The sequence below is a fragment of the Micropterus dolomieu genome, linkage group LG21, assembly GCF_021292245.1.
Source record: "Micropterus dolomieu isolate WLL.071019.BEF.003 ecotype Adirondacks linkage group LG21, ASM2129224v1, whole genome shotgun sequence".
Lineage (NCBI taxonomy): Eukaryota > Metazoa > Chordata > Actinopteri > Centrarchiformes > Centrarchidae > Micropterus > Micropterus dolomieu.
In genome coordinates this window covers 33,319,085-33,381,554 of record NC_060170.1, presented here as the reverse complement: position 1 = coordinate 33,381,554, position 62,470 = coordinate 33,319,085, and the positions used below count along the sequence as shown (strand labels likewise).

At 43.8% G+C, this 62,470-nt stretch overlaps 2 protein-coding genes across 5 annotated transcripts in view; both read right to left on the bottom strand.

The window, feature by feature from the left end:
- Window positions 1–4,809: 4,809 nt before the first annotated feature.
- Window positions 4,810–49,043, bottom strand: tet3 (tet methylcytosine dioxygenase 3). 4 transcript variants are annotated; one of them, XM_046033897.1, is made up of 11 exons: window positions 48,251–49,043; window positions 40,206–40,265; window positions 24,339–27,291; window positions 20,855–20,945; window positions 18,235–18,328; window positions 16,075–16,283; window positions 13,787–13,937; window positions 13,567–13,656; window positions 13,041–13,178; window positions 12,377–12,731; window positions 4,810–12,117 (listed from the first exon to the last, which is right to left on the bottom strand). In XM_046033897.1, the coding sequence occupies exons 1-11, from the start codon at window positions 48,623–48,625 to the stop codon at window positions 10,322–10,324; spliced, it is 6,312 nt and encodes a 2,103-aa protein (XP_045889853.1). In that variant the 5' UTR covers window positions 48,626–49,043; the 3' UTR covers window positions 4,810–10,321. The 4 variants fall into 4 exon arrangements, with proteins under 4 accessions (XP_045889853.1, XP_045889854.1, XP_045889855.1 ...); XM_046033898.1 differs by lacking the exon at window positions 40,206–40,265; XM_046033899.1 differs by lacking the exons at window positions 40,206–40,265; window positions 48,251–49,043 and adding an exon at window positions 32,363–32,936.
- Window positions 49,044–53,556: 4,513 nt separating this feature from the next.
- Window positions 53,557–62,470, bottom strand: part of ap3m2 (adaptor related protein complex 3 subunit mu 2) — a 12,880-nt gene continuing 3,966 nt past the window's right edge. Inside the window, exons 5-9 of the mRNA XM_046033901.1 lie at window positions 59,691–59,776; window positions 59,305–59,438; window positions 58,933–59,140; window positions 58,603–58,747; window positions 53,557–55,191 (exon numbers count right to left, since the gene is read on the bottom strand). Of these exons, the coding sequence (XP_045889857.1) occupies window positions 55,091–55,191; window positions 58,603–58,747; window positions 58,933–59,140; window positions 59,305–59,438; window positions 59,691–59,776 (674 nt within the window). The 3' untranslated portion in view covers window positions 53,557–55,090. The remainder of the gene's footprint in view (window positions 55,192–58,602; window positions 58,748–58,932; window positions 59,141–59,304; window positions 59,439–59,690; window positions 59,777–62,470) is intronic.

The window sequence follows — 62,470 nt, the reverse complement described above, 5'->3', positions numbered from 1 at the left end:
ACTTAGTCTCTCCCAGTATGAAGTTCCCCACTGAACTCCTCTCAGACCAGCTGTTCCCCAGCAGAACAACCCTCAGCTCAGACACTGAAAAGAAAACAATCAATAAGAAAATCTTGGTCAGTATGGACTTCAACCAAAATGAAAATAATACAATTGGACATGTAATTGCTATTATAAAGCTTTTTAAACACCTTCTTAAAGGTGGACTTCAGAGAACATGTGAGCTGTTATCATCTTGAAACTTACAAATTAACCTGTGAATTTGCACAAATTTAAATAAAATAAAATGTGAGTTTGTACCAGGCAACCTACAAACACTGTAATTCCAGATGTTAATATACAGAAGAATAATTCTGACTCAGTTTAACTCACTGGAGGGTGGCAGCAATCCATAGCTGCTGCTCCGCTTCACAGGTTTCAGATCATCTGAAGCTGTAAGGATACAGAACACTGATTAATTCACACATAATCTTTAATTAAAGGGACACTGTTTTGGACAGGGCACATTGCTGTTGATTATGCTGAAATTTTAATAGTTTTAACTAAATCTAGTAAAAACCAAGACCAAAAGAAGACATGTGGGAATAAGACATAGTTCTGTCTTTGATCCACATAAAGTCTGCAGACAAAACTCAGAGCAACATATGGGGAAGTTGATTATACAAGGTTGCAGATTCAGTTATGCATGTAATACAACTTATTTTTACCCTGGACCAAGGAACACAATATTTTATTTAGATTTTAAGTCAATGGTACGGAGCTTTGAAAGGTAAAATATACAAAATATGCAACTTTTGCACAATTTCACACATAGTCAACTAGTTCTTGACTCTATCTGCAGTAAGAACCCCTCGGTTATGAGGAAAATGAGTTACAAATGAACATGTTCAAAGGAATGCTACTATGTTAACATTACATTGCATCCATTTAGCTGACACTTTTTATCCAAAGCGACTTACCATTGCTATACATGTCAGAGGTCGCATGCCTCTGGAGCAACTAGGGGTTAAGTGGCTTTCTCAGGGACACATTGGTAGATATGTCGCAGTAGGAATTGAACACCAAAGGTAAATGTCTTATCCACTGTGCCAATGCCACTTCCGGTAATGCTTGTTATAATAATGAACCAAAAGAACTCTTTTACTGCAGAAGTGGATGTAGAGAAACCAAATGGCTTGTAGTGCAGGTGGTGAGAGCAGACAGAGTGTTACCCACACTTACGAAGTCTGACTGGACTCACCTGGTGCTGCGGCCGCCATGATGTCACTCTGCTGGAAAGTGAGACTGCTGGCTCTGAAGAACCTGAACAGAGGACAACATTTAAACTGTCTTCTTAGTTAACTTGTCTTACATCGTCTGCTGCCTCACATTACTTCTTCTAAAGCTTCTTTGAGTAAAACTACTGTTTGACCCAAAACTTTACTGTTTACATGTACTGTTTATTATAATAATTAGAGAGTCCTGAGCCGATCTGAAGAATCTGTATCAGACCAATAGAGGCACATTTTATAGAATCAGTATAGAACCATCCAGTTCTGTCTCATGGACAGTGGAGACGGTCCCGAATACTTCCCATAGAAAAGCTCAGGGAAGCTGTTATGTACTGCTCTTCAGAGGCGGTGGGGAAGTTAACCTGAAGTACATACATATGCCAAAATAACTGCTTAGTCCTCATCCTTTTGTCAAGAGCTTTTTAAAAGATTTAAAAGAAAACAGAAACTGTTATTTCCTCACTTTAACCAAAGATGCAGAGAAGATGAACTATAATGAAAGCGCCACCTTGTGAAGATTTTCTTTTAACCGTCAGACTCGAAGAGAGACAGTGAACATGAGTAAACCTTATGTTCCACTTAACTTTTCCAAATTTTAATTCAGTCCACAATCCATGTAGATTTACTGAAAACTATTTACAGCTTTAATTTGCAGTGTTCAAAACCTGTAGCTAAAATCTGAATGATGACAAGATCTTTTTGTCAAATAGACACAAACCTGTACCGACTTTTGCAAATTCCAAATTGCATTCAACTTTACTTACAGTGATAATAACATAATTTTAGTGGACATACAAACATTCTACAGACCTCAGACAAAAAACAAATGATTTAATTCTACAGCACAAGTATGTAAAGAAATCCTGGGGTTTATGAACCTTTTCAAAGCATTAAATGTTAAAGGAAATAATTATATTTGGGTAAAAGTCATGTTTGAATATGAGTTTGCAGTCTTATTAACAACCTTCTCTGAATATATATGTGTGTTAAAATGCAGCTTGTATTCTTATTCATAGCAGTAACAATAGTGGTAAAAATTTAATGTGTTATCAGTGGTGGTAAAAGTTGCAATAGTCTTTTTTTATGTTTATACGTTTAATAAATGTTTGCATAACTTCCTTGATCTCATTTAGTCTGAACTTTAGACTGTGGTCTTATGTGTAGGCTACATTTATAGACTAATAAAGCACCATCCTTTTCTCAGACTCAGTAAACATTGGACACTGAGGCAAACTTAGAAGCATTAGGCTTTTTTTAAGCATTAACAAAAAATTACAAACAAACAACTTCCATGTGATTACTCACCTGTGGCTGCTGTTATCGGTCTCCAATCAGGGGTTTTTGATATTCTTTTCAGCTGAGTTCATGTTTCCTTTGGGAAGGCAGACAGTGATACTTAACAGTCAGCTCCACACCTGAGGATTGATAACAATCCCTTTTTTAGTTATCAATCTAAGAGCGTTGTCTTTCTTACAGTAATACACAAGTTAGAATTTATATTTCAGTTGTGTCTACTCACCAGGCGAGATCCTCTTTGCTGCCAACGACTCTACATCTGTGAAATTACAAACTCTGCACTGATGCCAAACTCACATGGGACAACCTTTCCTTTCAGAGTGGGCAGGACAGTCAGGTTAATGTTTAACATTACCAAACAATGAGCTCAAAATTTGAATTATGTTACCTCTGGATAGTTTCCTCTGTCCTGTCATGTTTATACATGTTTGTTTTGTTGCTTAAATGCACCACAATTCCTGCTGTGACTTTATTGCGCACATGGAAACGTTTAAAATTACTGACAGCCTCTCTAATTATGAAAATAAATTGAGTCTGAGTCTCTGCTGGCCGACAGAGAGCTGCAGAGCTATGGGGAGCTGTGGAGGAGAGAGCCGGGGCTTTCAGACGAAGTTGGACCGGTTTCTTCTCTGACAGCTACGCCGTTTACCGGCGGGAGGAGCTCAGAGTTAATTGCTTTTATTAAATTAACTTTTCACTTGTAATTTTTGGAAAAGCTCTCCTGCACCACCTCATGTAAACTGGAGATTGGCAGGTCTATGCTGCCCTCTGCTGGACAACACTGAAATACAATTCATCACTTTGTTTTCAGTGCTGTAATTGGATCCAACTGGTTGCATCACAACATTGTCAAATAGATGGATAGCAGATTGCAATGTATTTCTATTTAGTTCATTTTATTTATTTAGTGCCAATTCATAACAAACGTATCTCATTGCTCTGTTCATATAGAGCAGGTCTAGACCGTACTCTTTGTAATATTTACAAAGACCCAACAACTCCCACCGTGAGCAAGCCCTTGGCAACAATAGCAAAGAAAAATGGGTAGAAACCTTGAGCAGAATCTAGACTCAGGGTGGGCAGCGATCTGCCTGAGTTAGCAAATTGTGAATAGTGCATTTGTAGAAATTGTCATTTGTAAAAAAAGAACTTCTGAAAACAAATGTGAAACAATCTACTATTAGAATATGACCCTCGTGTGCAGACAAATCATTTTGCATTCAAATCCTGGTTTAGTACAAGTCAGTGATTTTTATTTGTGGATTATGGTGAGTTTGATTTTGAATCTATTTGTAGATAATTTTTTATCTTCACAAATTGTAATATATAGTTTTGACTCGTACTTTGTGCATTTACAGTGATATTGACATCAATTTACTCCCCATTACACAATGTAAGTTCTCTTGATTACAGTCACTTATTTATTCCAGGAATGCACAAAAAATGCACATCTTGTTTTAGGGCATTTACTTGTTTGGAAAGGTTCAAGGTCAGACTCGTAACCTATATTGTCGCTGTCCTGGTTTCTTCAAGTCTTTTGAGACACACTTTAATGTGATAATCCAAGCTTAACACTGGTAAAAAGCATTGTGAATGGGTCCCCACAGAGACCTTGTTGAGATAATAGAAACCTGTTGTACAGTGTAGTGTTGTGACTGACTGACTTAAAAGCTAATGGCCTCGATTTCTTCTCTTCGCTCTTCTCCTTGTCGCTCTCACATTTTTTCCTAATAGCAGGTCATTGGTGTGGGAGGGGAAAGGAAGCAATTAAGTGACGGACTAGATGAGCTTGAAAGGATTTGTGGACCAGGGATTTCCCCCTAAGGGACAGATGTTTAAAGGCACTGCAATAATAGCGATGGTGTTCAGCACCTCTGGGTGTGTACTTGTTGGTTTGTGTCTGTGTTTATTTATTTCTTCATCCATCTTTTTGTGATGGTTTGTTTGTTTTGTACTTTATTACCTTGTGTTGTGGGGTTTTTTTGATTGTTAAATTCTGAAAAGAGGCATGATATCCACTTGAAGGACTTTTGTATTGTTATTCTTACACTCCACAATTCAAAATATTTGCAACAGAAAGCAATTAAGTGATTGGGCAGCACCATAGATGAAGCTTTCGATCACTGCCTCTAGTTTGAGAGAGCGCTACAGCACTCGGTTGGCAATCACCACACCACTGTAATCAAAATCAGAATCTGTTCCAGCCTGAGCAGAAAATAAAGCAACTCAACCAAACATGTTCTCACTTCAATGTTTTTATTTATCGCGCAACATAAAACAATATTGTGGGGTCTTTACCACATACACTATGTATTCACATAATACACCATACAACTACAAAGAGAGAGAGACTGAACAAAAACACTTTTTTTTTTTTTTTACATACTGCATCCTTGACATGAAAATAAAGAACCAAGAACAATCCTAAAACTCAAAAAGGAATGTAGCTGCCAGTTGTGTAGGTTCATTTATATTTTTAGTATGGGCCAGGGTCCAAGTCTCGATCCCAAAATGTGGAGAGATGTGTTCATTAAATTAGGTGTTCAATAGACTTCTAAAAGTGGGCCATACACAGCGAGATGCGTATGTTTATCTATGTTTGCGTGTGCGAGAAAGACAAAATATACAAGGTGTGAAGAGAAAGAGGGGCAAAGGAAGTGCATGACGAGGGAGAGGAAGAGGGAGGCAGTACACAATTGTTATTCTTGTTCAAATATCTTAGCATTCAGTTACCATGAACATGTACAACATACTCACAAGATCATTTCAATAGCCTTTGGTACTTGCGCTGTACCAAATGAGAAACCCAAATAACAGTCTTCATATAATATGATTCTATATCTCATCCTATTTTAAATGAGTTCAAGTACAATGTGGAATGAATATTAATAATCAACTGTCTCAGTGCCCCCCCTTGCCCTCAAAAAGAGATGTAAATTTGTAGCGTTGTAACAAAAGACTTTTCATAAAGTCAGCACCAGGGCAGCTTCCCATCCTGTGAAACTGCTTGAACCAGAAGTATAGTTCTCTTAACATTCGAAGAGCTCAGAAAAATATTTGTGGTAATCATTTATCCCTCACATTTGTTAATATTTTTTTTTTTTTAACACAGTGAATTTTTAAGGTGTAGCATCATAGCACCAGCTGACTGACCCCCTATCTCAGGCACAAGCTTGGGAGGAGGCGCCTCTCATGAGAACCATCTACCAAACTCGTGAGACATTTAGAAATTTACAAAGTTATTAAGATAACATGTACACTGTATCCTCAGCACCCATTGGTAGGCAAGTATGTGTGTGTGTGTGTAATGTGGGCCATGCATTACGGTTACAAAGTCAAATGGGTTCTGTTCCTGTACCAGTCCCAGCCCATGCACCAGTCGAATGACTGATGTGTGTCATATTTTTAATTATCACAAACTAAACACCAGGTGTTTTCCACAGGGCATCATGATTATTATGCCAAGTGCGTACTTACTATTATGAGAACTAGAGTAGATAATAATGATAGGTACATCTAAATAAGCAGGGAGGCAGTCTCTTACCTGATAGTCTAACACAACTGACAAAGATTGCTGGGCTAAAACTCGCTAAAACAACGCCCACTGATTCACCTCACACTGGCTCAGCAACTACCAGTACGTTACTAAACATCCCCCCCCCCCCCTCTTGGATGTGGTCCTGCACATGATAGGTGGTGAATCTATCAAAGGCAACTCTACTGATATCAAAGAAATGGTTCAACATTTTGGGAAATAAGCTTAATCAGTTTTTTGTTAAGACATAGGTGAGATTACCATCACTCATGTCTGCACGCTAGATGTGAAGCAACAGATAACAGTCGGTTAGCTTAGCATAAAGACAGGAAACAGTTAGCCTGACTCTGACCACAAAATCTGACAACCAGCACCTCTAAATCTCGTGTTCAATCCATACAAAACCAAACATATTTTAAAATGACACGATTTCTTGGCAGGGTGCAGTGACTTCCTGTTGTCTCTGCTAGCTGTTTGGTTACTTAGAAGTAACAGTTACAACTGCCATGAAACCACAACTTCACAAGTTTAGGCTTTGGTTTCTGAACAGATTAAACAAACAAGATATAATGTGTTAGTGAGCTTTAGAAGTGCTGAAGCCATAGCGCTAAGCTAAGCTGACCGGCTGCTGGCTCCTGCTGCATATTTACCATTTAGACATGAGTGGTATCAATCTTCTTACCTAACTCTCGGCAAGAAAGCGAATACGCACATTTCCCTAAATGCCAAACTATGCCTATTATTATAGCTACAACAAACACATATCAGGTTTACGGCTACCTTTTTAGATTTGTCCTTAGCTTACTGACAGTAGATCACTGTTGTTGAGTACCACATTATCACAATTTTGGTATTTTGGAATAATTTGCGATGAGTTTCTATGGGGTTGTGGACACCTGCTGTAAAATGTCAACTAAATTCATTGCTTTCAAGCTGACAAGCTTTTCTAAAACTCTTAAATTCATACTTTTTAAATATGAGGTTTGGTCAGAGAACTGCACCAAGAGGGATCCTCCAGTTATTTTGACTGTCGTCAGTTAGTAAGTCAAGTGTGGTTTACATAACTGGGCTAATGATTTAGTTTTTAGAAAGTGACAGGTCTCTGTCAGTTATATGCTGACAATGGGTACAGTACTTACGAAAGCAAAACAGCAGTGTTACTAAGCACACATTTACACACAACGCATTTGGACCAAGTGTTGTTTACCGTTGTTGAGGGCTGTCAGAGACTTCAAAATACCCCCTTGTCATTCATGGTTTAGTTACGATCCTCACCAGTTAAATAATCTTACCTAAATATTTTAATATGTACATTTTTTTTATCTCTCTCTTCAAAATCCTCCTCAAAATAAAAAAACAACAGAAAAAAACCCAAACCCTAAGCTTCAAGTTGTCAATAATCGGCTCTTTCTTTTGTCATTAAAATCAAGATTAAAAGTGCTTTTATAAATCTTTTCTTCTCTATGTACAATTTGTATTAGCTATATAAAAAATGATGAAAAAAAAACAAAACAAACAATAACATCAAAGACAATCATCATCACCATGTAGTAATAAATAAGAGTAAAAAAAAAACAAAAGCAGGTTTAAAATGAGTGTGGAGATCTAGAGCACACAAAGGGACATCTGCATGATTCTCTGCCCTCAGTAGCAAGTTGTGATTGGGACCAGTGTCTCTACAGCGTGAGGTAGAGAGCTGGAGACCCTCGAGAGAGGTAACAGGGTCTTTCACAGATGACCAGGGCCTTGACCCAAAACAACCACTCAGCAGCCAGGAGTCAGCCTGGATCGAGTTCTGTTAGTTGCTCATTTTCATTTTCAAACCACGTTGCAAGTAAACCATGTGTTTACTTCTTTATTTTAATTTATCAAACAGTCCCATGGTTGATAGAGACAAAATAAAAATGAGTGACTCGCGGGACTCTATCCAGGATTTCAAATAGTCTCTCTCTTTGGCTTTTCTCTTTCACACACCCATGCATTTGTATCATTTCCTCTCACACAAACACACACACACACGCACACAAAGTGAGAGATTCATTGATGCAATGCGTTTGCATTTGGCGCCAACTCCCAGAAGCTACAGTAATTTTCCAAGGTCTCTCTTTAACTCTCAGTACTATTGTTTTCTCTGTGAATGAGTTACCAAAAAATGCATTGAATGACTGTGCTTTCTCTGCCCTGTACAGTGTACTTTGTTTGAGACAAAACCACTTCGCCACAAGAAACCATAAAAACACCTCAGAAGAAACCAGTTCTTGAGCCCAATGACAGAGCTGCGACCACAGGGCGGCCACTGATTGCCTGGCTCTGTGGCGACAAGGTGCCTGCAGAAGGACCCAACTCGTTCTGCTCGAAGATGACAGCACCATGCAGAGGAAGGAGTGGGCCCTTCACAGTAAATCAAGTGTAATAGGAGAGCACCAGAGCAAGTAGGAGCACCAAAAGCACTGCTTTCCCAACACTTTTTCCTTCTGCTCAAACCCAGGATGGGCATCCCAAAAGCATCTCCAGATTTCATTCACATTTGTGCCACAATGGGACAAAGATCAACGTTGCCTTGAGCGGCTTTGTTGAGGCCCATTCATGGTCAGCGAGCGGGGTGTAAAATCCCCCTCTACTGGCCAGGGATGGTTAAAGCAGCAAGGCAAGGCTGTACTGGCTTCTGAACGATCTCAAGCGCTTGAAGGTTTGTTTGTACACACCACTTTGAAAGGGCAGTCGCTGCTGCCCTCTAGAGTTTACACTGGGAAGTGCTCACCCCTACTTGAATCTTATGGGAAGATAAAAGTGTGCCACCTGTTCCATCTCTGTGGTAATTGCAGGTCTGGGTCAAACGATATTTGCAAATAGTATCACTTATTTCAGCCTCCGTGGAGTACCATGCTTGTACAGTTTTCCACATAGGAAAACATGACAAGCATTCGTAATTTAATTCATTATATTTGTCTTTAGAAATTTAAACATCCTGCACCTCTGTCTTGAATCAGTAAATCCCGTCATTCAGGTACTCCACCTCGGTCAAAACAAATGATATTTACTTGCTAATACAAGTTGAGCCAGATTTGATTTAGAGCACCTAAGTACAGCATCAAGTGCCATGAAGAGTAGCGGAATGAATATTGATCAGAGCTGGAAGTTGAGCACCAGTCGAAAGCTGGAGGGGTGCAGAAGAAGAGGAGGAGCACATCATCCAATGACAAGAAAAGCGGCAACATTTTCTCCCAAATTAAAGGGATTATTTTTAATGCAATTATTTTTAACCAGGACATTATTTTGTTACTTTTTGCTGTTTTAATGTACTGTGCAACCTCCATTTGGGAGTTTACTTGTTACAGTAGCCACATCAAAGGGGTATAATTGTTCGTATCAGTGCAAATAAAATTGGACATATAGAATAGAATGTATTATATTTGTACATAATGCTGAAGTGCAAAGAAGTTCCCAGCTAATGGGAAAATCTGAGTGCTGCTTTTAAACTATGTCAAATTTTATTTTTATCGGGGCCTAAATGGGCTTTTTTAAATCCAAGATCCATATCTGTACAATGTCATTTACAGATAAATATCAAAAGCAAGCCTACTGGAAAGGCAGTTTTACATTTTTGCATATGATAACATTGATTTGCTGTCTTGCCAGGCAGGTAATGGCTCCTCCTCTAAATACAGCTGGAAGATTGACCAGAACAAAGAAAATCAAACAGAAAATTGGGTACACGTTTTCCAAACATGGAAAAAGCAATTGTCTGAGTCTGACTGACTTAGACTGATTGATTTAAAAAATATATATAACCAAAAACAATCACATCATTAATAATAACATTAATGAAAACAGCAATAATAAAAAACAAACAAGTCTTCATTATAATAATACCTGTAATAACAACATTGACAGTAACAATAGCAATCATAATAATATTGATAATAATAGCAATAATTAGAATCATTAAAATTCTATAAACAAGAAAAAGCAATGGAGTTCCTCTCCAGGGAAGAGAGAGGAAGAGCACCACAGGCAGTGTGTCTGAAGCCCAAACCACTGCCTGACATGAGGTAAAAAACAATAAAAATGTCCCCTCCTCCCAGTGGACTGCGGAGGGGGCAGGATGGAGAGATGCCAGACTGCGGGAAGGCTGAGAGACATTCATCCTGCTTATCGCTCTCTCCAGCCCTCCACTGCACCACTCTGTATCCATCAGTCTGTTTGTGTCTGTCTGACCTCAGACAAACTGGCTGTAGGGCCCAGTGAGGCGGGTGAAGGCATAGGGAGACACAGTAACCATAGAGGTGGTGTGGAACGTGGGGGCTAACCGCGTAACTGGTCCCTCCCTCTTGTCTTTAGTTTGTCCAGGTCCTGGACTGGCACCTGCCACAGTAGCCCCCCACTTGCGTTTCTTCCCGAGGGCCTTGATGTCCTCCTGGGAGAGGCCAAGGAGAGCTGCTTCCTGCTGCCTCTGCAGCGCTCGCTCTGCCAGTATCTTCATTTTGGCCTCCCACAGAGCCAGGCCGTGCATGGGCTGGTTGAGGTTCTTGTGCTGGTAAAAGACCAGGGAGATGCGGGTGGGGTGTGAGCGATCAGGCTTTTTGAGCGGAGTGGTAGCATGTAGTTCCCGACGGGCACATTCAATCAGGATGGAGCCATGGGCTGGTGCTACCGCTACACCACCGATGTTGGGATCCAGGAAGTTGTGCTCGCTGTCAGACCACACCTCATCATCATCCTCTTCACGGCCCTTGGTGCTCTCAACGTCACTCTCAGCTTGGCCGGGGTTCCAGCAGGCCTGATCTGACTGCTGCAGGGCATCAGGGAAGAGACGACCCTCAGGGGCAGGGGACAGGGTACTGCCTGCCACTGATCCTCCACAAGACTTCCAAGCCTTCTCTTGGAGCCCAAGGGGTGTGGAACACCGACTTTCCCCGGTCTTAGACCACATCTTGTCAGGGTAGGATCCTGCAGGATTGCTGTGCTTCAAACCAGGACTATATGCTGCAGGCCCCATGGCCCAAGCATTCGGCTGAGGACTTGGGTTGGCCCAGTGCCTGGGGGTGCCTGGCTGTGGTGTAACTGAGCCTGAGTGAGAGCTTCCAGGTTGTGGTGTACCTGGGTGGGGGGTGCTTGGGCGTGGAGTGGCAGGATGTATAGAGCCTTGGTGTATGTTACCTGGGGTAGCTGGCCCTGTGCCTAGGTGTGGGGACGGAGACGGAGAGGGATGTACCTGGAGTGATGGTGATGGGGCAGGGGAAGCCATCAGGGGATTTGAGCCATGGTTAGGTGTCCACTGCTGAGGGTAAGGAGAGGGCTGCCGCTGCTGGGGATGCTGGTGAAACAGTTGTTTGTCCGGGTTCAACAATGAGGCTTCAGGGCTTTGTTTGGGGTTCAGATGGCCGTCCCAGTTGGTGGGAATGATACTTCCATTGAGCTTGTGCCCTGACCAGGCCACAAGCTGGGCGTTAGTGCTAGGTGTGTTGGCTCCAGTCTGGCTTGGCCTTGTGCCTTCATAGACTGGCACATCCATAGGCTCCTGTTTGATGCCTGGAGTGCCTCTGTTGGAGGGTTCAGAGGAGACAGAGGAAGGACGGGACTGGCTGTAGTCTGCAGCCTGGGTGTAAGCGCTGTGGTTTGGATGGTGGACCTGCTCTGGGTGGCTTGAGTGGGACTGGGCCAGTCTGGCCTGAAGGCTCTGAATATCAGGCTTCCCGTCTACCTCATCGGCCTTACTGCCTGCTTTGAGCAAAGAGCCATTTCGACCCTCGTAGGTCCTCAGCTTAGGGGGGAAAAGTGCATTGGGGGGATAGTTGTAGTAGCCATAGTGCATTGCAGGGAGATTGTGGTGGTAACCGTTTACTTGGTCTGGTGCAGAGGGCTGGCCAGTTGGGGGGAGGCCTCCCCTTGCATAGTAGGCAGGGTGTGGGTAGATGTTTTTGAATGGGTCTGCTGCCTGCACAGGGTATCCATCTACTGATCTGTTGAAGGGCTCTGTCTTGATGTTGGGCTTCACCTCTTGTTTTATAATTGCTAAATGTTTGAAACAAAGGAAAGGTACATTACAAACCTCAAAGGCATTTCAGTTTAGAATTGTTTATGTCTTCTGTGGACCTTTATATTGGAGTTCTCTTACACAGTGGTCGCAGATTAGGATTAGGGTGGATGCCTTTTAGGCTACCAGACAAGGTCCCAAGTCAAGTAATTAAAAATAGTTTGTCATATAGTCTAGACACCTGTTGAACACAATCAAAGTACACACACACACACACACACACACACAATAACTAACCTTTATTGCCTTGAAGTTGAGAGGAACCGGTGATGCAGACCTCAGCTTTGACCACTGCTTTCTCTGGTGTCTCCCCTGTCTGCTGCATGAGTTTATTTTTCTTCTTCTCCGAGGTGGCCTTCTTGGCCTCCAGTCGGCGCTGTCGGCAAGACTTAGCAGGTTCGGGCAACTTGCGCACCTCGCGGCGGAAAGCCTGAAGCACCTGGATGGCTCCGGTCTGCATCTTTAGGCGCTGGGCCTCCTCACTGCCGAACTCATCAGTCAGGGAGATCCGGTAAAGAGGCAACACATGGAGTTGTTCATCCTCCGGGATCTCCTTCACTTTACGGTTGTCCTCCTTAGTTAAAGTACACACCTGACAGAGAGCGAGAGAGGGAGAGCAAGAAGAAATGTAAACCGCCAAGCTACAAAACTACACTTTTTATTTAGCTTTTTCACACAAAAGTCAGTAAAACTTTATTTATATAGCACATTTTTTAACACAGGTTACAAATTGCTGAACATTAATACCAAGCATATATAAAAATGCAAAGCTCATGCAACAGAAAAACATTTAAAAGGTCATACACGCACATACAAACGCAACACACACCCGACCACAGGAAGCATTCAGACACCACCCATAGCACAACAATTAATCCTCTAACCCTAAAATTGATCTTACCACTGTGCAACCATTGTAGAGGTTGTGCTGGTCCTTATGAGCGTGGGCACAGAAGTCCATGCAAGCAGTGACTCCAGAGAACGGCCGGCCCTCCTTCAAGCCCAGCCTGCATTCTGGAGCCTTCTGCTCAGTCAGGCACTGAGGAAGAGGACAAAGATAACTTCATTTCCTTACATTCAATCCAAGAAAGAAACAAACAAAGCAGTGCAAATTTTGTTTTTTTGCCTTTCTCAAAGGCAGCACTTCACAGGTGTAATATGTCAGGCTTACTGTAAAAATAGCTTAGAGCTGAGTTAGTCCCTGCCAGTAGGTTCTTCTCTGTTTCTCAGTCTTAGTGCCAAGAAGCAGGAAGTGTTATGTATAAGTATTATGTGACAGCCAAAGTCATGATGATCTGGTGTACACTGCTACTCATTGTGTGTGACGAAGATGACACGTGCAGTTGGTGGTTGCATGAGATTATCATCAGGTGTAAAAGGGTTGCACATTAAATGTACACCACTGGGTATTTGCCTGCACAACAAACCTGGTTACTGTAGGCCTGTGGGGCCAGCTTCTTGTACACAGGAGCCACCTCAGTTGCCAGATGCTGGAAGTGATCCCTGAGTTTTTCCTCCTGAAAACCAAAAACAAGCATAACAGGTAAGAACAAAACACAGAGACACAGAGCCGACCGAAATGTAGTATTAGCGTTAACATATTCCTGCATAATGCTATAAAACAAGCGGCTTTGATGTGATGAGTACCTCTTCAGGGTGATCTCCTTGTAGCCTGAACTTGCGCGGCATTTTGCTTCGGGCGTACTTACAGCCATTAAAGTACATACTCCAGGAGCAGCCAAAGGAGAAGGAAGCGCCGCAATATTCAGGGTCCTTGCCTTGACACGCACAGGTACGACTGCAGGGGGAGACAGTGGGCGCACTCTCAGCTTCATGTATAAATTACAGTCCTGCTCACCATTATTGGCACCCCTTCATTTTTTGCACAAACTCTTCAGAAATAAATAGAAATGTACCAAATTTATATCATCAGGATCTTTTAATTTGAGGTCCAACATAATTTGACAAAGAAAATTGTTTTTTCAACTTACATATTGTAATTTCAAAGAAGAAACAGTAAAAACAGCATGTGCAGCAATAAAGGCACCCCTCTTTAATATTTGGTTGCACACCCGTTGGCAGTGATGACAGCCTGCAAACATTTCTTGTAGCCATCTATAAGCTTCTTGCACTTCTCAGCTGGTATTTTCTCCCACTCTTTCTTTGCAAATTGTTCAAGCTCTTGAACGTTTGCAGGTTTCTTTTCCCCAATGGCAGATTTCAGCTCATATCAAAGATTTTCAATAGGATTGAGATTAGGACTCATTGCTGGCCATTTTAAAACAGTCCATTTTTTCCCTTTTCAACCATTCCTGCGTGCTTTTGGATGCGTGCTTTGGGTCTTTGTCTTGCTGGAGGACCCATGATCTTTGACTCAAACCAAGTTCTCTTACACTGGGTAGGACATTTCGATCTAAAGTCTCTTGATAATTCTCTGATTTCATGATTCCTGTGATACGGTCAAGGCCTCCAGTACCAGATGCAGCAAAGCAGCCCCACAGCATTATGGATCCTCCACCATGCTTAACTGTTGGTCTTCATTGCGCCGTCTGTAAACAAACTGTTGGTGTGCATTGCCAAAAAGCTTTATTTTTGTTTCATCTGTCCACAGAACATTTTCCCAGAAAGATTGTGTTGTCTTCCTTGGCCTTTGCCCATGAAGCCCTGTTTGGTTTAGTGTGCGGCGTATGGTACTTGTTGAAACCATGACCCCAGACTGTTCCAGGTTGGCCTTCAGGTCTTTGGATGTTTGACGTGGTGTTTTGTCCACCATTCGCACCAACCTTCGCAGACTTCTCTCATCAATTTTTCTCTTCCTCCAACGTCCAGGGAGGTTCTTGACAGTTCCATGCTTGGCAAACTTTTTAATAACATTACGCACTGTTGAAACAGGGATACCAAGGTCTTTGGAGATGGCCTTATACCCTTTGGAGGTCTTGTGTTTGCTAATTATTGCACTTCTGATGTCCTCAGACAGTTCCTTTGTCTTCAACATTGTGACAAAGGAACAGGGAATAACAGATGGCTTTTTAGACAGACAATTTATCACAGGTGATTCTCATTTGTGATTTACCACAGGCGAGTCACAATGTGTTTCCATACTGATTTACAGCAAAGGGTGCAAATACCAGTGACACAGCAAGCTTTAAGATTTTCTATTTTTTCCTCCCATTGTTTATTGTTTTAAATTGTTATTTATTATTTGCTCTTATGTTATCAATCACAAGTTCTCTATAGAACAGAATTGTTTCACTTGATTTTTTTCAGAAGATATTCCACATTATGTACATAAACTTCATGGGTGCCACTAATGGTGAGCAGGACTGTATGTGTGCACACTTCACATCATGTGTAAGGTAAGTGGGATAGAACAATGTGGCAGAGAGAGATTTCAGAAATGTTTTATTCGAAGCATTAATATATAACTCATCATCTTAGCCCCTTAGGAGTTTCATATAAGACAATGTTCCTTAATTTTAACTTGCATTTAGATATGTATCACAAACACTCAGACGCCATCACATAATATAATACGGTTTATAGTTTATAATTAGAGGAACAACACAGACGCTGCTAAGAAGGGAATAAGACTTATTTTCTAACCCTAACCGGTGAATAGTGCTTATGTCTAAACCAGGTTAAACAAAGGTGTGTCAACATCCCTTCAAAGCTAATTGTAGGTTTGGGATGTATGGCATGGACAATGTGCACACAGAGATATCTGGTTACAAAGCAAAGATTAGGCCATTAAACGGACTACATTTTTAGCAAAGGTCTTCCTGAACGCCCTGATGAAGATGACTGGAGACAAAATACTCCATAAACAAAATACAGGACAAACAGGTGCAGTGAACATAATATAATGTTCTTTTCTGCACATTGACAAGCTTGTATGATAGAAAACCAGCATCAAAGAGAACCCATCGGCTACTCACTCATCATTCAGGCCGCAGCGTCGACTGGTGGGGTTGCCATACTTGGTGAGGGTGTCACTGAGCTCGCTGTACAGCTTGTCTGCCAGGGCCCTCGGGACACCTTCCCAGGCCATAATGAGGATGATGATGACAGCGTTGTCACAGTGGTGGCCCGCACGCTCGCGCACCAGACACAGCAGCTTCTCCGTCTCGCTGCCACGACGGATCACCTGACAGAGAAACGGAGCTTATTATTATTTTAGCTTTTGCTCATCCAGGTGAGGTAAGATAAACATCCAACACCTTCGTTTATGCTCACTAAGTCCCCTTCTCTGATTTCAGTAATTTACATTTGTGCTTACAAAGCAGTCGCCTTTGGATGTCTAGCGCACACAAATGCTTTAAAATTACTGAACAAGAAAATGAGAAACAGTTGATTGTTACGTGCTTTTTGAAAGGATATGAGATACCTGTACTGAAATCTGAGTCATGGACTAAGAGTCAATTCACATCACACACCAGAACACTTCCTCATGACCTCAGTATCTGATTCCTCAGCAGTTTTTTTTTTTCTACCAGAAAAGATAAATGTCTTTTGATATGTGCAAGCCTGCTCGCTTTCACTTTTATTATCTCTACAGCCCCTCTCTTTCTCTCTCTCTGTCACCAGCACACACTCTCACTTTCAATCCGTAAAGTAATTAGCAGGAGGTGTCAGGGGTGACACACGAGGGGGGAGGCAGGGCAGTTGTTACAGAGTGTTAGACCTCATACTGATTTACACACTGTGGGTGACAAACTTGGCTCAGTGTCTCCCCAGGACCCCTCATTATGCATAAACCTGTTGTTGATAGGCTGTCACTGTTTTCAGGTGAGACAAACGTCCCAAAACACCTCTCCCTCTCCTTTTCTCTCCCTTTGACTGAGGCTACATCCACACTAATACAATTTTGTTTTAAAACACAGACTTTTGCTTCATTTGCACCTCCCATCCAGAATGCGAAGACCTAAAATGGAGAAGTTTGAAAACGCTGCAGACCCCGTTTTCATTTTTAAAACTCTGGGGTAACGTTTTATGCCGCGCTCCAGACTGCTCGGAACTGGGAAATGTCCAACTACCGTCCTCAAATCGGGTGCATCAGGTGCATGACGCTAAATGTAAACAATAAACATGGCTGACCGTGACCAACTTACGCTTTCTTGGCAAGTTCACCCTCAGCAGTGCACTTGGTATTAATTAAAAGGATGACCATTTTATTAAAAACAAATATACGTTACTTCTAGCTACATCAGTTGGTAATCCTCAAGTCAGCAGAAGTTGGAGGCTATATTTCCAAATGTTTTCACATTTCTGGGCATTTTTAACATTTTCCTGAGTAACTTTTGGGCAGAGAAGATGACATTCAGAGATCATTTACTGTAACCAGCTACCTAATAACATTGACAACATTTCTACATCAATTTACAAGTTTCACTTTTTGATACTAGTATGAATTATTTTAATTTAACAATTTACTTTGCCTTTTAGTTCATGGTATACCATTTACAATGTGTGCTCTATGGGAGCTGCAGTTGTTGTGTGACGTCATTCGGCTGCTACTCGTGAAGTTGGGGTACATATTTTTTCTCAGAGTTCACAAGTAGGAAATCCTACTTCAAGTGGCGTTCCATGGTACTCTTTCTAGTTGGAGGTTGGAAATTTCCCATTTCCAAGTTGCTTGGAACGCAGCGTTAGTGCGGACAGACGTAAGCCCACATTTGGCTTCCTGATTGGGTCTTATAAGTCATGCAAAGCAGAAACACGATGCTACTGGCAGTATTTATGTTTTGGTATTTTGATTAAAATATTTTGTACTGTGCAAATAACACACACTTTTACTGTGCATGTCGCCATATTTAGGCTGCTTTGCGATGACTCCCAGTCTGTTTCCTGCCGTCACAGTCTCTCTGTACTCCTGTCTTACTTTCAGCAACAGTTCCACTTGGCTAAAACTCTGTGTGTGGACAAAGATGTTTTTTGTTTTAAACAAAACATGGGCCATTCTTTTGAAACATAACATCGACAATACCAATCCCAAATATATTGCTTCTTATCCCAGTGCAGTCACCTATGCAGGAAGTTATGTAATGCAAGGCTCTTTCAAAGCTTCAACCAGATACCAGTGATGTGATGCTACTTACCCATTTAGCAATAGGACATCCGTGTGAGCTCTTTCCCTCTTTGCCTGTGAACTGCACCTTCTCAATGCGGATGGCATCCCCTTTCTCTCCATACCTGCACAGGAGGAGAAACAATTTAGTTATATTGATGTTCAGTCACTTGGGCAGTTGGTGTTTGGTGCCAGAATGACTTCTCTTCAGATAAGATACCCCTGACGCTTGACTCCAAGGGCTCTGATATGCTAAGCTGACACTCTAGTGGCCTAAATTTAAATACACCCTGCAGTCTTTCCTGTGTGTAAGGGGCCACAAAGCCGACCTCAAGGAGCTAGCGCCAACAAAAGCTGACTGGTCAGATGCTTTGGATCATTTCTTGTGGCCTCACGTGTTCTGTTAAAAGTTGCACCTCAACACAACGCAGTACACCTGACAGCCAGTTCACCAACTGTATCAATTTGCACTCTGTGCCTGTATTCACGATTAAACAAACTAAAGACTCAACTAAAAAGTATCAATTTTCATGCTGTTAATCTGTTTAAACTCATTTATGCTCAACATAAACACAGGAAAAGCAAATCTGCTGAGCTGAACAACCCGATAGCTCAGATTAAACACGCTCAGTTGGCCAAATGGTCGCTGATAAAGGTCAGATAGTGCCAATAATACCACACTGCAAAAGCTCTGGGCGACACATGTCCACTCAGTAGCTGTCCAGCAGCAGATCAGCAGCTGCTAACTGTTGGCTTGGAGTATCAGAGCTGTAACAGGAGACACAGCCTTGTTGTTCAGAAGTTAACCAGTGTGTTCTTTTTGTCATGACTGACCTCATCGGGAGCGTTTCAAATTTTTTATTACAACTATAACTTTTGCATTTGTTACCCTGAATATGTGAGAATCGTAGTTTGTCATTTATGACAAAGACAGGCCAACCTCAGCACCACTGGCTGGTGAGGAGTGTTCACAAGGCTCTGCTGAGATTCACACAAGCACGGCAGAGTAAACCAGAACCCAGCAGACTCTACACCACGCCAGCCAAAGGGTCTTCTCTTGGAGATATTTCTGGGCTGGTGTTTGTGTCCACATGCGTCAGCTTATTTTCTGTACACACATTTCTATTTGTTTTGTGTGTATGTGTCGACGAACACCTGCTTGGGTAAACAATGGAGTGTCGGGAGTTGTCCTAATGATGTATGTGTGTATTCCTGCAGGTCTGACGGTAGAGTCGGGAGGTGTAAAAGGAGGAGGGAGGGGATCAGAGGTTGCACTGGGGATGGGATTGGCCAGCAGAATCTGTCAAATGTCCGCTCACGGTTCACATCAAGTCTCCCGCCTGCTTGATACCTGCCATTGTGCAAACTTCAGCCCTGAGCAGATTTGGTTTGACAGTGAACACAAGGGGCTCCTTCTGAATAGGAATCATCCTGAGGTGCCTGAAAGAGTGTGCGGGGGGGGGGAGGCTCTGTCACCACAGGGGGTGGCCTGCTTGGGTCAGGGGTGGGTCAAAGGTTAGCTAGGGACATTGGGTCTTTAAAGTCTTAGGTCATCTCTCAAACAACAAAAAGTGGTCTCTGGCCTAACATCCCCCCACCTCATCCTGTGCTCTCCAGGGACTAATGACACTCAGTGAATACCAGCCTCAGTACAATGTTCAGTACTATTCACATGAAGCATAACACAATGTGGTGTCCGGTTGTAATAGGTTACCACACTGAGTACAAGGTGTTTCTGCAGTCTGGTACAAATAACAGACAGTACAACGTGTTAACTAAGAATCCTTAAACATGAACGAAGGTTAGCATCAGTATCAGTAATCAGTATTATGTTTTAGTAAGATAGCCCTACAACAACTTTGATTACTTTGGTTAATATTTAGCAGCTGGGGAGCTATCTGGTGTTTCTTCCTGAATTGAATAAGTACTAATCTCATGAAGATCAAACTGCTAAACTAAGCTAATCTGTCCTTTTATCACCAAGTCTGCTGATGCACTGCAGACAGAGCAACAACAGCTTATTGGATTGGTTTGGTGAGGTTGTCCAGTTAGTACTGTGTAAGTGACACGGATCAGAGTCCTGATGGCTAATGCAAAATATCATCTGTTGCCTCATCTATAAAATAAAAAACAACATGTCACATATATTTATCTTCTAATCAGCTTTGTATGTACATTATTTGCATTTAAAAAGTCACGTAACTCTAATTTTCAGCATTACTTAATACTAGCTGACTGCTACACAATATTACTGCACATAAAATGCACCCTTTCTATCACACTTTCTACTTAAAATTAACATTTTGTCTCTTCTTTCCTCCCTTCCCTCTGTCTTCCTCACTCTTTATCTCTCTCTCTCTCTCTCTCTCTCTCTCTCTCTCTCTCTCTCTGTGATTTGAAATATGTCCTTCTTCCTCCCAAATTCCTCTCATTCTCAGCTATCATCTGCTGCTACTCCTGCGCTGCACGCTCTGCCTCTGATGTGCTGATGATGCTGATACTTCCTGTTCCTCCTACCGGATTCTGGGTCACAGATTCCCTAAGGACAAAATGTGAGGGGGAGGGAAGGTAGAGAGAGAGGAGAAGGAAGAGGCAGAGAAAGCAAATGCATGTAGGAAGAAGAGGATAGAAGAAAAGAGGGAAAGACTCACCTCGACTCCATCAGGTTTCGTATGGAGGTTACAGTAGGTCCAGATCCCAGGTGATTGTAGTAGGGCCCTTCATCTTTCTCCACGATTTGTTCTAGAAAAAAGAGGCAGTAGAGGATGAGGAAACAGCACATTACTGGACCTGAAAAAGCACTAAGGCAAATTCCACACTTAATGTCCACAATTATTCACAATGCACAACAGACCACTTGTGCTGACAATGTATTTTTTCTCTTGCTTAAGTTTCGCTGCACACTAAACCACTCTGTGGTGAACACTTTGAGTAAATCTAAATTTAGTAGGGCTGGGCACGTTAACGCATTATTATCACGTTAAATTATTATTATTTTGAAAGTCTGTTGCTCACTGGCTCTGAATACACATACAGTCAAACCATGGGTCACAGGAGCGGCGGGATGTTGATCAGCCTGCAAATCACCCACCCAAACAAGCAGTGGAGGGAGGCTTCGGCAGACTACGCTGTCGTCTTTTTTCTCAAGGCAGCAGGTGAGACGCTTGCTTCTTAATGACGCAGCCTATCAAACAACTCAAACAGCCGAAACCAACATCTGCACCCTGTGTTCAATGTTGCTTTAACGTTACCTGGTCCGTGCTTGTAAAATATCCACCGCGACTTGAAAAGTCTGTGCGAGTGAACACACGCACATAAGACGACCGCTACACCCCCCCCCACCCCCGTCCATCCCAATGTTTGAATGTAGACATCGTCCCAACCCTACTGAATATAGTATTTCTGCTGCTCCCTGATAAAAGATACCTGCTAATACCTGCTGAGAAAAAAATACAGAAGAAAACTGGACTCTGATGGTAACTTCTTTTAACAAGCTAGATAAAAGGAAATGCCCTGGCAGTGGCAAACAGCTTTGGTTTAATAATTGATTTGATTACATTAATGTGTAGGTTATAGGTAAGTTTAGGTAATTTTATTGCTGCTGTGTAAAGGGAATACTGCGGGTAAAAAGCAAATTATTTGTTTAAAGTGTTTGCAAACCACATGTTATTGCACTTTTGTGTATATAGCAGTACATTTAAATTACAAGTGCGCTATACACTACTTTAGAATTCATTATTCAATTTTGCGCGTAACAATGCGATTAATCGAAAGAAAATCATGCGATTAATCTAAAAATTTTAAAACTAAATATAGCTATTTTTTAGTCTGGATGTTCTATTATTATGAGCTAAAATTGGTATTAATACTACACTTATACTACTTTAGAGGAAGAGAGCCAAAAGTTATCTCACTTTACTTTGTAGTTTGATTTAAACAAAACATTGAAATTGTCATTATCATGTACTGTTTTTAGTGTAAATATCTCCTAAAATCTCTTCTCAATTTGTAGAACAAAGACACCAAAGAGATTATTTAAATATTGTATTCTACATCAACATCAGCAGCAGCATCAGGCTTTATAACTGTTTTTGCACATCACGTTGATCAAATAAATAATTTCCCTGCCTTAAATCCAAATTTACGATGGAGTCCTGCTTGAAGCTAAAGGGTGCTCGCTTCATCGAACTGAGTAAATGTCTCACAAGTTGAAAATATTTAACAGTACAAGTCTCTTGACTTAAGTTCAGAGTTAAGAATGAAGCAATATCTTAGCACATAATCACATGTCAGTGTTTGCATGTATTTTTGGAAGACATCCTCTTTGTAGCTGAAGCCAAATCATCTATGAGAAGCGTGAGAATGTGCAACTGATTGCAACATCCAATTCACACAAATACCCTCCCGACGCACAGTGGACTGTGACGGGAGGGTGTGGTGTGTGTGTGTGTGTGTGTGTGTGTGTGGAGATCTTTTTTGAGGTAGTGATGAATGACTCGGTCTCTGAGTCGATGAGGGGAGTGTCTGTGTGAGTGCTGTGCACTGTGTTTATGTTGTCTATGAGTGTGTGAATGCATTAGATCATTGTCCTACACCCGTCTGTCGTGGTAAATAATGTCCCATGACTTTAGTGCTGATCTTGCATGTCTGTATGACTGTACTGGACTTTGCATTGCTTAGCTTTTAAAACAGGAAACTAATACTGGGTTCAACACTTCATTATCATAGTGTAGTACACACTCTAGCTAAATGCTCTAAATGTAAATGCACTACCAGCTAATTATCTAGAACGTGGACATACACTCAGTGTTGTGTGTCTCTGGTTCAGAGGCAATATGAGGTCACATTCCCCTCTTAGTGCAGGGAGGCACCAGGGTGTGGCCCAGGGCAGGAAGTGGAGGAGTCATACTAAATTCTTGCGTGGGAAATTGTTTGTGTGTGTGTGTGTGCACACGTGTATGTGCACATCATGGCTGTATCTTTGTGAGTCTCATTCCAGCAGTGTTATGCTGTAGCAGTTGACAGGGCAGTGTGTAACCAAACTCTACTATCAAGACTTGTCTGCTGGTCTTTACTCTTGGTAACAGCACAGGTGTTTCCCTGCAGCTGCTCTCTCGCTGCTGTGCACCCTCTCAATGTTTAGGTACAGTAAGGGTCTATTTACCAGGCCTAAACTCTTCTTAGCTCCCAAGTTAACAACGAGTAAATTAATGGACTGTTACCCAGAGTAGACTGACCAGTAATATTCTGATTTACTGAGTTATTTATTCCTGACTTAATGGGCAGAGAGATAGGGTATTTTTAAAGAATAAAGACCTTTTACAAATTCATAATGTGGGTGTACTGTAGGCAAAATCTAACTACCTGTAAAGCTGTGTTATAAGTAAATGCATTTTCTTTTTTCTCATTTATTTTAAATATGTAGTATAGGTTTCTACTGTAGGACCACCTACTCTGTTGTAAACAAATAACCTGAGCAGGGTACTACCCAAACTATGGGACTGAGTTCCTTTCTGTCTGACAAAGGCTCTGTTCTGCTTGCCTGCTAGACCCAAACCCACACAAAAGGCTCCTTCTGCCACCACTGCTATTGTTCCTGCCCGCTGCCTTTAGTGCCTCACACTGTCGCAGTCTGGATGGTTGCAGCCACACACCCTGGCAACACGCACATTCTTGGATACACTCAACAAGCATCTAGATAGAGAAGCTGAAGCAGAGGGGGACTAAAAAAACTCAATAGTGGACCTGTGTAGCTCAATAACTACAGTAAAGTACTCTCAGAGTGACAGTATTATGAGTTCACTAATGTTTACCTCAACTGGTAGGGCAACACATGAACATTTCCAGATTTAGAAAATGTTTCCCAAAAGAGTCTTCACTGCAAAATATGCGTGTGTCCTTGTTGACATAAGACACTTTACTAGTACCCACTACTGCCTTTACTAGTCAGCCTAACATTGGCCAGACTTACTGTACTTACAGACTTACTTACTTTTTTTGATGAATTGGCAATGTTTGGAGTTAGAACATTATTCAATACTGTTTGGAAAGTGCTAATTCACTATGTTGATGGATATCAAACTCATCCCTCTGCATTCTGCATACGCATTGAAAGACACCAACACACTGACTTACCCACACAGGTGCAGGTGGGGAACTCTGCCTGTAGATCCTTGGAGGGAGTATCTAACAAGGTTTTTGTGGGGGTGTCTAGATAGCGCAGAGGAGACTCCAGGAAGCCTCTGAGTGATGGAGAAGAAGGCAGACTGTCCTTAGTGGGTGTGTCCTCTTCAGAATAGCACGTGGTGGAAAGTACTGCTATATCACCCGAGGCTTCGATCTTCATGCGTTTAGGCAGAGGAGAACATGGTATGCTGAACCTATCCTCTAACAAACTGAGCTGCTGCTGCTTGTCCAGAATGGCCTCCTGATTCAGAGAGACATGGAGGGGCCCCTTATGCTGCTCCTCCATTGGGCTTTCTGTGGGTGCCAGGTTCAAGGCTGCTTCACTTTGGGTCCCTAACTCATCTTTGTTGACTTCCATCTCCTGATCATCTGAATGAGATGTGGAGCTGGCTTGAGGGGTGAGAAATAAGGGAGCCGACTGGGATTTGGATGATGATGATGATGTGGAACTGAGGTCCTGAGGACAGGTCTGGGACTGATTCCCCTGCTGAGGGGCTGTAGCAGTCTCCTCCATGAGTTGACTGGCGGATGGGGCTGTGTCCCCAAATTCAGCCTCAAACTGGCGGATCAGTTCTTCGTATTTCGGGTCTATGTTGATGAGACTCTGTAATTGTGAGGTGTCGGGTGAAGATGTGGAGGTCAGAGGTTTGGTGGTGCTGGTGTAACTGGAGACCAAGCTGTTAGCTCCCTCTGACTTAACATGGGCTAAAGGGGCCACAGGTAGGGGCAGAGGGCCCATGAGGGCTGGAGTGTTTTCTGACAAAGCAGAAACAGTGGAAGAGGGAGTCATTAAGGAGTTGGAAATGGATACCTGAGATTGGGCTGGGGCAGGGAGGCCTGCAGCAGGAGCCTGAGTGGAATTACTATGGAGGGGTAGAGAGGGGAGAGAACCTGGTTTCAGGCTGGTCAGGGCCGGGGCTCTGTCCATCATGAGGACTGGTGGTTTTTGTATGGTGATCTGAATCTGAGGCAGGAAGGTTGGCATGGAGGCTTTCTGCTTGGTCTTCTTGATTATGATCTGTTTCGGTTTGGGTAGGGGAGGGACTGTAAGCATCCCACTCATAGCTTTTATGACAGGAGATCCTTGGCTGCTTTTTTTCTTCTTGGGTTCCTTGGATTCCTGTTTGATGGCCAGATGTGGCATACATTCTGCCTCCATCTGTGGCCACCATTTTTTCAAGTTTTGGCAAGCCAGAGGTGCACGAGGGCCTGGTGCTCCAAAGCCAGAGGAGTGGTTAGAGAAGAGGTTCCTCTTGTAGTGAAGGTGCTGCTGCAAAGCTGCCTGAGTGGAGTGGCTGATGGCTGCTTGACCAGGAGACAGGGGAGTGCCAGGGTAGTGCTGACCCTGCTGCTGACAATTAGCCATGCCATAATGTCCCATGGAGGCAGTGTGATGGTAGTGCTCACCAGAGTCTGTCTCTTGCTTTATCCTGGCCAATCCTGGGTTGTCCTGGGCCTGGATACCTCCATTCTGGGTTAATCTGAGCTGCTGTGCCATTGGAAGCTTGAAAGGACCATTGCTGAACTTGCCACTGGTATCACCTAGCAGCTGTTTGAGCTCTGACATGGGGTCTGAGTTACTGTGAGGTGCAGCGGCGTAGTGAGACTGGGGCTCAGATTTCATACGCATCCATGGGTTCCTCTGTTCAGAGCTTCTGCCTGAGCCCTGTTGCCACTGCTGTGGATTAGGGCTGAAGCCTGGATGTTTTCCCTGGTCTGGGAAGGGAGAGGTAGAGGACGGGAGAGGGGTAGCATGGGGTGGCTGGCCCTGGGATTGGGGCCTATGGTGCTCACAGGACACTGGGGCCTGCTGGCCAGTGTGTAATCCTGGAGGGACGGATTGAGAGCGTGAGGAGGATAAGTGGGTGCCGGGAGAGGACGGGATCATGCTAGTGCCATTGGGGGGCTGAGATGGGAGGTTCTGGGTATGTTGGTGGTGATGGAGGTTACTGTGGTAGGGGGCTTGACCTGGAGAGCCAGCAGCTTGTGGACCAGTACTAGATAACTGGGTCAGGGCTTCTATTGCGATGGCTGTCTGAAGACTGACGTTCTTTTCCTTGGCTATGGAGAGCACCTGGGGAGAGCAAGGAATTGGGGGTTTGGAGCAGGGCACTTGGTCTGGATGAGGGCCTTGAGTTCCCTGTTGCTGCTGGGGGTATGAAGTAGACAGACGGGGGCCACCATTAACCTGGGGGTGGGGGTGAGGTTGATGCTTTAAATGGGGTTGCTGTAGGTGAGACTGTAAGTGTGGAGGAGCATTATTCATCTTGCAGGAACCTTGATCCTCACTGGTTGCCAACTTAATCTTCTTCTCCAGCCACTCAAGGTAGTCTGGACAGTCAGGCCCATCACAGTTGCAGTTTGGGGGCTTGTGTCCATGTTTGGCTTGGCTCAGTGCTGTCTGTAGGGTGTTCAGGTCTTCTGGAGGTTGGCAGCTACCCTCAGGAGCCCCTGCAGAGAGCCTGGCCTGAGTCCCCTCAGCACCCATCTCCTGGATGAATTTCTCATACAGCTGGGCTGTATTAGGCTGGACGAGGCAGGAAGAGGAGGAAGAAGGAGGCAAGGAGCCGGCAAGAGCAGAAAAAGCCACCAAATTTTGAGCATCCTCCATGTCTGCGTGGTGGACAGGTTCACCAGGGGCTGTACTACTGTTGCTGTTCCAACACGGTTGCTGTTGTTGGGTGTCACTGACCTTGCCATGTCCTGACACCCACTGCCTTGCAGGCACGCTTCCTGCCCTCTGCTGCTCTGTTTCTATAGATGTCTCATCATCATTAGGGTAGCGATTAACCCCATTGGCCAATTCCAGGTTCAGCGCGCCTTCCTGGAGGCGGTCATGTGACCCAATTTCCATCTGGCCTCCACTTCTGGGGCCATCCACTGAAGTGACTTCCCGAACAGTCTGCAAGAAAATCATGGAGTGAGGTTAGTGAGGTTATAATAATCCAAAGACTCCAGGACTATGCAACTGGTAGGACTATGCAAAACAACAATACACATTAGGCATTATTTTGAATAATCACCCTGTGTGTAATAATGTACACAGTAATAATGTATGTTTGTTATTAATAAAATATTGATCATTTATCTGCATTCCAAGAATAAGAATGATAAAATGATTTGTTTTTAAACAAACATCAAAATAATATTAGACTCCATTCCCTTCTTCCCAGCTCCTATCCAGGGTTTCCCTCCCACCATTCACACATACAGAGCATACACTGCTGCAGGGTTGGGACCTAAGGAAAACTGAAATAACTATTGCTTCAGTGGAGAGATTTCACAACAAGCAAGTGTTTATCAGGCAAGTGACTGGCCATGTGACATAGTTTCACTGTTCAGGTCAGTTAGTCTATGCAAAGCAGGCAGTTGGAGTTAAAACATGTCACCCATGGTGGAGACTCTGTGTGGTAGAGGTGGAGCATTAAATACACATTGAGAGGAAAAGAAAACTAAATAAACCAATCTACATAATGACTGGGAGATCCACGAAATCCACTTACATGAGCTGTTCATTTTCATAATTTATAAAAAAATACAGATTTTATTCACTTGAGTTGGTTGAGAGAACTGTTGACCAAGTGTGGAACTACTAATATGATTTGTTAAAGAGTGAAGGAAAGTCTTATTTGATCATTAATTAGGTATTTGAAAATTACAGATGTTCAGTAAATTGAGGGTTTGGCTGTTGATTGTAACAGTACACATTGAAGTTTTGCAGTGTGGCTCTGCTCATGTGATGCTCTCCAACTATCTGAGCTACCCAACCAGCCTGAGATACACAGTATATATTTTAAGAACTAATGTACTACAATTATATGCTAAAGAAGGATTCTACCAGGATGAAGGGAGTTTGATTGCTGAGAGCACACAGTGGTGTAGCAGTGAAGATTCAAAGCTCAGAGTTGGTGTCTGCAGATAGGCCCAATGTCTACGTCAATAATGTTTTGGCATGAGAAATTATGCTTGTAAACCAATCTTTGCCTTTCCCATCAGTGATTTTATACAGCAAAATACAAGCAACAACTCACTGCTCTTGATATTTGGCAAAACCCATCGTACCACACTGCTCTATAACAGAATCTAGCTTTGGCTAACTATATTTGTATTTTAGATGTTCATTTTTTGAACTGTAGTATTCATTGCAGTCATTGCAACCAAGTACACAACATTAAGATGTCATATCAGCAGGTTTTAAAAGACCTCAGACATTTGGTAACACTAATCTGGAGCTGATCAGTGCGGCATATGTCCCACTTCCTCTCAAAGTCAAAATTGGGACAGTTACCACATTAGCAGTTACTCTGAAAACTGCAAACACATCACCTGGACTTGTGTCAAATTACATTTTCAAAGCATTCTGTTTATTTCAGACTGCTCAATGCACCAGAGTGGAGAGTTTGTTATTGCAATTATCTTAATATGTTAAAGCCAACTATGGTGATCCGATTCACTTGAGTCCAAAGATGTTACTTGCACACATTATTCAGTCCAGTCTATGGTCCTCATAGAATACAGTCAACTGAGTCTAGAGAGGAACAGCAAACAAAGATCATCCAAGGGCAGGCTCAGAAATCATTGACAGAGTTCATGTTGTGGCTGAACAGTGTATTCCAACATATCTAATAGCCCTTTTGAGAAGCAAACAATGGCAGACTCACTGAATAAATACATTTTTTTTATGTTAGCACCCTAGACAGAAGCCAATGCACTGTATTACTAACCTTTTTACATGCAGTCTTTAACCTATGTGTTTACTATAAACAGACAACATACCCTAAACAAGCCCCTGCTGCATGCTTTTCACTGTACAGTAGCCTTTATTGCTGGTTACAAGCACAATCCCTCACTGGCATAAGACACAACAAAAATTGGATCAAGATATCAATAAATTCCTTACACATGAACACAAACTAACCTCAAGATAGCCGATGGTCTCACACCCCAACATGTTAAATGTTAATGGTGAACTAGTTCCTGATTCAGGTGACTTAAAAAAGACAGAAAATGGCTTCTGGTTGTAACTCAGTGTATGACAGTAGTGAGCCCGACGTCCAGCTTCCCCATCATTTGAATATTATTGAAATGAGCCTTTGAAGTGGGTAATTACTGGACAGGCGGTATGCTCAGGTCTTTTGAATCCACCTTCTGCGCTGTGTCCGTTGGGGGTCCCAGGGGGAGGGGGTTGGGGTGCTGGGTGGGGGTTGTGGATAGGTCGGGGGTGGCAGTGAACAGCCGGCATACAATACGTGAGAGGCCGCATGTCTGCGCTATCAGTGGCATCAGACGTGAAAGAGGAAGGGGGGGGGGGGGGCTGTGCACGGCAGTTATGAGAACTGCAATGTGTTGAAACAGAGTGACTGCAACACTGCACAACCTAACATCCCACAATCACACGCTGTCAGGCGCAATGACACTTTCTTTTCCTCCTTTTCTCACAGTTACATATACAACGCAAGGCCAAGTCACATGGGTTTAAAGCGCCTCAAGCTGTATACTCAGAACAAACGGACTTTACTCAGCTTTGCCGGTGCAGATAACAAATACCACACTGCACACAGTTCTTTGAATCCTCATATGATCTGGGCTTTCATTGGCCTTGATTGACTTTATTGAGAGTTTAAATTTTGGTCCGGGATAAAAATGCTGCACTGACACCTGCAACGCTTTACACCTATCCGGGTGCCCTGGACTGTACAGACCACGTGCTTTGACAAATATTTACACCGTGACAGAGTCTACTCCCCTGCCTTGTCGATCTCGGTCTTCTCTCTAACTGTTTCACTATATTTCACCACCTCCCCAACACACACACACTCTTTTACAAGCTTGACACACACCAAGTGCATCCAAAAACATCAACACATCTAACCGGATCAGATCTCGCAAAACCTGGTAGACGAGACACTCGAGCCCTTTAAACAAGGTGAGCCTTTACATCTTTGTGAGAGAGCAAAGCGAGGGCTGTTTAACACTGACACTGCAAAAAAAAATAAAAATACTGGGAGGAGACAAAGCATGTAAAGACACTAGTGTTAGTGGCGGTGAGGGGGTTAAATTCAGCTTGTGAGTAGACAGCTGAACCTAAATCCCAGATACACAACACCCCCCCCCCTATTCTCCCTCTCGTCCTCCTCCTTCTTCCTCCACCCCTTCCTTTGCTGCCGTGCCGAGCAGGAACATGAAGCAGAGACCCTGACAATATGAAGCTGGGTGGGAGCCCCGCGGACCAGCGACGCTTACTTACGTTGTCCTAGGCGTCCAGACAGAGCTGCCGGTCGGAGAGCAGAAAGCAGAAGAGGAGACGGAGAGGAGCATGAGACTTGCTTGCCGGCACAGCAGCCCACAAGTAATCCGGCCTTGTTGGGTTATATTCCTTTTTATTTCTTCCAGTCTGTGTGGCGCACAGACAGAGCGAGCGCCGAAACACACATGCGTGCATTCACGCACGCACACGCAGCCAGCCGCACACACTCAACACACATCCCCCAAACACAGCACACACGTTTCTCATTCTCTTTCCTCTTCTTATGGCCGACGCTTTCTGTTCTCTCCTTTTTCCTTTCTCATTATCTCTGTCTGCTCCTCCCTTCCCCTTTTTCAATATCCTCTTTCTTTCTCTCGGCTACACATGCAGTCGGCTTCTCTTCGCAGCCCCCACCTTCCCCCCTCTCTCTCTCTCTCCCTCCCTCCCTCCACTCCCCTCCCTCTCGCGCAGCCTCTCCCTCCATCTCCTCTCCTCTCTCTCTTCAGTGTGTGCAGAGCGAGAGGCCATTATCTGAGCCACAGCGGGCACGTACGATGGAATGGAGGAGTGTGCAGTGAGCAGAAACAGAGAGCAGTGGGGGATAGTCGCTAGTAGTGGCAGCCTAGGAAACAGCACAGTGCAGCAGAGCTCTTACCAATGAGAAAACCTCTTTCTGTCTCTATCCACGCCCTTCAACACCACTTGCTCTGCTGCATTAGATCATCTTACATATAAGGCTATGTTGTGTGTTTCGATTATCCACAAAACACCAGTAATGGCTATTTCGGCTTTGACAGAGCTTTCGGGCGCAGAGGTGAACCAGCGGCTGTCAGGCAAATACACAGTCTCAACTCACAACGGCATCAACAGGAAAAAGAAAAAGGAGCAAGGAAAAGCAACGTTACGTTGCTTGTTTATGCCTTCTGCAAACCGCATCTGGTTGTCCTCACGGAGATTTTGTTCCATGTTTGAGCGTCTAGAGTCGTCTCAGCCCAGGGCCAAAGGAGAAGCCACCGATAATGGTTCTTCGATCTCCATTTTCTTCCTCATCCGCAGTCATCGGTTGCCCATTCCTCGCTTGAAGCAAAAAGCTTCAATCTTACACCTGTGGCTGATTATAGATTCTCTAGCAAGGCTGCACACAAGAAAGATTGGTAGATGAAGAGGGAGCCGGCTTGCTGGCGGTCTTGCTGGCCCTTCCTCCAAGATGCAGAGGACACAGACAAGGTGGAAGGTTTCGGACTGATATACAATCATTCATCAACACTCTATAATGTCAACTCGCTCACCTACAAGAGAGAAGAAAATCTCGATGGCGGTATGATTTCTACAGAGGTAAAAGAGCGAGACAACTGCGCCGGGCAATGGAGAGGGAACAGCGGGTGACACTTAGACATCAGCAAGCAAGAGTAGCAGGATGAAGAGAAGGGGATGTAGGGAGACACCGAGGAGAGGGAAGGCAACAAGAGGGAAGTCTGTGGAGAAAACAGTTAACAGAAAGACGCTCAGATATTCGTGTGACTGATTCTGTAATGGGAGGGAAGATGATGATGAAGAAGAAGAAGAAGAAGAAGAGGAGGGTACAAACAGAAAGTATCTGCAGGTTGTTGCCAAATGAACACGGCAACCACAAGCGATCACCCCGTTTACAGTTTGCCGAGGACGCAAGACTGTCCTCTCCTGTCCACCAGCCTACGATAACGTCCTCTTGGTATTCTCTCCTCACCATTGCTCTGCCTTGGCGTCACTGCCACTATCATCATCAACGTCTTCATGATCGCTGGATGTTCCCTCTCGCCCACTTGCTGGCTGGCTGACCGGCCTTGTGGCGTCTCCTCTCTTCTCTCCAACATTGCTGGAGTTTTGGAGCAGATTTAACCAGGAGGAGGAGGAGAAGGGGGGGGAAACATGGCCGTCTCCCTCACGCAGATCGTTGTCAGCTCCTGCGTAGTATTTTTCTCTTATATTACTGAGCATGTGCCGGCTACACTGCGCTATGGCTGGATCAACTTCAGTAGCCTTTCCCTGCTTCTCTTACTTTGGCGTTCCCTCTTCCTCTTGGTCTCTCTTGATCTCTCATTTGCTCTGGCTTTCTCAAACTGCCTCCCTCTCTCGATTTGTCTCTCTGTTTTGTTTCCTGAGCCTTTTCCCTTTCTAGCATAGCTTATTGCATTACCGCTCCAACACTTTCTGACGCACCCGCTCTCTGGCCCTGTAAATTGTACACTGTCTGTCTCTGTAGCCACACATATTCGTTTATACACACACAGATGAGCGTCAATCCCAAAGAGAAACACAGCGCAGGCTAAGCTGTCTAAGGGAAGGAGAGGAGAAGTAGAGCATTAGGTCACATGACCAAGGAGTGCCAATGAGCGAGAGGGAGAGAAGTGAGAAAGATAGGTAGGAAACACATGTGGCAATGACGTAGTTGCGTCGTCATCAGCAGCATCATCATCATCAGTGTCTCCCACCCGGACGCTTTGCCTCCACCACTGGGTGGGCACATGTGTCATCTGGCACATGTGCCCACTCTCTACTATCACCAACACCACACACCAACGGACACTCGAAAACATGCTCTTTCATTCACCCGATTCACTTGTGCTCGCTCACTCCCCCGGCTGCAGTGACACAGCATTTCTAGCTCAAGACTCGACTTAACCCCTGAATCACATGCGCTCCACGCACAGTTCCTCATTTCACAGACCTACTGAACACAGCTCGGTCCCGTAACGCTGTGTTCTTATCAAAAACACTTCATACTACTAATTCTTAAACATACACCGGCTATACAGCACTTGCCAAAATAAATAATTATTCCAATCTAAGGCTAAGAGAGACCTCGACAGACAAGCAGCCATCACAACTAGATCTAATATAAACAGTGGCAGAAATGAAACGCATCACATGGCTGTAGCAGGTTTTGAAATGAACATCAAGAAAACAGAACAGAAACATAAGCTGAGCTTGTGAGCTAGAGGACAGTGCCGTGCTTCAACAGAATTCATTAGCTCATTCACCCACATTGTAAAAACATGAGCTCTGAATGAGTTTCTGTCACGTACATGGCTGAGTAAAACAAAGAAGTACGATTTAGCCAAAACATCAACATAAAAGACGGGACCTCCACAATGGCAAATTCAGCTGTTCCCAAAACAACAACACACCGTGAAAACACGCTATATTATATAATTTACTGTATGTAGATAGATCAAAATGGCTTTTCATAAACATGTGCTCACTGATGACTCACAACCAGTGTCATTTCACATAAACCATTGCTCATAATTTCTGGTGTTTACCTCAATCACATCTCACTCCCTTTGAGAGCAGAACAGAGATTGGGAATTTAGATTAACAACAATGACAGAAAAGGGCATGAAGTATGTTCCTTGGCTTTAAGATGTTCTAGCGTGATTACAGCCGTACACAGAATCAACGCCACGATGCTGCCAGTCAGGTTTGTCCAAGAGAGCGGTCCTGAAATTCCCTCCTGAGCACAATTGGTTACTTTTCCACGAGATAACATATCAAGGTGACAGATTACATTGTAATTGGAAGGCATGCTGTCCTAGTTAACTTCTAATTCAACTGTGTTCACTTCACATGACACATAGACCTGAAACACTGGAAGTGTCAACCACAGGTTTCTTAACTTTTTGGTGAAAATGAAATGGAAAAGCAGTGTGTTGCCCACTTACTGTAAACCTGCTGTAGCCCGGCATTGAGAAAGTGAGAGGAAGGTACAACAGAGACTCCGAAATCTCACGTCGATCACTTCATCTCAACATCTAGTCAAATTATGGTCCAAATGAGTTGTTTCACGCCCTCGTCTCTCTCTCGTTCTCTCCATCTCTCTCACTTCTCTGTCTCTCGCTCACTGTTTCTCAGCAGCACACTGGAAAGGTCTTGGGTTGTAGGAGGGATGACTGACAACAAAAGTCCATCCTCAGCAGTGTGTGTTGGGTTGGCTTGCGTGACTAAGCCTGAGTCATCTTTTTCTTTTCTTCTCAACAAAGTCCTGACATAAAACCCTCACACACCGAAACAAGCTTTTTAAAATGTTACCAGCACATAGGTAGTGGGAGGTGTGTGTGTGTGTGTGTGTGTGTGTGTGTGAAAGCCAATAAAGAACAACTTGTCCGGTTTCAAGTGTTTGAACAGTCTTTCTGCTAATTTACAGCGTCACCGCTGAATGTCACTGTTTCTGCACCTTCATCACCTCTCATCAGAACTTTTATTTTTGTGCCAAAAAAGCCTCCATTAAACGACCCAGATGAGCACCGCGATCATGACATGAGGGACCTTTCCCCTCCTCCCATCTCTTCCTGTCAGCTGACTCCACCTCCCTCCACCACTGCTCCCTTTTACCTCCATACACCCCCACCCCCCGACCCATATTGCCCTGTAGTCTAATGGCATCAAGGTCATCTGATCTGACACACTCTGTGACTCTCTCTCCTTCCCCCCCCTCTTCTTCTGTCTTTTTGCTCTCTCTTTATCTTTCACTTTCTTTCTCCCTTCCTGCCCAACGCACACACACACGCCTGTTTCTCACCACACACAGAGGCAAAGACAAGACGCTAAAGGCTCCTGCAAATGCACACACTGGCAACAAATGCAGAGGCTTTCTTTAATGATTTTTTTCTCCACACGCACACACATACACACACATGCTTGTATGCATACAGTATTGGATTGTTCACTGAGGGTCACCGGGTTTATTGGTGGGCAGGACAAGAGGCTGCAGAGCCGCACTGAGCACATGTTTAACAGAGTAGAGGCAACACAAAGTGTTTCAGCCTGGTTAAACAAACAGCTTTACTGCAGTCTCTTATTATTATGATTGCTTTATTATGTTCATGAGCAAACCTGGCACAACATGTGTTTTGTTTTGGATATTATCTCATGAAAAGGATATAGATAGTAAAATGATTAACAGTGCCTTTTTGTACCATACAACCATAATGCAATTGTATCTTTGTTTGGGCTGTTTCCATCTGTCTGTCTAAAACGAGTATGTTCATATTTAAGACATGCACCTTGTTTCATCCTTGCATCTGTCTGTTTGTTTGAAACCTGTTCCTTTGTCTTTGCAGTCATTGCCACACACACACACACACACACACACACACACACACACACACGCACACACGCTCCAAGGCAGGATGGTGTTAAGTTCAGGTTCAGGGTGTGTTTGGGTGTCGATCGTAGTACTAACCGTAAGGTATACAATCTGAGTCATACCTCCTGACTTTCAGCACGTGCAAGTTGGCACGAAGAGCCCAGCTGGGGAAGGCCTACCCCTCCTCACTGCTACTCACAAAGAGAAAGGGAGGAGTGGCTTGGGAGAGAGAGGAGAAAAATGGAAAGGTGGTGTTGGGTGATGGGGTGGGGGTCTGTTGGGCAGGGTGGAGCTGCTTTAACATAATGAGGAAGGAGGAGGAGGAGGAAGAAGAGTAGGCGGGTGCTGTTTTTAAAAGGCAGCTCTTTGTGCTTGACGTTCGGGACATGAAAAGAAGGAGAGGAATGTAAATCAATATACAGAATATGTTGGGTCTGAGACAAAGAGAGTGGACGTGACAGGCAGAAGGGAGATGGATAGGAAAATCATAAAAGAGCACTGTGTACTACTACCTGCCGGGTGTGCCAAGTCATGAAAAAGAGCTGAGCAGTCAAATCTGATTGGACAATGACATAATCATTAACAGAGTCACAGTTGTTTCAAATACTAGACCTGTTTTGTTTTCAGGTGAAACACATCACAGCCTTAATGATTACATGATGAGTTTTTTTGGAGACGGTATTTAGGGTTTAATCATAAACTGCTCATACTTGCGAGGGGAAAAACAGTAAAGCCAGAGAACCCTTCCTCAGCTCTGCACAGTGGCTGGTTGCCAGCCTTGTCTCTCTCAGGACCTGGGCTAAGATTAGCTTCCCATATGTTCAAGTCAGGCGTAGCCCGGCTTAAAGGGACAGTACTCACTAGTACACTATGAAGCTCCAGTGTTGCTTCACATTCACTAAATCATCCAGATTCACACTCAAGGTCAAAATATATTTTTTATGTATCAATTGAAGGTTCATTGAAGATGATGGCTGGATGATGTTTTGTCCTTTTTCAGAACTGAGTCCATGGCGTGGATTTCTGAGCTACTACTAGTTTTCAGCCTGGTCTTACACCATAATCAGGCCGATCCTTTTCTGGAGAGCCACCACTGCATTCACATGAATGTACTACTGTTGTTTCAGAAATCAATATTTTCATGTGCCTGTTTCAATTGTGTGTGATGTAAAACTCCAACAGCTGTGGCACTGTGTTGCATAAAACCTGGCAGCGTGGGGCGGCAGTGGGATTCAGGATTGTATAAACTGCGCGCCCGGTGGGAGCAGCACAGCAGCCACCAGAGAGGTGAGAGTTAAAGAGCCCGAGCAACAGCTGACGGCTCCTCCCCCTTCTCTTTCCATTCATTTTTTATTAACTGCGGCACCGGGCGGCTGACAACCTCCCTCCGACATCAACCACAGATCCCACCAACGATGCCAGCGAGCCGACGGCCGCAACTCGCCGTGCCGTGCAGGGTATCGAACCGGCGCAGGACTCAGTACTGGCAAAGTCCAGCCATGTTCACTGGCACATGCAGGATTATAAGCAGTGTGGAGGGAGAAATGAACATCTGCTAACTGTAATTAATTAGAGATGAAACATGACAACAGTGCAGAGCTTCTCAAGTCCCTATACATTAATGATTGTTGGTGACTATATACATTCAAATGTCACGTGAAATCCCATGAGGATTTCCAGCATGCGATGTTTTCAAGTCTTTGTATCTTTGATAAGATGCTTGAACCATTAAAGGAAGCCTTTAAGTTACAACCACTCGCACCTCTACACTGTGAATACACGACTGTTCAGAGCCTTGTAGCAGCCGACACTTCCTGGGTTTACATGCAGGGCTGCAGCCGAGGTTAAAATGGGTAAATGAAGTCTGTCACCTTTTTAACTGCAGACAACGCTTCACCTGGAACCTTTTTCATAAGATCAGCACTACCGAGGACAATTCTTTAAAGCTACAGTAGAGTAAGTAAGTTAAGGACACAGAATAAATGAACGCTTTTCAGGACATTTAATACTTTTGGCAGCAAGATTGTTCACACGAGACAATGACATATACCATCCATGACCAAGAAATAAATAAGGCTTTCTTCTTCTTCTTCTTCTTGTTACTGTGTTGACCTCTTGTTCAGCTCTGTTAGAGCTCTCAGAATACTTTTTTTAGACAGTATTACAGGGGAAAACAATGTGTCAATTCATGATTGGAAAAACATCTGAGTTGAAGTCAAGACCAAGACAAACACGACTTCAAGATCAAAAGGAAGATCTGTGCTAAGCGGGCTGGAGCGTCAACGTGAGAACCAAAACCCCGACTACTGGTACAATCATCGTGTCACGCTCACATTTACATTAACCATCAGATCGCAAGCCGTGTGTCAAAGCACGTGGGAAACAGAGCTGCTCTTCTTTACTGACTGAGTGGAAACCTTACAGAGCAGTAAATACATCGAAAGCCAACGCTGAATGGAAGAGGTGATGTCAAACCCTCCACTTCCTGTACTACACAAATACACACATATGCACACATGTGCGGCGCCGGCTAGTTGGTCACGTGACCAAACCTTGGATGCCGGACTTGAGCTAAAATTAAAGCAATGATGTCATCAGACGTTCAGTGTTGCCACGGAAACTAGGTCAGCGTTAACCCTTTGCGAACGAGGCCGGGGATTCCACGCGAGCCCAAACACATCATTAACACACGTTCCATCTGCCGTCACGTACTCGGCGGTTTGGGTGTTTCTGCTCTTTCCCGTCAGCATGTGAAGTTCATTTCACGTATACGGAGGAAATCCTGTGTATGGGCGTGGACAACAAATCACGCGAGTGCAGTCTGTCTTTCTTTGTACCCTGTTGTGGTAAACTCCTGATTCAGCTCTGTTTCCTGAACAGCAAAGAAAACCACCAAACAAACGCTGTATGCTGTAAAACTGAAATAAAACACTGAACAGCTCGACTCGATTGCCACACGATGTCTTTATGTTCCAGCTGCTGTGTGGGTCCTGAAAAGGCGTAATTATACTGTATAACTCCTTATTGAAATTGGCAAACACAGTGCCCTCAGTTTGTTGGGTGTAGACTGTTTGCCTTTGTGTAACCAGGGAAATGTTTGACAAGGAAACAGATATATGACTCCACCAAGGACACACACAGTAACTACAAACAGGAGCTCAGGAGAGAGAACACAAACTTGTTAAACACAACTCTCCTCACAAACGGACAGTTCAGTGATTTTTCCCCCCTACCATCCAGATGGTCGTTTATACCATATAGGGTTTGGGGATTAGAGCAGGCTTAGAGGTTAAGCTAGAACATGTCAGTAGAACTGAACTAAACCCATTCATGCCTTTTTAAACTGCCTGACTAACCTGTATTTCATGTCACCGCAGCGACGGAGGTGAAGGCATCTGCCGGCATATGTCCTCGACTCATTTCTTGTTACTTCCACATGTCTAGGTTTACAACACCGAAATGTTTCACTGTGCATCTGATGTCAGGGGATATCACACGAAACTCATAACTCAGACAACAGCTTGTTTGGTGCTCAATAAATCCTCATCCTCCTTGTGAAGCCTCGCCGCTCAAACTTCCTTTCCACATAAACACACAAGCGTGCCCCGGCTCGGCTAAGCTGTAGAACAGCAGCTCTTAGCGGCCACACGCCACAGGTTACTACGCCCGACAATCACGTACGCATGCGTGACCCACTAACTTTTACTCCCTTTACCTCATTTGACTCCAGAACCTAGGAGAAGAAGGACGGCCCCCCCCTCGGCTCCTGAGCCAGCGCATCGGGTTCCTCCTCCTCCTCCTCCTCCCTCCTCCCCTCCCTGGTCTCTTGTATCTACACATGCCTGGCTCTGGCACCAATCAGCGGGCAGCGTGGGACGCTTTAAACTGAGAACGCCGCAACTTCATCACTGAGGCGCCAGCTCACCGGCACTTGGAGATAAAGCCGAAGTAGCTGCTTTAATACAGTCAGCTTCAGAGCGGGGCGACTCGGATGGGAAGACAGATGCCTTAGACGGTGTCTAAGGCAGCTTTATTCCACCTGGCGATGATATCAGGGCTAATATAATGAGCTCGTGTTCGCCGAAGAGAGCAGCAAATAGTAAAATGAAATCCTAGCGACACAGCGGTCACAATCACAGCTTTTCTGCGTAACAGGTATCAGTGGTTAATCCCATTCACACAAATACTTACACATATATTGTACATTCATAAAAAAACCCACCAGAGCGGAGTCACATTTGTAAATATGCACGTGTGAACAGACATACATAGAAAGAGAAGAGAGGAAGTGGTCGCTACGTTGACTGACAACCATAGTTCTCCTCGTAATAGCCTCGCTGCACTGATGAACCAACTGCTGAGAACCAAGGCAACATGGACAGAGATCACACACACAGATAACACACAACAGTCACAGAAACACAAACCCACTGCCCTCTCTTACCTCAGCTGCCAGTTCAGGGTTCCCCAAGCAGCCTCGACTGTTGTCTTCAAAATAGTCCACCTTTACAGCCATTCAACAGAACGAGAGAGGGGGGAGCGAGAAGGAGACGGAGAGAGATGGGAGGGGGGAGAGAATAACAATCAATAGAATAATGCGACAAGGGCCTGTGTTCAAAAAGACTTCTCATTAAGGACAGCGCCAGGTACATGATGCACGCCTTTTCGCACACACAGTCTCCACCGTCACTCCTGTCATCCTCAGCAATCATCAGAAAGCAGCCGTGCACACAAATCTCCTTTCTTTGATTTGTGCTCAAACAGTGAGCCGGCACTTCCCTCTGCTGCTGGGACAGAGAACGAGAGACAGCAAAGCGAGATTCACTTTCAATTATAGAATTATGTAATGTCTGTATCCCGAACCCCTGGCGCAGCCTTCCTAATATATGCATCACACCGGTCTGCATAACCCAGTTTTTTAAAGGGTAAATTGGCAAAAACGTGCACAAGTGTCAGTGGACGGCTGAGAGTCAGATGGAATAGATGGTAATGGTTCATCAAGCAGGGCTGATTACTGTCAAACAATAGCATCTTTTTATTTGGCACAGCATGCCCCCCTTGTCTACATGGTCCTGGTTGTCTCAATGTTAAATGATGTGTTTTGTCTCGAGCTGTTCCCCAGTCCCGCCAACCTCACCCCACCACCACCCCCTCTCCACCCACCCACCCACCTATCAATCCTTAAATAGTCTGGAGTGATGAATATTTACCCTGCAAGCCTCTGAGCTGCCTTGGTTTGTACTCCTCCGTCCGCTGGCCAAATCCCCATCAGAAGAGCTCCCTCTCGTCTTCACCTCTATCCCTTTCTTATCTCTTGCTCTCTCTCTCTCTCTCTACCTCTCCACTCTTCTTTCTCGGTCTCTCTCTCTCTCTCGTCTGTGTTCCAGCAGCCCATTCAGGAAGCCATCTTGTGTTTTTAATCTGGTTTTACATGAGCCCTCGTACGCACGTTCTCTCTCTCTCTCTCTCTCTCTCGCTTGCTCTCCTGCTCTACCCCCCTCCCTCTCTCTCTCTCTCTCTCTGCTAGTATGGCAATAGGTCTACCGCACACTCACACAAGGTTTTTTTTTTCCTCTGTGATCGCTATCACTCCTTCCTCACACTCAATTTTTTTTTCTCTTCTCCTTCTGCATACATGATGTGAATGCCCTCTCAACCAAACCCCCCCCCCCCCTTCTCTCTCTCTCTCTCTCTCTCCAAACACATAGACTCATGAACAAATGCACACACACACACACACACACACACACACACACAGCTCGCCGGAGAGACGTCACGCTACAGATAGCACACAAAGGCAGTCCGTCCACCAATCAGAGGCCAGGCTGGGCTCTGCTGCTAGGGTGAAATCGAAGGAGAGCAAGTGAGGGCGTAGAGAGAGAGAGAGAGAGAGAGAGAGAGAGAGAGAGAGAGAGAGAGAGGGAGAGAGAGGGAGAAATTGGAGCTAGTAAAAAGAGGTTAAAATAAAAAGGGAAAGGGTCTGTGAGTGTGTATTTGCCTGTGTGTGCAGCACCATAAAAGAAGGGCTGACATAAAGAAACAGAAAGAAGGTGGAGGGGATGTGTGCGTGAGTGTGTGCATGTGTGTGTGCATGTGTGTGTGTCGGTGGTGGGTGGGTGGGTGGGTGGATGAGTGAGGGGGGGGTGGGTCCTCTCTATGCTTGTCAATTATCTCCTCGAACTCGCCTTCCCTAAACAATGCCTCTGGTATGTGGTATCTCTGAGCACCATCTGTGCAGGGCTGCCTGCAATAACTGGACTGGACTCACCACACGCACACGCACACACACACACACACACACACACACACACACACACACACAGATCCTCTTAAACTGCCACCCTCTACCCCCCACCTGACAGGCAAAGCGCACAATTACACAGCAAAGCCCGACATGCTGACTCAAAGCAAGTGAAACGAGCACAGAGAGTTTATAAGAGTAGTACACACTAAAGCTACGGACGCGCCATAAGCAAAGTTGTCACATCAAATCATCAGCTGTGACCACGTATACAAATCAGTGATCTGCAACGTGCATACGTGCAAACACTACCAAAGCTGCCGGGGGTTTGCGTTTCCTTCATGCGCAGTCTGTGACATACCGAGCATATTTTGGAAGCCTGCGTTCATAATGTTTACATTCAGAGTGCGAAAGATCATCTCCAGCCTTTGCAAACCAGAGGGTTAGTTCTTGCCAGACTGCTGGACATAACAACAAATCAGCAGCCGGGCAGCCTAGATGCATTTTTCTCTCTTATTTTTTTAAACAAAGCCTTCTTGCAAAACTGTCACCGATCATTCTTTTGTGAAAAGGGAAGTTCAACAAACACACACAGTGTGGCAAAGCGGTCTGCTCAGATATGAAAAACAGCAAAAGACGTGCAAGAGTGAAAAGGGGCTAATGAATATGTAACCGCCGGGAGGACGAGACAAAAGTCAGCGAAAGTTCAGGCAGGCTGGCGAAGACGCAAGGCGAGACGGGCGGACAGCGAGAGGCAGGCACGAGACACAGAGGGAGAATCGAAAAGAGAGAGGCAGCTGAAGTGTGGCGTGGTGAGGCGAGGCAGCCACACAGTGACACAGCATTTGTGGTGTCTGTCTGGCGCTCTCATATGGCATGGGAAATCCACTCTGCTGACGTCAGACGGGCCACGTGTGTGTGTGTGTGTGTGTGTGTGTGTGTGTGTGTGTGTGTGTGTGTGTGTGTGTGTGTGTGTCTGAATGCAAGTGTGTGAGTGTGTGTTTATGTGTGAGCAGAGGCGTGTTTGCAGAAAGCCGGACGGCGAGAGTGGCTGCAGTGGCTTTAGTGCGCTTCGGGTAGTTGTAGTACTCGAAGCGGTAGTCGTACTAACAGTAAGCGTTTCAGGGAAGGCAGCAGCATTAGCAAGAGTAACTTTGGTTATGACCGATGTATGACGAGCTGGTGGGAGAAATAATAATACTAGTTTAAGTAATTCATCTAACACTAATTGTTGGAATGGGGTAAAAGTACAACAAATAAAAAGGTATAGAGAAAGCAAAAAGGGAGTAAAACATCCTCTGCTATGTATTTATCTTACGCCAGGCACCACCTGTCAGTGGAGGCTCGTCAGAAACACGTACAGTGTCTTTGTGAAAGAAACTACTGCAGCATCAAGGGGAAGAACATTCAGACTTTCGCAGCCTTCAACAATCTCCTGCCGATCACTGACGGAGCGTGATCGCACTCAGACGCAGATCCTACCCGCTCCTGCACAGCTTTATGATCCTGATGTACACACATGCCTTCAGCCACAAACGTCCTGCCTGTTGCTTTCATCTACTCACATTAAAAAAAAGAGATCAGAGTCTCCGCAAACCTGCATCAAACGCTTCCACCTGCTCACCTTCACCTTCCTTTTCAAGTACACAGACACATTCACCACACACACACACACACACAGACACAGGAGGGAGGCTCACTGCAGCCTTTTCTGATGGAAAGGAGAGGATGCTGGAGTTGTCTGCCTGCAATCAGACTAACTAGCTTAAATACTGGTATTAATTAAGCCAATCTGTCTTACTCTTTTTACTGACTTTACCACTACGGTCACCTGTCTAAAGGGCTGCAACTGCAAAGAAAACTCTGAAGCCACACTAAGCACATAACTGTGAGGTTGTGTGAATGTACAGGCTCACGAGTGAAGCACATATTTCATGGCCATATTTGGTCTGTTGCACGAACGGTACATTAAACATATTACAGAGGTTAAAGCTGCTGCTCATATTCTCATTGAGCTTCAGAGCAGTTGTGCCAGGAGAAGATGGAGGACATAGTTGCCAGGCAATAAGGAACTCAGCTGCTACATTCATACGGAGGTCAGCGCCCAGAGACGGAGGGATTGTGTGGGGGAGGGGTACTGATGGATGAATGGACACTTGGTTAAGATTTGTTTGCTGGGAAAACGCTTCGCCAAACTGCACGTCTCCTGATGCTGCAGCTCGCAGCACTCACCTCTGTCAGCGGAGACAGAGGATCAATAAAGATCTCTGATGGTAAATAGTGGTATTTTAGAATGAAGCTGTTAATCATTCTGTAACAATCCTGAACATCTGATTAAATATCAGTATCGACAGAGGCAGGGTGAGGCCACAAGGAGACTTGGCCTACCACTAGAGACTGTTGGGAACTATGATAAATAAGAAATATCTCACAATCTAGTAAAACAAACTGACTGAAAATCCCTTTTTGCCCATGTTACATTTGCACATTACTTATCTGACATACACAGAGCAGCCTGTAATGAGTGCAACAGATGAGTTTGCTCAAATATTATAAGCCTGCAACTGTGCAGTTAAATAAGGCTAAGATATGCTCCAATATTAAGACTCTAAAGCCACAGGTAGCAGCTCAGTGAGGCTGTGCTTTGAGCTGAATGCCAGTGTTCAGCTCAAACTTGAAAGGTCAGGGAATCAACATCTACACAAATCATCAGTTCAGTAGGATGTAGAGCTCCCTCAGAGGTCAGGCGTTTAGAAGAACGGAGGCTGTAAACTTATATTAACCCTCAGCACGCCTTGGGCCACCAAATAGTGACAATAGCCCACATTTTTGTCCCATAAACCACTAAAACAATTTGTTTTTGTTGATTTAATACTGAATTCCTGTAAACTGCTTTTCAGGAGACCCTTATGTGCTGCTGCTGCTGCTGCCGCCACTTTAGAAACCTCTTACCTGACAGAACAGTAGATAGAAGGCGAGTAAAATAGGCGATAAAGGTTTGGTTCAGTAGGATGTTGAGCTCCCTCAGAGGTCAGGCGTTTTGAAACCTTCTATTAACCCACAACAACAATAAGAGCTTGTGAAGACAACAATGGTTACAGTTAGGAAAGCTCTGGTCTCCCTCTCAGCTGCTGAAGTCACATGACCAAGACATGATCCTAAAATGTCACACTGTGATGTCCACTGTTTGCATTTGTGTGAATGACTATGTTTTATGCTTCTTCTTCTTTTTGTTCTTACTATGTTTGTGAGTGTGACAAGCTCTTCCATTGCACAGATAGTCTAGTAAGAGGTATGTTATGTCCTTTATGTCTCTCTTTTTATTTCTTGGGCCACCAAATAGTGACAATAGCCCACAGTTTTGTCCCATAAACCACCAAAACAATTTGTTTTTGTTGATTTAATACTGAATTCCTGTAAACTATTCTCTCTTTGCAGGAGGCCCCATGTGTTGCTGCTGCCACTTTAGAAACCTCTTACCCTATATAACTTGCATTTTCTTATGATAGATCTGCATTGTTGAATTGGAAATGGTTACAAATGATATGACATAAAGTTTAATTAAATAATATTGCCTTTCAAAAACTATGGTACAACCCTATTAATATCATCTACCAGCTCCTTCTCCTGCGTCCACTCCTGGGTCACGCTTTCACAGTCTGATTTTTCCAGCTGACCATTTACTCCCGTCCTCCTACTTGACTTTACCGCCCTTCCCCCCCCCGTCTAAGACGCTGATGCATGTACAAACACACAGAGCCACACACACACACACACACACTCCAACGTGCGCTTCCATTAACACACAAGTGCACACTTTAAAAGAAAACATGCACTCTTTCTCTTTCTTCGCACACCCACACACACCCACACACACACAAATACAAACTGGCCTAAGGTTAACCCCCCACACTCATTTTAAGCCTCAGAGGTCAAAGGACAAAGCCCAGGCAACTGCAGGAATTCTCCACTTCTTCTGTTTGGTAGCCCTCACGGTCTCTCAGCCATGCAAACACACACACTGTCCACTCACAGGCTGTTACAACAGACTTTTCACTGGTTTATCTTTAGAAGAACAGTTAAGCAGAATGTGAAAACATCTGCATAAGAACATCTTCTTATCCTCAGCACACACGCGTACACTCAAGAGCTGCAGCTCTGTTTGGAACATACTCATATGTTGATGCATGTGTATTTTATAAAAGAAACTAAGGCTTATTAATAGGGACAGTTCTTTTCTTAATTGATGAATCTACTGGCTATTTTCTATTCACTTAGAAATAGCATATACTTATAATCACAATTTCCCAGAGCTCAAGCTGACGTCTGCAAATGTTTTGTCCAACAAACAGTCCTAAACCCAAAAAGGGTCTCAGAAAATCACCACGTTGGAGAAGCTAGAACTAATGTCAAAACAGCTGGACATAAACTTTCTGACAAGAGGCAAATAGAGAAATCGATTCAGCTCTAAAAGAAACGCCATTCAATTGATTAGTACACAAGTGTTTCTAGTTAGTGTCAGGCAATCCCATCAACACATATAAACACTTCCACAACGCTTCAAACCACTAACTGTCACCCCAAAAAATGTTTAACAATTACATAAGACAAGATTCAGCCTGTGATTATCATCAGGGCCAGCTCACCGTCTCTTGCAGGTTTCTGTTAACAGCAGATATAACTGAGTGCTTTTAACCATGCTTTATAGTTAGATTTTGTAATATCCTATTTGTTTTAGTAGAGTGTAATCAGTAATCGTTTAATCATGTTTGTAAAGCACACAGCGTTGCATCATTGTATGAAGTGTGCTCTATCAGTACAGTATATTTGAGTTGGCAGGACAATCACCTCCATCAGTTCCTGCTCTGTTAAACAGTAGTTAATGTTCACAAGCAGAGGCAGAGGAGTCGCCACGAGGAGAGTAAAACATTAAACGGCGGAGTTGTTTTAGATTTATGTCTTAGTGCCACATCTGTTCGCATCATAGTGTGTGTCATTTGCAATTTGGGTAAGTGCTATATAACATACTCTACATGCAATTTGAATTTATGACATGTGCAACTTGCTAGCCCTCTACCCTCAGCCTGAGGAGAAGCATGTCTAGGCCTGACAGATAAGGAATGCAGTAGCACCAGCAGCTTCAAAAGCTTCATGCTATTTGTCTGAATGGACATCTCAAACAACGTGTTTGTTGTGTCTGTAGCAGTCTGTAAGGAAAGTACTGCAGCAAGCGGGTGGAGGCATACTGCTCCCTTCTAGCCTTCCGCTCAACTACCTTGAGCGCGGCACTACAACGCCATACCCGCAACTGAAAGCAGAATACGCTTCTACCGAGAAAACCCCCAGTGTGAGTGTGTTGTGGAGTTCAGAAAACTGAACTTCAATAAACTTCCCACATTGCTCTCTACATTATGCTCAGTGATGATCAGACAGACATAAGAACAAACTAACTTTCTGCTCTCTGAATGCTCCTATGAGACAGTAATAAGCAGGTACTGAGAATGGTTGTATAGATAAATGCATGCTTTTGTTTAAAGAGAGGTGCTGAGCAAACAGCCCTGAATACTGATATTTTTTAACCTTTTTTTTGTGCCTAATATTTGATCATTTCCCTTCAAAGACAATATGGGCTTTGTGATCCCAATACTTTACCTTGAAACATAAATTATTAAAGGATCATTTCTGTATCTTTAAACCCGGGTCCTCTTTTCACATATGTTGGTGTCAAAATGACTAGTAGGTACAAAAGATTTTGGTATCTGTAGATGTTTCAGCGGGCAGCTGTGAACCGGCAGCAGCGGCTGCAATGTATTCCTTCTGACGTCTACAAAAAGTGCTTCTTTTTGCCAGCGACAGGCTCAGACTGTTACATCAGGTTTCGGACAACATCGTGGAAAGGATCCCTACGAGTTAAACCCGGTGACACCCTTTGTTTTTAACAGGAAACAGAAGTCTCGCTCAAGGACAATTCTCGGAGAGAAGAGTTTGTTTTGTTGGAGTAACGTTAGGAAATAAAGTCTTGCTAGCAGTTCCACAACAAGCTCCGCTCCCTTGCTTCCACCGGCGTTTCCTTCAACAACTTGCCCCTCACGAGATTTCAGAGCGAGAATTGTCCTGTCTGCTAATCATTCTGACCCCAAAATATGTGAAAATAAAACCCAGGTTTAAAAATACCGAAATGATAAAATTGGTACTAACACAGTATAACAATAACAAGTAATACTATCAGACAACAAACATATCTGTACCTCGCTCACATCCCACTCGTTCCGTCTCTTCTTCAGTTGTTCACATTTGCGCAGCCTGCAGATCTGCTTGCCCGTCTTGCGGTTCATACAGTTTGCGCAGGTACCACAGTTCTCTTTGCGGAGGCAGGGAGTACAGGCACCACATTTCTTCCTCCGTTTTTTCTGGAGGTCAACGGCGGCGTCCAGGGAGGCATCGAAGGGAGACAGAGAGAACAGCCCTGCTTGCTGGTGTTCAGTCTCAATATATTTGCTCAGAGGAGATGTCTTCTCTAAGGACTTCCTGTGCAAGTAGACAGACTGAGCTTCTGCCGCGTCCATAGAGAATTCATAAACGTCCTCAGGTGGCGGGCCAGGCCCTGCCCTTGGCCTGGGCATGGTGACTGTCCTGCCTTATGACTATTCTGTCTCTTAATTGGGGGGATTGAAAAACACAGTTGAACACAAAAAAGCAGTTCAAAATCAACACCAGATACCATCCAAGTGTGCCATCAGTAAGTTTGTCCGGTCTCAGCAACAGTTTGGCTGGCGTATAACTTGTCTTGGATCAGTCTTTGCTGTTGACTTTGTCTATCTAGATATTAAACCAGTTGGAGTCCCCTCAACTTGAGTGAGCTGTTGCGAAAAAAGTTAGCGTAACGTTCACCTCGTCTTCTAGTCTGAACCCTCCAGGGACAACTTCCTCATTATATCGTGTTCTTGGTCACCCGGGTGGCCCTGGAGAATCAGGATGGTAACTTCCAGTATGGGGTCCATCTTTCCCGGCTAGCCTGAGGGATGGCTGGCGGTCCACCACAGTCTGGGCAGTGTAGCTGGAGCGTGGGGAGTCATGGCAGTGTCTGACCAGCCTGGGTACAGTCTGGGAGTGTGCAGAGAGAGCAAAGACAAAGAGGGATAAGACAGAACAGTTTAAGATAACGCAAGAATGTGAAAAAAGAAACAAATATTCATACAAATCTCTTTTGTAGCCTTGTAGTGGGGACTGAGTGTTAATGTCTTAAGGTACATGTCTACAGTAAATCTCTCCAACTGTTCTTGTAGCAGACAAAATTCAATCAATCTCATTTCACCTGGACCAGGATATACTGTCAAATCAACTTCAGTGAACTCAACTGCAAAACTTATATCATAGTGCTGACCTTTGAAGGAACAAAGAGAATCTGAGAGTCCCAAAAGGGAGGAAGCTATAATATTAGCCATGCACCACCAAGGCATGTGTCTCATCCACTGCGCTATCACCACCCTTTCCTCTTCATTTCCATTTTTTTCCACAAACAAAACTGGCCACAACCCAAAATAACCACGGAAAGCCGTCACAGACATTCAGCTTCCTGCACCGCTAATCTTGTGAGGACATGCAAAAACTTCCTGGTGTCACATCTGTGAAGATTCTCAGTCATCTGGGTCATAAGAGATCCAAGGTGGGTTCAAACCAAGGGCAACTGGACTTATTGAAGATACACTGAAAACACTCGTCTTTGAGTTTCTTCAACCAGGTCCAGCCGCCCTTGGTTTTACCCCTCCTTGGATTCCTAGTGTGACTGGACACGAAGGCATTTGTGTGTGTCTGTGGAAAACTAAATAAATGTGTATTTAATGGTGATTTCTAGATTATGTGCAAATTTATATTATACTCGTTAAATAAATATGTCTGGTTGTGGGGTTGGTACGATATGCGTATCCTACCGCACCGCAGGCCTCAGGGTAAGTGGCCATTGTTCTAAAACTGTGTGACTAAGAAAGTTTGATAAGATAGGGAGCAACTATAGTCCAGAACGCAGTATCATAGGTTCTCCCAGCATGTAACCTATACGTACAGGCCATCAGACTGTGCTTTAATCATGCTGTAGGTGCCTAAAGCAACAGGCATAAGGTCAACTAAGAAAGAAAGATGAATACATGTAAAAACCAATAGCTTTTTGTATTGTACATTTATCACACTTACCAAATATTATCTTGTCTTATCACTTCATGACCCTGCATGTACTTTATTAGTTGGTATAATTGACTGTGTAGCATTTGGTAATACTACTAGATGCTTTCCTCTGAATTATCGTTCGGTCTGACACCCCTGGTTGCTGTCTGGATACTGTCTGGTTTCCAAACACAGCTGTCAGTGGCGTGCATCCAGTTGGCTCACAGCCACACAGGCCTACGTGAGCAGGTTGAGAAGATGCTGCGTTTTAATGGCAAAGCCCACATGGATGGGAGCGGGGGCTTATGTGTCCCTGAATGAAAGACGGGGTGGGGGGATAAGTTGATGGCAGGGACAGTGCTCTTTGTCTTGCGGTCACACGCTCCAGTCAACCGTCAATAAAGTGAATTGTGCTGAGAAAATGCAATGTTTCTGTGCTTTTGACTGGTTTCACAGCCTGTACTGAACATGTTTTTCTACGAAGTCAACAGCAATGCAGTCGAGGCTAAAAGCCCCCTAAATTAGATTTACCATCAAATATTTAGGCTCTACTTTAACATTACTAAGTGATCAGCGGTCGTTCAAGGCGGGAAAATCACAAAATGGCTTTTTTTATTGCGATAAAAAAAGATTGTTACTAAATTAGTGTTTGTGGTTGTTTTGTTTTCTGGCTGTCAGCACAAAACCAACTGCAACTTTGTATAAATAATAAAAGAGTTGTTCAGTAACAAAGTATAACTGTGAAAAACACTTGGATGTAACCAGTTATTTAAAAGAACACCCACATTTTTGTCACATTATTTACGGCATTTAGCAGAATAGCACTGTTGCTTCACTGCAAATGATTTTTGTACATGTAGGCAACCAAACTTCTTCTTAGTTTGGGTGGTGTAGCCTCATGTTTGGAGTATTTGGTGTGAGGATGAAACCAGCAGTTCCTACACCTGTCCACTTTGAAGCTTTAGCGCAGAGTTAAGGCAAAGCTACAGGTAAAGTTAGCTTAACGGCCAGTGTGCCTCAATAGAAACAGAAGAGTAAATAAAATCGGGCGCCACTTTCTATATTATTATAATAACACTGAATGCAGGACACTCAGGTGTCTTGGTTTTCCCTCCACTTCTTGGCTAACTACAAAACTGTGACTACTGCAACATCATGCATCAGATAACCAACGACAATGCTGCAGGGACATTACATTTAGATTAGCTCCACATCAACGCATTTATTTTGCTTTGCTTTTAAAGGACAGATGTGCAGTTGCATCGCAGTAACAGCAGCACGCGCTCTGCCGACTCCGCACGTGGTTCAGCTAATCAACACTTTCCGTGGCGGGACCCCGGCGGCCCCGCGGTCTGCCACTGTTGTTACTGTTACTGTATGTCCACGTGGGGACCGACGGGGGGGGGGGGATAGTAAACCAGCCCTGCGGGGAGCCCGGCCCTGTCAGCCCACTCCAATCAAAGCGATCAGATAAAAACAAGCATCCTTAGATTTACATTAAGATAATGCTCATTATCTGCAGCAGGATACACAAAACACATGAGGGCCCCCGAGTGGGGACACTGGGCTAATTACTGTAGGTGACAAAAACAGCACTTTCCCCGGCGCGAACACACATTTTCATTTACATCCACGTGACAGTCCCACTCTGTTGCAAAGCTAAATAGAAGTCTCACTATATTTGAGTAAAAGCATTAATCACGACACCTATAAATACCTTAACGCATCTTCAATCTGTCTGATATTTCAACTTTATCTAAATAACGCAGCTCTGAAACTTCTTGTTACGCGCAGTTCTGCAAGCAAACACATATTAGTGGGTTTACTAATTAGTTATTAGCCACCACTGCATCCATGCATGCACAGGGAAAGTGTTCACAATGAGGAGAGAGAGAGAGAACCTACCACCCCGCGATGAATGGCTCTTTAAATGCCTGCAGATTCATCTGAACGGCAGCCTTCAAAAGCAAAGGGAAAAATAAAGTTCAGAAGCTCTTGGACAGCAAAATAAAAGTATGTGCGAGCTAAAAATGCACACACAAAATATTGTTGTTTTTTTAACTTCAAAAAATTATACACACATGGGGAAAGGGAGGGAAAAGTTCAAGCCCGGTGACATAAGTGACTTCAAGCTGCTGTCTGGTCGACGGTAAGAACGAGAGAGAGAGAGGGAGAGAGAGAGAGAGGTTTAGGTTGTGTCTATAGGGGGGGGTTAAAGTCATCAGTAAATTATGGAGTGGAGTCCTGCCAGCTGGAGCAAGGCAGGGAGGGTGACATCATACAATGGGGACGTGGGGGTTAAAAGTGGCCCCGGTGATGTGGAGTTTCAGAGGCATTTTCTAAGGTCACAAACTCTCCTGTTGATGCTGTGATGCCATTTAAAGTGGTAGCTTTAATGTCAAAGTATAGGTTGTGATCGGAGTCATGTGATGTCATGAGTTAAAACCAGATGTTGTGACATCATAAGGGCGTAGAGGGTCAGTGCCCCCCCTCCTGGACACATTTGGCCTGTTGCTCTGTTCAGATGAAGCGCAGCAGTGGCCCCAGCTGACAGAGTTCAGCTATCTCCTTATGATCCACACACACCACCCTCAGCTGCAGAGAGGGACTTCTGCAGGACTGCGGTGGTGAAAGGGAGGGAGGTTTAGATAAAGACATGCTTCAAATCCCTCAAGACAAAAATAAATTCCACTGGCCGAACAATATCTTGTTAAATGACTGCAAATACGCAGCGCTGGAAGTTATGGTGGAAAATGTAAATCAGACGCAGGGACTCCACTCCATGCATCGTAACGCGGAGGACTGCACCGAATTACTGCATATGAAGTTTTATAACGGAACAGAAACCTTTGTGGTTTCATTCTGCCCATTATTCTGGCTGTACCCTCCAGATGGTTGCGTGTAATCAAACTTCTCAGATGGGAGTTCACAAAGTAATCTGACTGAGGTATTTGAGGTTCTGTCACATGAAAACATTTGTGCGTTTCACTGGGAAATCAGTGAATGAAAGTGACCACAATGTTAGTTAATACATTGTTATTATTTTATCAAAAGGAGATCACGTACGTGTGCGGTTTGGTTAAAGAGATTTCAGAGATACAGTAGTTTGGGGGGAAACTAGTCTGACGTTATGTCTAACAGCTACTGTTGAGTGTCTATGTCTGACCATAATCCCATGTCTGAGGGGAGGACTTTGAAAACTCCTAGGGTAACGCATCTCACCATGTCTCTGTGTACATTTACATAAGTACTAATACGTTACATATTACATTAGCATATGCCTAAAAACACTGCAACAATACACATCTGTTGAAATATTGGGAACTGAAATGAACAGCAGTGATCATCTCCAAAGGACAGTATGACACATTGAATAATCATTGTTACCACTCAGTTATAACACATCACATCTTTATTTTTACACCGTTATAACACTCCATTGGAGGCTGTTTAACAAACACACACAAAATGCAAACCGTCACCGTTCCTTCAGGAGGTAGTTGGCCATTACACCGGAACACATAACTGAATATGTTCTTTTTAATTTGAGTTTTTAAATAGATAATTATACTGTTTCTGCAGTGACAATTTGGATCACAGCGTTCAGCACCAAACTGACAGGAGCAAAAATCTTTTTCTATATGTTGAGAACAAAAAAAAGGGAGGAGGAAATTACTGTTTGGTCATAATCGGGTTAAATAACAAGCAGCTGTAGAGTTAACACGTTTAAGAATTTAATGCCAGTATGCAGAAATGGGAATCATTTTACACACGACATGACATTAGCACACAGATCCTTTGTTTTGTTTCATAAATAATAATTCAAGTTGACAACAACAGGTGAGCCATGTACCTGAAATTCTCCCAGAAACCTTTGTGGTAATAAAACAGCTTCGGTCACTCAGCATCCATCTCACATGCATCACAAAGGAAACGTTAGTACCAGCAGATGTGAAAGTGCATGACAGAGGACGGCTTCAGTGTGCTGACTCCAGCGCTGCAGAACAAATCATCACATTTTCGCAAAGAGGAGCGCAAGAACGGAACGAACAGAAAAGCAAAGAGATAAACTCTGGAAAAGGAAGCAGAAAAACTGGACAGAGGAAGAGAAATACAGGTATAGAGAAAAGAATCTGTAAATGTGGGATCCTTTAAGATGCTGCTCATTTTTACTTTTAGGTTTGTTTTTAGAATAGATGCTTATCTGTCCCACTGATTTATAGCCGTTACAGCACATCCACCCGATCACCCCCCAGTAGTCCCTTGACTCAGTTTGGTGTACTACTGTGCTGCAAGACAACACTGTTCAAAAATGCTGATTTCCTGTCACACTATACAGCTCATGCTGCCACAATGTATTATGGGGGAAGATCTACTCTGATATACTATTAGTCCGATATCCAATAGCTCGTGCCAAACAGTCACCAGCACACATCTATCCAGACAAACAGATCACTTTCAAACCGAATACCTGCAGCTGAAACCGTACAGCAGCAGACTGCAGCCTGTTTGTTAGAGATGGAAATTTATGTCTGAACGTGACGGAGCCTGGAGTGACACAAACTGGCCCGTACTTGTCACGTCTTGAGATTGGTTTTGATTGAAATGATGGGTGAAAAATGCTGTTGCCAGTACACACATTTTATTTTATATCTCAGGAGAAATCTATCTTGGGATTGCTTGGGTTTGGCCCGCGTTCAGCTTGGACGGAGATGTGGAAACTCTCCACACTCCATCAAAGCTCAGACCAGTTTTCTGGACATTACTGGACGTTTCTATGTGCAATGGTCCTTTCTTTACTGCTACAAGGAGCCTCTGATATCTGTGAGAAATCCTGAAATGCATATACACAGGGAATGTACCAACTCCCCATCCCCCCCCCCTCAGTCTCGTGGTGGTTTGGTCCTGTGGTCACAGAGCAGCAGTCTTTATGTCCGCACCTGGAACTTGCCAGCCTTCGTCATGTACTTGATGCCTTTGAAAGGTTTGTACTTCTCACCGTACATGTCCAGTCGATTCACCTTCAGCCCTGTTGAAACACAGAAATGCCAATCATTTCTCTGCACACATGGTGTGATGAGCACACACCTTGAGTTTTTGGACAAGAACAGATCTGGTTTAAATGTTTGAGGATGACTCAGAGTGATGATGTTTAAGATGCGGTGCCTTCCAGAGAGATTTGATTAGGCTACAGCAGCTACATGAAGTATCAGCACGAGGTTTCTACACCGCCTGGATCCAACATCAACAGCGCAGAGCATCTGATATTCCCAAGAAGATAAACCTGGTCAAATCTGAAAACCCCATGTGGTCGTTCAGCACGTAGCACGGTTACTTCCAGAATCCTTAAAGACTCTTTAAACCGTCTGGATGAAAAAATATTCTGTCTGAAGCACAATTAAAAGTTTATCCTAATCAAACAAAGATATTAGCTGTGCTATGTGAACAAACCATTAATAATTAGCTCATTCAAGGACATACAAGTCACTTCATGCTACACTGGGCATAAACCTCGAAGCAGATGGCCTACTCCGTAGTTACAGAACATTTAGAATAAAGAAATACAGACGAAGAACCACACCAGATTTTATTTTGCATGGACCAATAATGAGCTGGGACTGTTTCTGAACGTAACACGGGAGTTAAAAGTTGCTGTGGTGGCGGAAAACAGACTGGATGTTGTCGCAAAGTAATCTGCGTACATGTGTAGGCTACAAGTGTTGTTCAAAATGTCTTAATAAAAATACCAAAACTAAAACTCTGTCAGTAGCATCGTGTTTCTGCTTTGCATGACTGATAAGACCCAATCAGAGAACCGAGCGTGAGCGTCTGCGTTTCTAAAGTTTTAAAACAAAAAAACGGGGTCAGTGTTTTCAAACTTCTCCGTTTTAGGTCTTCGTTTTTGCCGTTTTAGGGAGGTGCAAACGTAGCAAAAGGTCTCTGTTTAAAAACAACAACGCAGTAGTATGGATGGGGCCTAAAAATCAAATCTGTAATGAAAGAAACTTGAAAGAGTCTTTGAGGATTCTGGCGATCCCTTCAGAACAGCAGCATTTGTTCTTAAATTTTAACTTTTAGGAAAGTCAGATTAGAACTGCGAGTCAAAATTAACAGGAATACTTGAAAAGGGGCTAGTATAAAACCGTAAAATAAAACAGACAATGCATCAAATGCGTGCTAGTCATATGGCTTTCCATGTTGTGAAATTAGGATTTTAGGAAGAAGTGTCAAATATCAGGGTCTGCTGACTAAGCCACGTCACTCTATTGCTGGAGATTATCATTAAAGCAAATACAATAATATATGTAAATACATTAAGATGAAAACGAGTACTCATGTGTATTAAAAGCTAACACTGCTGTAAGAAACTATTATACTTGAGAATAACTGTTAATGGGAAGTCATGTAAGGAGGAGTCTTTCTTGCATTTGGCGCCATCTAGTGGTGATTGTGTCACAGTGCTCACTGCATAGGACAGTCAGGTGGTTATCAGCTGAGCAGGCTATGTGATGAAAGCTTGTGTGTGTGTGTGTTGCAAGTACAGCAGTCTACGCAACAAAGTGAGCCATTAAAATACCAGACTAGAAACACCATTTAGCACTCCTTTAGTAAAGTAATGACCTCAGCAGAAAACCCTTGATCAAATTAAATGTAAGTAGCGCTCTAAGGCCTCTGCTTGCTGGGAAAAAAAGAATCCACATTTGAAAGTTTTCTTGTTCAAAAGCAGGATTATTCTCAGCCTAGATGAGTAATTAGTATTAGGATATTATGTTAGTATCCGAATAAATTATGACATTATTATTATTAGTATTTAATATTAGTGCATAATGTTATCATTAGGCAGACATACAGCAGTCGTATTCATCAGCATTTCAGCAGTTTTTGTATCATTAAACCAGAAACAGATCTGACTTGTGGTTCGTCTCTAAGCTAATCAAACATAAACTCATTTGCAACTGATGCAACGGCAGAAACAGCAGCAGCACCAACAGAAAAGTCTGTATTGTTGAGGCACTTTGCTGCACCTGCCTTGAGCGACTTTTCAGCACTACTTTTGCGTTTTTGTGCATGTTTTTTTTAGCAATTGTGCATTTTTGAAGCACATGACAATGACTGCACTAGTGCTTTAGGTCCGCGCTTCAACCGTTTCATTATGTTCTGATGTGGAGTTTGTGATTTGACTGACATCAATCACACTAAAAACAGCCCCGCCTCCCCGCCTGGGCCAGTAACCACACACTAAGTACGGGTCGGTCGATCAAGGCTCATAACCAATCGATTTTCAACAACGTTTTTTTGTCTCTAATTTAACACAATGTGGTTTATCGGCCCAATTGTCCAGCGAACGGTGCTCCTGATTGCCGGTCGGCCCTGTGGTGGGGGCTCAGATCACATTATTCTCCATTCAAAATATTAAAAAAATGTGACTGACTGAAACAGACTGGTTTGTTGAGTGTGAGAGTTTAGCAGTAGGGATGCACCGAATGTTCGGCAACCAAAATTAATCAGTCGAAAATAGCAAAAAAAAAAGCACTTTCGGTGTTCAGCCTGATGACCGAACTGTTACTTTGACATGTTGGCAGTGTAGAAGCATTTTAAAGTGTCTGAGAAAGGCCCAAAAATTGTCTCCTAGCACGTCCACTCCAACCGTCTGACCCACTTTGAGTGTTTCCGTCACTCGTTTATGAGAGGGTGATTAAGCTAGCCGCACCTAAATTTGGAGTGCACACGTATTCAAGCCTTTATGGTAAATCCACTGAAACGGCCCAGAGCGAGCTGCCAGGCAGGTTAGCGACTTTATCCTGTCAGTTTCTCTCTTTACAAAGACATATGTTGCAGTATGAGAGTCCTACCTGAAGAGAGGCTGTGAAGTCTTCATGTTACACGATACGAGAACCATATACAACATTATTTATCAATTTGGGGCGAATTTAGCGCGAGGAGGATACACATGTGATAACGTCAGATTTTCTAAATAAGGCGTCTGTATAGTATGGAAATAAGATTAATTGGATTATATTCACAGAAAGTATAAAACATATTACATGTGTCCATTAAAAGTAAATGGACTCATGTAATTTACTTTACCGGCCTCGGAGCCACCCACCATAGTCTCTCCACATCCTGTAGGAAACACTGAATAAATAGCACATTTTTACTAATTAATTTATGCAAGGGTAAAAAAAATGGCTAAATAAATGGACAAAAATGTGAAAGACCTTGTTCGGTATTCAGGAATGTTTTTCATTATTTTTGTTTTCGGCTTCGGCCAAGAATTTTCATTCCGGTGCATCTCTATTCAGCAGGACTGTAAACCAGGCGAAAAACTATTCCTACATGAAATTAAGGAATTCCTGAAAAGAGACAATCATGACTGTGTGTGTGTGTGTGTGTGTGTGTGTGTGTGTGTGTGCGTGTGTGTGTGTGTGTGCGCGCGTACCTGAGATGGCCATCTGTTGGATCTTGAACTGGATGTTGATGGTGGGGTTCTCGTCAGGTTTGGAGGCACCCGCCTGCAGGCTCATGGTGCCTTTCAGACTGGGAAGCTTCTGCGGGTTGATCTTACCAACATCCCACGACAACAACTAGCCAAAAACACAAAACATCAAGACGGCAACAATGAGATCTCAAAAAAGGTCACATGATCAAAGCAAATTGTGGCGTGTATGAGGATTGTTCCACGTAACAAACCTGACCCTCAGCTGTAGTTTTTCAGCCCTATGTTCATGTACACTTCACGTCTTCCTTCTATAAAACACACTTTAAGTACCTTTGTGACTGGGTCAAAGGTGTACGTTCCCTGGGAGGGGTTGAGGTTGGCGTTGAGGACGCCCCGGGGGAGCTGGCTGCTGACTAGGACAGACTCCACGGCCTTGCCCATGGTCTGTTTGGGTCCCAGGGTCAAGTCAAAACGCCCCTGGGAGCTTCCCTCCCGGAAGGTGATGTTGTGCTTGACGTACACCGGGATCGCCACCAGGCTGCAGAAGAAGCGGGTCAACAAACAACAGGCGTCACATGAGCCAGCGGTGTAGCGTATGTTTTTTTTTTAACTAATGTTATGTGACGTTGGATAAAACGCCGACGGGTGTTTCATCTTTATGTTTTGCCATAATAAAGTTAACGGAGTGAAGAAAGCACTGACTTCTGAGAGCTGACGTGGTAGGAGAGCAACCGGAAGTTTCCATCAGGGGGGATGAAGGAGAGGATTCGCTCAGCTTCCCAGCGCTTGAACCGAACACACGGGTGGAAGCTGACGTCATCCAGCAGCCGAGGATTCTGGGAGAGAGAGGGACCGGGATGGTTTGTATTTCCGGCCGTTTAAACAATGTTTACCTCGTGGGCTAATTCAAAGCCTTTCCGAAGACACGTCTGCGAGTTCTCACCCCAGAGATTCATTTGATACTCTTTAGATTTGACTTGCAATCATGTATTTATTCACCAAAATGTTCTGTGTGGATCCACTGAACACATAAAAAAAGACGCTGGTCCTGTTATTGACATTACACAAGAAGAAAAGAGGAATCTCACCATGAATGAGAGAGTGAGGTCGGGCATGCCCGTCAGTTTCACACAGGCATCAATAACTCCCTGAATTTCTGCTGTGATAGTGGAGCCTGAGGAGGGGGGGGGGGTCAGGAGATGATGGGAGACATTGGCAGAAAGCAAAAAAACATAAATGAACAACAAAACAGTTTTGAAAGCAGACGCTAGTAACTGTGGAGTGTTTGTGAACCCGGGCTGCTGCGGTAAGGACTCAATCCTTGTGGTACGCGCTTTACATTTGCAAGTCAAGAAAGTTGCTGTTTTGTAGTAAAATTGTACAAGTTTCTCTCAGTGACTGCAGCCAACGCCAAAGAGCTTCCAGGTGAAGATGATGTGATCAAAAGGACCAGGAGTCGTTGGATTAAACTCACCAGTGGCCTCTACTATGCAGGGAGTTAACTCGGCAAACTCAGGGTTGACAGGTCGGTGTTAACTTAATTAGAGTTGGCGCACGCTCCGTATTTTCCCCAGAAGAATGCGCGTTGATTGTGTCAGGATATGATGAATGTAAAGACAAGTTAACGGCTAAATCTAATATCGTGGCGGCTGACAAAGCCAGGGAGGCTTGTTGGCATCGCATTGAGTAAATTTGTAATTATCTTCACAGTGTTCGTATCTTAGGCTAATTCTCTATTATGTATTTTATGGGCTCTTCTTTTATGTGTAATATGATAAATAAATAAAGGTACGACTGCACATAAGTTCCATTGTAATAGAAAAAAAAAAAAGGAGCCGGCGGAGAGGGGTAATAATCTGAGACAGAATTTAATTTCCAAGATTAATCTACAAGTAAAAATCTTGAATATTCTCTGATATTACAGTCATACGTTTGTGAGAGACGCTTCACTTTGCAAGGCTGCAACATCACACACACGTCTGCATGCAGTGGAAAGTTATATTAGACTTTGCAATCAGATTTAGCAGTGAGGAAATAATCATGAGTATTTAGCCCACAACACTATATTATCATGCACCTTGGAGACTTTGCTGCGGCGTATTCAGAAGAAAACACCAGAGAGATTTTGGATTTATTTTTCTTTCACACTTTCATCTAAGATATTTTTTCTCGGTTTATTAACCCTCATAAAATAATCAATCTAAATATGTGAAAATATTTATCAATGAAGATCTGTCTTGTTAATTAGGCAAATTAAGCTGTTTGAACGTAATGCTGTTGTGTTAAAAACAACTTCATTTCAGCTGCAGCCCCAGTGAAACAAGTCAGGATTAAACCTTAAAATATTTTATCAAGCGGTGTGTATTAACATCCTGCTTCTCATCATCAACACCGAGTACAGATGTGGAGTGTGTGGTCCACGTAGACAGGGTCACCTCGAGTTCACCACGAACATATAACCTGCTCCCGGCTGTTTAGAGATGCAGCGTTAATTTCCATGGCAACAGACCTCGTGTAACACCGATCCACCTTTTCGTAGTTCGAGTTAATCGGGAACTTACACCCGACGTCACAGAGTTACCCGGATAAGCCAGTTACCTCACTACGTAGTACAGGCCACTGGTGAAATCCATTTGTGCGTGGAACATAGCTAAGTTACCTAGCTAGCAGCAAGCAAGCAATGAATGTTAGCTTAGCATTACAGCGCTAACATGTTGGTGACGTACAGTTCAGGCCAAAAGTTTGGACACCCCTTCTCATTCAATGCGTTTCCTTTATTTTCATGACTATTTACATTGTAGATTCTCACTGAAGGCGTCAAAACTATGAATGAACACAAAAAAGTGTGAAATAACTGAAAACATGTCTTATATTCTAGTTTCTTCAAAGTAGCCAGCCTTTTGCTCTGATTACCGCTTTGCACACTCTTGGCATCCTCTTGATGAGCTTCAAGAGGTAGTCTCCTGAAATGGTTTTCCAACAGTCTTGAAGGAGTTCCCAGAGATGCTCACCCCAAACCAACTCGATTGGGTTCAGGTCCGGTGACTGTGGAGGCCAGGTCATCTGGCGCAGCCCTCCATCACTCTCCTTCTTGGTCAAACAGCCCTTACACAGCCTGGAGGTGTGTTTGGGGTCATTGTCCTGTTGAAAACTAAATGATGGTCCAACTAAACGCAAACCGGATGGGATGGCATGTCGCTGCAGGACGCTGTGGTAGCCGTGCTGGTTCAGTATGCCTTCAATTTTGAATAAATCCTCAACAGTGTCACCAGCAAAGCACCCCCACACCATCGCACCTCCTCCTCCTCCTCCTCCATGCTTCACGGTGGGAACCAGGCATCTAGAATCCATCCGTTCACCAAGACACGGCGGCTGGAACCAAAGATCTCAAATTTGGACTCGTCAGACCAAAGCACAGATTTCCACTGGTTGCTTCTCCTTAGCAGCGGTTTCCCAGCAGCTACTTAACCATGAAGGCCTGATTCGCGCAGTCTCCTCTTAACAGTTGTTCTAGAGACGCGTCTGCTGCTAGAACTCTGTGCGGCGTTCAGCTGGTCTCTAATCTGAGCTGCTGTTAACCTGCGATTTCTGAAGCTGGTGACTCGGATGAACTTATCCTCAGCAGCAGAGGTGACTCTTGGTCTTCCTTTCCTCGGTCCTCATGTGAGCGCTCGATGGTTTTTGCGACTGCACTTGGGGACACATTCAAAGTTTTCGCAATTTTCCGGACTGACTGACCTTCATTTGTTAAAGTAATGATGGCCACTCGTTTCCCTTTACTTAGCTGATTGTTTCTTGCCATAATATGATTTCTAACAGTTGTCCGATAGGGCTGTCGGCTGTGTATCAACCTGACTTCTGCACGACA

Coding starts and splice junctions, on each gene's coding strand:
- tet3 (XM_046033897.1), bottom strand. CDS start 48,625: ATGCCCAGGCCAAGGGCAGGGCCTGGCCCGCCACCTGAGGACGTTTAT. Junction 20,946..24,338: donor CCCCACCTGCACCTGTGTGG/GTAAGTCAGTGT, acceptor TCTTTTTTCTAG/AACAAATCGTGGAGAAAGAT. Junction 13,657..13,786: donor AAGGAGATCACCCTGAAGAG/GTACTCATCACA, acceptor TTTGGTTTTCAG/GAGGAAAAACTCAGGGATCA.